The 72,089-nt window shown below is 37.4% G+C and overlaps 1 protein-coding gene across 1 annotated transcript; it reads left to right on the forward strand.

The window, feature by feature from the left end:
* The first annotated feature begins 9,125 nt into the window (after positions 1-9,125).
* Positions 9,126-46,951, forward strand: NXPH1 (neurexophilin 1). The gene is made up of 2 exons (XM_058570568.1): positions 9,126-9,191; positions 45,337-46,951. The coding sequence occupies exons 1-2, from the start codon at positions 9,126-9,128 to the stop codon at positions 46,096-46,098; spliced, it is 828 nt and encodes a 275-aa protein (XP_058426551.1). The 3' UTR covers positions 46,099-46,951.
* Positions 46,952-72,089: the final 25,138 nt, after the last annotated feature.

The following is a 72,089-nucleotide window of genomic DNA, read 5'->3' on the forward strand; positions in this document are numbered from 1 at the left end:
CGATGAGGTGGGGCTGGGTGGGAGAGCGTTGAGATCTTAAGTCTAGGTCTGGATTTTAGAGGATTGGACACTGCCAAGTGAGTTAAGAAAACTGAGTGAGGCATTTGTGTAGCTAGGGGAAAACCAAGAAGAAAGGGGACTCCAAGGAAGAGGAATGTTAAAATGGGGAGACAGGAAATCCAAATTTCATCAAATCTTTTACTATCAAGGAAGACTAGTTTTACATCTAGTTATTCATTTTTTACCATTTGATATTTAACTTATGAAAAGTCAACGTGAAGACATTTGGTTGGGAAAAATGTTATATTGAAACATCATTTTAGCCTCATTTTTCAAATTATAGAAACATGGTTCTTCCTTCTGTCAAATTTATGTCTCTGGGTGTTTCTCTCCCTCATGCATGGACATAGAATCAGAGAGAAATGGGTTTAAATACCAGCATTGCTACTTAGGAGCATAGTGATCTTGGGCAAATGAAATAGCTGCACTGACCATCCATTTTCTCATTTGTGAAATAGGGATAATAGCCTTGATGAGATTTTTGAGGAGAATGTGATGATATCTGTATCTCTCTCTGGTGGAGTGCTGGTCCATAGTAAGTGTTCAATATGAGCTAGTATCGTTATTGTCGATACAGCTACCTCTCTGCTGATACCTTCTGAAAATTATTTCTTTCTGGAAATAAGCCTGTGGGTCAGATTTAAAATAAATGAAATTTCGCTTCTCTACAACTTTTAAATCAGAACCATTGGACTGTGTCACTTTTTTTCCTCAAATGGTACAAATATATGCATAGTTAACTTGGTGTCAAATAAGTGAGTTAAGAGAATCTTAGTTTAACTCTTTTGTCAAGACATTTAAAGACTCCATTTTTGGAAACTGATGTGGCTCTTTGTACAAATGGACTCATTATGACCTGGTTCTCCCTGGCATCTTGGATAGGGACCCCTGCTTACTTTGACAGAGCACCATGTGTAAAAGGATGTCTCAGAAATGTAGAGCAAATGAGCTGATGGATGCTCTGGGATCTGATGTTTTCAATGTAGGCAAAACTCATTATTTAGAAACTTGATAAAAAGAAATGCAAACTTTTTAATAACACTAATGCAATTAATAACACTAATGGTTCATTATATGCTGTAAGTTCCTTTGCACATCTTATGGTTAACTCAACCTTTTCAATAAGTTTGTTCTATCCTATTATTCAATGTACTGTAGTATGTGTCTTGGTAATGTGGTTCTCATTTTTTCCAATTACCACAATATCTTAGATTTCTGCTTCTGCTCTGATTTAGCATGTCCTCCTCTCCTTAGTTCAAACTAATCTGTAGATTTCTCAAACCCGAAGTTTCCCAACAGAAGTGGGAAGTGTATTTAAGGAAGCAAAGAGTCATAGGTCATTGATTCGGGCCCAGCAGGCAAAAGACATGATAGAAAGTAAGTGATATTTGAGCTTAGTGTGTGGTGTTCAAATTAAATAAATGGATTTGTCTTCTTTTAACTTTAAGACTTTGGCACTCATCAAGAGACAGTCATCCTTGTATGGAGGGAGCCCACACTAGAAAGAGCATGCTAGGTCCTGTTCTTATCCAGCTTATCATCTGACAGTCTTATTGAGAAACTGGCTTTGAGATTGCAGACAGATTTCCTTGTTAAGACACAGCTAACAATCAGGATTTCAATTATCAGAATGTAGTCAATAAGTATTGCAGAACTGGATTATTGCTTTCAAGCACATCCTTCTAAAGATGCTCTTGGCTGCTGTATTGTCACTTTTTAAAACTGATATCAGTTAACATTTCAAGGTCGTTTTGTTTTTTATGGTCTGTGTTTTGTCGTCTTCTAGTGCTTTCCCAAATAAGCACAGTATTTAATTCATACTGGTCACTTGCTCAGAAAGTGTTTGTTGAATGAATATATGTTCATGTATCATTGGAATTTTAGAGAGCTTATTGCCTCCTTCATCATCTAACATGGGAAGGGAGTCTATAGGTTGACTAACTTGCTATAGGGGGATAGCCCATAGGTTTCAGAGTCAAAGGCACCCAGATTTGAATCTCTTCCATTACGTACTAGCTGGAAAAATAAAGTAGCTTCTCTGAGCCTTAACTTTTTCACAAGAAAAAGCATATGCTTTCTACTGCATAGGGCTTCTGTGTAGATGAGGAGAAAAAAAATTCTCAGTCAGCTTCCTAGCAGGAAACATAGGGCACACTCAAATGGGAAATTGAGGGGAGAGACTATTTTATGAGGGTATGGGCAAGTTAAAGAACATCTACAAGGAATTATGAAGCATCCTGGGGCTAGCAACAGTGGAGAACCATTGCTGTGCCTAGGTCTGAAGGAGCAAGGGTAGTGAAGATTTTACAAGAGCCATATATAGTGCTTGCTTATAGGAGAGAGCCATCTGGAGCTGTAGCCTTTGGCTGAGGGATGCAGCTAGACCATGGCCAGGTGGAGAGGGAGATCAGGGAATAAATATCCCGACTTCTTTTTATTCCCACCTTCCGATTTCCTCCTAGTGCCTCTGATTGGCCAAATTCACTCAGAAGGAACACATTAATACAGTTGATACAGGTCAGCCTCTGGGGAACAGAGCAGGATGGAGTAGAGAGAATCTCTCTCTCTGTCGATGTATGGATCCATCATGAGCATAGTGCTTGTTACCTAACACACAGGGTAACCATTTAATTCATTGTCTAAATTGCAACATTTTGGAGACTGAAAGGGGACCCTGCTATTAATAATTACTCTGGGACAACAGGCATAGAACAAAACTGTGCCAGGCAAATCAGGGCTTATTGTTATCTTACTAACGGAGCCTAATAAGCCTAGGTAAATGTAAATTTCCTTCCCTTCCTTTACCACTTTTCTCAGATTCTTTCCTCTTGTAATAGAGTGATGTGAGTACTTTGAGAAAGAAGATTGGATTATTTTAATAAAGCAATCTAGACTCATCCCCCTGTGGCATGCTTTCCAAAGTTGGTAATTATTACTGAGTCCCTTGCTAAAATCTGCCAGAAGAATAACAAGGATTTAGGTTATTCTTTCAACATAAGGCCTGATTATCATGTTTGGTAGTCTCTCTCTGCTTAGAAAGCTCGTTTGAGCACTGAAGAAAGAAGAAGAAACAGAAAGTCTATTACTCAATAAATGGAAGGTACATACCATGCATAGCGGGATTTGGTGAGCTATTTATTCTCCTCTGGCCATGGCCTTTCTGTCTTATTTACATCTTAAAACCAATTACCACACACATTGGTTGCTTTGATTTGGAAGACACCTGTGAATAATATTTTCAGTTTGGGTAAATATTGGTGATTGACCAGGAGTGGTTTTCAATGTCATTATGTAAAACACAGAACAAGAAAATGGAGAATACTAATGAATGAAGGGAATTAAGGAGGGCAACAAACATTTCAGCATATGCTGATAGGTATGTATAAGTTCAAAGACAAAAATAATTTTAGTTAAACCAAGAAATGTCAATATGATCAAATGTGATGAAGTGGATTTGGAACAAAGGACACAGTAATTGTGAAGGTTGTACATGGTTTACCTCCTAACACGTGTATTGGTTGGAATTTTTGATGACATGTTTGGGAAATAAATACTCTCGGTATTTCTGTTTATCAATATTTCAGCTTTTATATTTATGTTTTTACTGCCCTGTTTATGACGGTCTTGTCAACATCGGTGACCTGATGCTTCCCTTTGAGGTTCCTGTGATCATGGGCAGCCAGGGCTTGAGCTCACCTCCAGTACTCTTGCTCCTGGTCTACTGACTTTCTTGAAAGCATGAGCTTTGTCCAGCTTGCATGAGTCTCTGTGCTCGTAGGCTCTTGCACAGCTCTTGCCATTCATCCACATTTGAATAAGGTCTCCTCAAGGAGTGACTTACTCCTTTCCTCCAGAGACTTCTTTTTAGTTAACAGTCAGGAAAGTCACTTGACTGTGACTCTAATTGGTTGGGGTGACATATGGCTCACTCAGCCCCAGTGTTTTCCAACCCTATTGAAAGATAGGGTATATTCTTTAAGGAAAATGCCTACTAACTTTCCAGTGAGTTTTTTTTAATTAAATATTTTATTGGTGAGGAAACATTCAACCCGGTCATTCAACTTGTTCTTTATCTTCAAAGAAGTCTTGACTCTCTGGAGTTAATATGCCCTGACCTTACACTATATGAAATTATTCAACAGGGGCAGATACTACAACATTATAGAGGCAGAATTTTGTGTCCGTTAATTGATATCATGCTATCAGAAATTCTCCTAAACGAAGGTTGGTCACAGCTCCCATTAAGGGTCAAGGCTTCCTAAAAGTACAGATTACAGGCCTCACTAGTTTTTTAATGATATGTTTATGCAAGAGTTTGTAGTTTCAGTGAGTTCTTTCTAGAACTTTTTGAGGTCACCTCCACAAAAAAGAATCAAGGAATTTACCCACCTTGACATTGGTAAACATACTTTTTAAAGTCATATGTAATTATAAGAAAAGATTTTTGCTTCCAAATGTAAGTTTTTAAATTGAAAAGTAGAAATTGAAAAATTTTATCCATTATAATTATCATAAAGGTAAAGCAAAAGTTCATTAATAAATTGGTTGACTAATTTATTTGTTCATCAAATGCTTCTGAGTCCTACTGTGCACCAGATGTTCTTCTAGATATAGGGGGTACACTGGTGAGTAAGATGGGCACGTTCTCTAATCTGATGGAGCTTACATTTTCAGTAGGGAAGACAGGCAATAAAAAACTATAAAACAAGTAAATAAAAAATAAACCACTGCAGTATCAACACTATGTGGAGATTGCTATGTTAGGAAGCAATGGAGTAGCTGCCCTTTAGGTTAAGGAAGGTCTTTTGGAGGAGGGGACTTTCAAACCTAGATCTGAATGACAAGGGGCACCGACGAAGCAAAGATGTGGGGAGAAACAAGTATAGTCAGCAGGAATAGTGAGCACAAAAACCCTGGGGCCGGAACCAGCCTGGCACATTCCGGGCACTGGAAGAAGGTCAGGGAGACTGGAGCAGGCAAGGAGGAGAGTGCAATAAGAGGTAGGCAGAGTCTGCAAGATGCCGTTGGGGTTTGCAAGTCAGGATAAGGAGTGCAGATTTTATTCCAATTGCTATGGGTTATAATTGGAGGGTTTTACATAAGAGAGTGACATGATCTGATAAACAGATTTAAAAGATACTCTGGCTGCTGAGAGGAGAATTAACCATAAAGAAGCAAGAGTGGAAGCCTGGAGACCATTGAAAAGCTATTGCACCACCAGCGAGAGATGGTGGTAGCTTGTACTAGGGTGCTGGTGATAGGGATGGAGAGAAGTAGGCAGAATGGGGACAAGTCTTGCTTTGTGGGTATTTGACTTTAGAATACAGTCTACATGAATACAATAGTCAATGACTAGCATCAGAGGATTGTTTGTTTCTTAGTAACAGAACAAGATTTCCTAGGTAAGAACTCAAGAGGGATCTATATGTGCCCTTGCAATACTACTTCTTCCTCTGTTAGTTTTCTTGCCTCTCATCTAGAATAGTGCTACTTAATCTTTCTCATATAAAACTGTGGGAAAATTCCCCATAGTTGCCTCTCCATCTGCCCATATTGATGGAGTGCTTTGTGTTAGCCTACCTCCCTGCATCATTTGTGTACACAATGTAGTGTAGAGATTTTCATGCTGTTTAGAAAGGGATGATGATAACTTCTCAAGCCAAGGTGAAAAAGGACAAATATGACAGAAAGGGATGCTGTGGATAAGTTGTTTTGGAGGATGAAATAACCCATGCTGAATAAATTTGATAAGAAAGAAGGGGATTTGAAGAAACCACCCTCAGACAAAACACAGCCTGTAAGTCATGTGAGGGATAACTTACTAGTACGGAAGCTCCTGACTAGTAAGCTAACGTTTCCGACAAGCCCAGGTCTGACATCTTGATTAAATATTTAGAAGGAGCTCTGAGAAAAAGAGAACAAAAACGTACAAGTGAGAGGGCAAGGAGGGAAAAGTTTAGAGTGGAAATGGAGCTAAAGCAGAGTCAAAGCAGGAAGAGGGGAGGAGTTCCATTCTCCATTTCCTTCCAAAAAAACCAAAGCCAAATCCACCCAACAAAACCTCAGTATTTTAGTAGAAAGAACATTGCCTTGAGAGTCAGGTAGGTCTGAGTTTGATCCACATTCCGTGTCATATGTTAATCCTTGAACAGGGCACAGTCTCTGAGTCTCAGTTTCCTCATTTAGAAAATGAAGATGTGACACCTAAATCATAGTGCCCTTGGAAAAAATGTAATGAACTGGCACAGTGTTTGAATCCAAGTTCCATCTTTTTATCCAAGTGTCTTTGGCAGGAGACTTAACCTTTTTTAACTTTAATTTTCTTATCTGTAAAATGGGACTAATATCTATGCCGCAGATTTTTGTCCAATATGTTATTGCTACTACACATATTATTATTGTTGCAGTTTTTGTTATTTAAAAGCTTGGCCCAAAGCAGGCAATCAATCAAGCTTATTTTCTGTCTGCTATTTTCTTTCCTTCAACTCCTGTGTCTCATTACCACTCATCCTCCATTACAGAAAATCTTTTTATTCCCCTCCACAATGTTCAAGTTTCAGTCTTCGAGTTCGTATAAATGAGTATATGCTTGCTTTGAACTATTTTTCTCCTAAGACAACTGCATGATTTTTTCTCTATTTGGCCTAATTATTAATAGTTTCCCTTTTTGCTCTCAAATGTCCTGGTTTGAACAACAAATTGTATGGTCATTCCACTTATGGTTCCTGTTACTCATGTAATCATTCAATATGTAATTGAAAATATATATCTTTAGAAAACTTAGTGCTCTGTGAAGAAAGGTTCAAGTCAAGATTACATTTGTAGAAGTGGTATTCTGAAAAAAGCAGTGTCTTGTTTACTAGATACACAATGAATCCACCAGCAAGCCTTGATTGATGGGGACGCTCATTATGACCTGTCACTCATAGAACATTCTGGGGCAAATCAGATGCACTCTGGTGGGTAGTATCCTCAAACTGCACATCACAAAAGTGCTTACGAGGTTGGAATACATTCATGGCTCCACTTTCTCCCAAGAACGGGTGCAGAGTTGTCTCTCTGATTCAGGTGCCATTACGTGCACGTGGGGGAAGGTTGAATTGTCCTTCGCCACCCCTGTTATGTGTGCATGTCAAAGAACCACAGCTTCCTTTGGGAAAATGAGCTTTCTATGTCCCAACAGAAAATACAGCTGGGTGTGCTGTGCTGAAGGAATCACAGGGTTGACATTTTTCTGGCATGGTGATTTCATTTCTCAACCTGTTCATATGGTGGAGAAAAAAGGTCTTTTAAAGATTTAGTCTGGACCTAGCCCTAGCACCATGCCAGATTGGAGAAACCGTGAAACTGAATCCTGAATATTTCATTTCTATTTAAATAGGTTATAATAACACATCTATTGTCTTCATAGGGTGATATTTGATTCATAATTCAATTGATGATTGTCCATTCTAGCAGGAAAGGAGCAGAGGAATTCATAATGTTATAATTAACAAATAGCAGGCGCTTTTAACCTTCATCTCACTCCCTTCCCTTTACTAACCCAATCCCCACCACAATGTAACTAGGAATTCATATTAAGCAATCACACAAAATAGCCTCTGCCTTCAGGTTGCTTGCTAACTTCTTAGAGTATACACTTGAAAAAAATGAGAATATGTTATAAAATAAGTGCTAAATTAAGTTAAAAATGAATGCTTCAGGACACAATTTGGAATCATGTTGATTATTCAGTCCATCTAGCGAAGAAAATCTCTGCATATGTTATTACTTTACAACCAAATATTAGATGGTTTAGACTTTTAAAAGCATTAGATATAATTTTAGATGTCTCGCAGAACTAGGGTATCCAACTTTTATTAAAACATTTCTTTGAGGAAATAGATGAAATATTCATTGTTAATATTAAACTGAATTTCCTTTTATATTAAATCTGGAATTACAATAGGGTACTTTTAATTTTTGTAACAGTAGGTGCACTATCCTGTAACAGTAATAGCTGCAGTTTAAGGGCTTGGTGGGTGCTGGGTCTGTGATGTATACTGTCTCATGTAGTCCTCCCAATCTTCTTACGAGTTAGATACTATTATCTCCGTATCACAGATGATGAAACTGAGGTTAGTAACTTGGTCAAAGTCACACAGTTATTGACAGAGATATTTTTCAATGCCAGGCCTTGCTGTTACTCACTACATCACAGAATGCAGTTGTTTACCGGGATTGTTATTATATTTTCTTCCTAGATGTCATCATTGAAGTACACATCAGTGTACTTCCTTAAAACTGAGGAGAGTAATATCATCCACTGGGAGATTTGGAAGCATAGTCTGTAGCAACTGCTAAAATCATGAAGCTATACAGAGATCTCGTTTTATATTAAAAACTCATATAAGTAGTATATTCTAATTCATTACATATTCTTATCTATTTTGATATAAATATATTATTTAAAATGTTTTCACTGTTTGTTTCTGATGTTTCAGGAAGATATACCACATTTTCCAGTAGTTTGAACTATTTGGCAAATGAAATCATGTTTTCTCATGATGCACATACTCTAGTTTGAAAATCATGAAGTTAAAGAATTTTCTCCAGGAAGATCCTGTTAGAATATTGAGCCAGTCATTCATATATTTTTCAGGGTCCACTCTCAGTAATGACTATTCAGGCATTGGGTAGAGATTATGGCTAATTTCATCAAGGTTCTTGCTTTCATGGATCTTACATTTGGACATTCGGGGGAGGGGCATTAATAAATAGCTAAGTAAACCAAAAAATGTCACATACATCATTCTATGATGACAATGAAGGAAGATATTGTGAGAAGGAGTAAGTGGGGATTTCTTCAGACCTGGTAGGTCGGGAAAGACCTCTCTAGGGTTTGACATTTTAAACTGACGCTTGAATGATAGGAAGAAGCCAGCCATACAAATATATGTTGCAGTAATTTCCAGGTGTATAGTTCCATGATAGAGCACAAGTCCTAGGGTGGGGATAAGTGTGACTTGTTCTTTTATCAGAAATAAGGTCAGTTGCATATGGAGTGAGTGGAAGAAAGGTGGATGATGAGGCAAGGGGACCAGACTGTCAAAGCCCTTGTAGACTACGGTGCCCAGAGGTTGGACCCTATCGTAAGTGTGAAAGATGTCCAGGGAGGGCTTGAAATGAGGGAGTGACATGATCTGATTGATCTTTTTTAAAGATCATTCTGGATGCTGTAAGGAGAAAGGATTCTAGCGGGTAAGAATGGAAACAGCATAACCAGTTAGGCGGCCTGTGAACTGGTACAGATGAGAGATGATAGTGGCTCAGTCAGAAACAGTAGCCAGGCTGTGATCAATTTGGGATATATTTTAGAGGTAAAGAAAAAAGGACTGGGTGGGCTCTGGTGGCCTAATGGCTAAGTTTGGCGTGCTCCACTTCAGCAACCCAGGTTCGGCTCTGGGCGCAGACCTACACCACTCAATGGCCATGCTGTGGTGCTGGCCCACATACAAAATAGAGGAAGATTGGCAACAGATGTTAGGGTGAATCTTCCTCAGGAAAAAAAAAAGAGAAGAAGAGAAAAAAGGACTTACTCATTGATTAGGTGGGCAGAAGCACTGGGGTAAGCAGAAGAGAATTGCCAGAGATTTTAGTCTGAGCAACAGAGTGTGCCATTTGGTCAGACAGGGAGAATGATGATTTGAGGAGAGAGTGAAGAAAACCTCCATTTTGGGAAATTCAACATCCAGGTGAAGAAGTCAAGTAGGATACAGGAGGGTCAGATGAGTGTGTTCCAGACAGAGAGAACTCAAATACAGAGCCCCAAGTCTGGAGTAAGTTTGATTTTTAGGACCAGCAAGAGAGCCAGTGTGTCTGGAGCAGGAAGCAAGGACACTGGTAGAAGTGAGGTCATAGAGGTTGGCTACAAGCAGGATCATTCAGGGCCTGGAGGTTGTGAAAAAAATTTAGACTGTACTCTAAGTGTGACAGGAAATCATTGGTGGGTTTAGCCGAAGTAACACTGTCTGATTAACATTTTTGAAAGATCAGTCTGGCTGTTATGTGAAGAATTCATAGGGAGAGGGTGGTGCAGGAACAAGAGTAGAAGAGGAGAGAGAAGAAACTCATTAGAAGGCTTTTGGAGCCAGAGATACAAGACATGTTGCAATGCGTAAGTGAGTTCTGCACCATCACACATTTTTTCACCTGTATTCCTCATGATATTTGAACACCCAACTGGAGAGTCATAGAGGTGGAAAACCTATTTACAGTTATACATTATATATAAACACAAATCATTTGTGCATAGTTCTAGTCTACACTAAATTTTCTAGGAATGCAAGTATTATGTATATTGGAGGAAATACTGTACTTGTTTTGTTCAGAACTGTGCCCATACATGTTCACCAGTTTGGAAAATCAAGTCATTGAGGATAATGCCACCCATAGTATTTAAGTGGCCAGTACTTCACATCCATATCTATCTGCATTTGTAATTGTCATCTTATTGATGGCTCTACACAGCTACAAGTGTCCGATACCAACATGTCTTGCAGAGTAGTAGTATCCATACATTTACATATTGAAATACATCTTATGGGACACTATACTGATATTTTGAAAAATGTGTAGGTTACAGTATTGATGAATTTTATTTTAGAGAGATAAACTAATGTTATATAAAGGCAGCCATGAATCTGATAAATTGAGAACCACAGATCTGGTAATGATGGATTACATGGAAAGCTGAGGTTTCTAGTGATGACTGATGTTAAGCTAGATGGAATTAGACCTGATAGTCTCTTGGATTAATGTAATTTTCCCAAGAACACAAAGCTAATTAGCCATAGATGTTGGTTTAGAACCTAGCTCAGAATGTCTCCAAAGCCCATATTCATGACATCATACCTATCAGTGTAAATATTTATTTTCAGAAGTTCATTCATTGCAGTAGAGTGTCTTGCTTAAATTCTTGGCGCAAGGAAAGTATATTAAAACTGTGTCTCTACTGGTAAAAAAATAAAGTTGTTAATTCAGCCAATTTTGTGATTAAATAAATTTGGAGGGTAAGGACAGGTATAATAATTGTTTGGTCCATATTATGAAGAAAAAATCCTGATTGTGGCTTTTTTTTCACTTCCAGTTGTTGGGATGTCTTGTAGAAAAGACTAGGTTTTATCATGGTTTCTAATTTAAACTTGAAAATATGTGTCTGTTTGTTTTTAATTATCTTCCTCTTATCACAAGCTTCTGTCAGATTGGTTAGGTAAATGCTTCATGACTATTACAAATAGAAAACACATATAGATTTTTTCTTTAAGATTTTAAAACTAATATTTGTTTACTAGAAAAGCTGTTCAGTTTTTATCTCTGATTTTTCCTTTGTAGAAATTCATCTAGTAAAATGTTCTTTTTAGTGTCAATGTTTTATCTTTTGAAGTATCAACAAAGTTCTTATTCTGTAGAAGAATGAGAAGAAATTAACTTGGCAGTAATTCTCATGTAAAAATGTAATTTTGAACAGATATGACAGCTTTGTGAGCCATGGTTCTAGGGACTATCACCAAAGCATTTTAATTTTAATGTTGTAAGAATTTGCAACATTTAAGAAAAATAGTTGTGAGGGAATATATCAACAATATTTTGTTACTATATCAAAGGATTTTTTGATACAGTTTTGACAATAGGAAAAATATAAGTTAAAATACTGAATCTATCTTCTTCCGTTTGGGCCATTTTGCATTGGAAAATGACATAATATTAAAAGATTGATTTTTAACATTTCACTTTTATTGTGAGGCAATGAATAGCTTGGACCCACAACGTCGTAGGAGATTTCTTAATCTTCACATTGCACCTTACTCTTCATGGTGATTCGTGTCTGGCTTTGTCTTATGGATAGAAAGGGAAGATCCACTTACTTACTGTGTTGAAGATATAAAAGAAATTAATTACACTGCCTGTGGTTACTATCTGCACAGAATCAAATTACTTGGTTTAGGAAATATTTCATCTGTTAAAAATCCAGTGTGGGTCAGAGATACTGCGCCTCAACCAAATAATGATGAACCTCAAGATAAATTAACTGTTCATCACTCTGCCTGTGAAAGGCAGGGCAGCACATGTCCAGAAAGCTCCCCAGTGAGGCACCTGAGACACTGTCATTCTTTCTTTACCAAATTGAATTGTAAACTATTCCTATTTAGGATTGTTTGTGAGTGGTTTGAATGTTACTTAACAAGCACAGTGTTGTGGAGTAGTGTTACATATTGCCTAAGAAGGAGGTTTTATGACTTCTTTTTATCTTTTGTATCAGCATTTGACAGATGACAAATGAAATTCCTTTTCAAAAATTAAATCCTGCTTCATTTTTGTCTTTCACCCATAAAGGATGAAACATTATTTGCTTCTTGGACAGTTCCTGTACTCTATCATCTTCCATTACTTTTATAAGTTCTGCCATAAATGCGTTAGCTCTTTGGCCTTGGCTTCTTACTGCCTATTACAGAGATAAGTGTCTGGGTTTGATAATATAAAATCCTCAAATGTTGCTTTACCTTCAATTAAAAAGTACTTTACAAGCAGCGTTAGAGTACGATATCGTCTTTCATTTCTCTATTGTATTTGCCTCCTCATATAGTTTTGGTTCTTTATGACCACGAAGAATAGTGTTTTTAGAACATTTGGGACAGCTCCCTTTCCTGAGGTCCAGACCTGAACCGTCTGGACAGCCGGGTGTCCCACAGCACCTTAAACAACCTGAATGCTGTTCCTCCCCATGTTTTCTCTGTTGTAGAGGTCGGCAAACTATGGCCATTGGGCCAGATCTAGCCCACTGCCTGTTTTTGCACGGCCTTTCAGAAAGATGAGAATAGTTTTTATGTCTTTAAAAGAAAATGAAAAGAATACTATTTTATAATACGTGAAAGTTTGATGAAATTCAAATGTATGTATTGTCTGTGCTGCTATTGTGCTTCCGTAGCAGTCGTGATGAAGACCATCTGGCTCTCAAAGGCTTAAAACAGCCCGGGCTATCTGGCCCTTTACAGAAAAAAATTGCCAACTTCTGATCTGATCTGAATGGAAGATTTCACCACTCTCTCAACTCTTAATATCCCGATATCAAAACCTCTGAATTATCTCTCAACTTTTCCCCTTAGTCATATGCGTATCCTCTTGATGTGTGTAAGGAATATCTCCAGACCAGACTCCTTTTCTCTACTCTCACTTCCACAGCTTTGGCACACAGGTCCTTGCTGTCTGTTGCCTGGACAACTGCAGTAGTTTGCCTTAACCCCAGTTACTCTCCAATAAAATTCAAAGTCTATACTAATATTGAAGCTATCATGTGAAAATTAATAACGTAGATCATTTCAGTCCCCTGTTAAAGATGTCATTGGGACTGTGCTTTCCCACAGAAGTAGGTCCAAACTCCTTAGACTGTAACAAATCCCTTCATTCATTGGCCCTGACTCCTTCTCCAGTTTCTTCTCCTTTGGCTGCCTGTACCCTCCACTCCTACCCTTGCATCCTAAATTCCCGCAACACAGTACTTCTTATTGTCCCCCTAGTATGTTGCTGCCTTTCATGACCTTCTGTCTTTACACTGCAGCTGTTTTTTTCTTTAGTGTCCTTTTACTACTTTCTAAATAGCAAACTTAAGTTTTTGAGATTCAGCTTAAATGTCATATTTGAGCATTCTTTCCTAGAACCTTCAGGTAAAGTTAATTGTTCTCCCACTGCATCTCAGCACTGACTTGTGTTGGAATCGTCTGTGTAGATAATAGAGCTCTTTCTCATTTTTGTATCCTCAGAACTTAGCATTTACGAAGAAGATAGTAAATGTTTGTTGGCTGAATGAACAAGTGCTCATATACTTTTAGCGATTCTTCAGTTTATTCAGCAGAGTTAAAATTCTAAAATAATAATAATCAAGTCTGTTAATTCTACCTGGTTTGGAATGAAACTGAATCTTTGTGGGTGATTACTCAAAAGTCTCTGATAAATTATTTAATTTTACGGTTCCCTTACTTGCAAAGTTATTGCAAATGCACCAATTTATCTATTAATTATTTCCTTCCTAAATAGTTATTCGTGATCTCAATTTAAAGGAAAAAAAAGCCCTTTCTATTGCAAATTTTGTTAGTTGCTTTATGTTGGCCTACTTTTTATTTATTTATTTTTAATTTTTACCATTTCTGTAGGCAATATGAATTTGAAAAGTTAAATTTTCAAATTCAGCTTTAAAGAGGAGCAGGTTATATGTAAATAGTATGTGTCTATGTTTCAGTGATTCCAATTGGCCGTTCATTTGGAGAATCAGCTAAGCTCCTGACGTCTTATCATTCTCCCCTGGTACTACCCTTAGATTCGCATACTGCCCGTTAGTATCTCCATAGAAGGCTAGACACAGGGTTTACTGAGCTATTTTGTGTGTGCCCTGCAAAGACTGGTTAGATGGGAAAGAATATAAAACTGTCTAAAAGAAGGTTTTAAGATTATCTATGAGTTTCTGTCATCTGCTATTTTGCTGGCTCCATTTAGTATAGATAATAATAGTGAGACAAGCTTATGATTATATAGTGCTGTACACTTATCCAAAGCGCTTTTACCTACATTATGCCTCCTGTGAGGAAGGCAGGGGTGGTATTGTTATAGCGATTTTTTTCAAATGAAACTGTGGCTCAGAAAGGAGAAATTACCTGCTAAAATGCTTACAGCTTGTTAGAGATGTGGCTGAGACTAAAGCCTAATTCTTGACCCCATGTTATTTTTCTGTGATTTTATTTTCTTCATATAAAATACATGCTGGTTATCAAGTTATTGTCTCTTGTCTCTAAAGCTACCCTTGCATATTCTGATTTGCGGTTCTGGGGCTCAGACTCTGCAGAGTCCTATTCTCCTTTATCAGTTGCTTCCTGTTAGGTTCTGCCAGTAGCGGGCACATGGGGGAAAATGTACATTAGGAGGGCAAGAGAAGGGACTTGACCATTTCCTTTTTGCTTGCTGTTCCTGTCAGCTTATACTTAGCAATAGAAGTTGAATAGAAGCATCTTTTGGACTTCCCAGAACAAGCCTCATCATACCTCCTCAGAATTACCAGCATGAACAGGGCTATACCTGTACTCGAGGATCTGGGTTCTGGTCCTTTCTATCAGCTTCTAGATTCTGATAAGCACAATCCCTCCTCTTCATTTCTCTAGCCTTAGACATGATAGCTGTTTCTATAATTATTATCTCTGTGTTACCTTAGTGTTCCTTTTGTGCTTTTTCAGTACTTTAATACTTGCACAATCAATTCCTCATGCTATCTGCTCTCCGTTGAAATACTTGGTTTGGTTTTGGTTTCCTGACAAAATGCTGAATGACAGCATACTTATACCAGAAATGGTCCCAGGAAAAACGCTCTCAAAGATGATATTCTAGCATTGTTTTGGTTATATATTTGTCTTAAAAGTAGCATTGACTTCCTTGCTTGTGGTCTGTAGTGGCACACAATTAAATTATTATCTGTGGTTGATTAAAGTAAAGTGTTTACTGAAGCGAAGTGTTGGGGGGATCAAATGTGTGCTGAACTTGACTTGTATGGTAATGATAAGGACTACAAAGACTATGATGTGGGATGGCTTTTTATGACTATCCTGCGGAGCTCAAAGAAAGAAAAGAACAAACTAATGGCTTTAAACCCTTGTTTTAAGTCACTGTTAGAGAAGCAGAGAGCTTTCATAGCAGCCCTAAAAGATTCCCTTATTTCTTGTGCTTCAGAGTCCACCTCACTAAAAACAGACACAAAATTACACTAGGCTCCCCTCGCTTGATGTTCCTGCAATTATTTAACCCGAGATATTTGCCGTGCAACAGGATGCCCATTATTCTCAAGACCCATTCCAAATACTAATGCCACCTAATGCTTCTAGACCCATAACTAGAATCAGACCTCAGAATACTCCAGGGGAACCACTATAAAGTCTGACCAAAGATGAGATAGCTTACGTTCCAGAATAGTTGCAAGATTTTGCTAATTTATACTGAATAATTCCTAAAAGTTGTAGACTAAGAGGGAAAACATAACTGAATAAGGCTGAACACATTGGTGTGGTAAAGTCAGTAGAAATTTGTGATTTAGTGTTCTAGTTTGTGCAGTTGGATGTAGTTCTAAAAATTTACTTGGTTAGTTGACTGAAACTTTGATTCAGCAGTGGCGTGCATTGAATGAGGTTGAAATTTCTGAATTCCTGTGCCATAAGATTGAGGAAAGAAGCAAAAGGTATATGGAAGTAGGTATTTTGGAGTAGATTTATTTTATGTGAACTTCACAATTAATCCCCCCCCCATCACCATCACCACCACCACCACCACCACCACCACCACCACCACACATGCACACTACATTCCCAGAGAGAGCCCAAAGGACATTCCTTTAATTTAGGCACTGGGAATACATTAATGAGCAGAAGACCCCTGAGATAATTGTCTTTTATAGGCCAGATCGTGGAAGATACTGACATTGAGATAGGCTTCCTGAATTCACGGGGGATGTTGGAATCCTGGAGGGGCAAGGTCGAAGTGGCAGTGCCTTTAGAATTAAGGTGAGAAGCCAGTGGCGGTAAATGTGTATTGAGTATTTTCACTTGCATGGGTTTTTTGGTTGTAGATAATTACCACAGTATTTATAGAAGCAAAAGATATGGACACCTTACTAAAATATCACTTAAACTATAAGAAGACAAAACTCTAGGACTGATGGCCAGAAACCTGACTTGAGTCACCACAATGGAAAGTCCTGGTTTGCCACTAAGTTTCCAGACTAAGCCAGTTCACAGACCTAGAGGCCAAGTCTTTCTAAATATGAACCTTGAAACTCTGCCACAGTATGTGCTTAACCTTTCTCCAAGCCTTCCCCAGTGCGACCTGCAACCACTAACTAGGGTAACTATATACTTGGGAGAGGGAAATACCCAGAATTTTTACGGATTTGAACATTGTTTCTAAATTTATGCTAATTCGTGGGGACCCAAAATGCTAGTGCAATTCACCAGTTGAAGTGGGGATATGGTCATGGTCAAGTGACACAGGGCTGGGACTAGGGTGAAGCCAGCAAGAAACTTAAGGCACTAGATTAGATTTTAGAACATGCTCACAGGTTTATGAAAGTGCCAACCTGCCTGAGGTCTCAATCCTGAAGAAACAAGTGGTGTTTTGGACAAACCTTATTCCGTCAGTGGGTTCACAGAATCACCCTGTATCTGTACGTATAATTGGAACACACTTATATGGTAATTGTGAAGTTCCACACATTGGCCCCTGACTCATTAAGTAAGGACTATTCTGGCAGGAAGGGCATGCGTAAGCTTCTGGAACTTTCCATCCCCTCCCAGATGGTGAACCTAAAGTAGTACTGTAGCCCTAGGAAAATTGCAGATTAGTGCCAGTATCAAAAACTTGAAATATGCAGGGGTGGTGATTTCCTTTATGTCCTTATTTAATTCACTTGGTTGGACTTTGAAAAAGATGGATGTATTTTAGAGAATTACTGTGGATTTTCTTAAATGTAATCAAGCAGCGATTCTAATTGCAGCTGTGGTTCCAGATGTGGTTTCTTTACTGAAGCAAATCAACACAGCCCTTTGGACCTGGTGCACAGCTATTGATCTGGAAAATGCTTTTATCTCTGTAACAATTTGCAAAGATCACCAGCAGCAGTATGTTTTTACCTAACAGGATCAACGGTGCATTTTTACAGTCTTGCCTTAGGCCAGTGTCAACACTCCTTCTCTCTGACTTAATTTAATCCTCAAAGATTACGGTGGCACAAAGGTTGGTTGGTTTATTTGTATTTGGAAGACAATATAAACCACATTTGAGTTTGCCACTCTACCACATTTACTGAGTCACTCAAAGCTTAGCAAGAAAAGGCTCTGCAGCTGGTAACGCAGCAGTGCAAACTGCTCTTCTTTTTGAGCCTAATGACCCATCAGACCCAATAATATTTGATGTATCTGGAAACAGAGATGTTTGTGAAACTTCTGACAAATTCTTATAGGAGAATCACAGTTATGTTCTCTGAAGTTTGGAGCAAAGCTGTGTCTACTTCTGCAGATATCTTTTTGAAAAACAGTTCCTAGAAGGCTAGCAGACTTTGATAGAGTTGGAATGCCTGACCATGGGCCATCAAGTGACCATGCAAATTTGGCTGCCATCATGAACTGGGTATTCAGTTAGGCATGGGCAACATTGGTTTATCATTGATGGAAAAATATGTTAGAGATCAGTCTTAAGCAGATCCAAAAGGTATAAGCAGGTGGCTCAGACTTTTACTACACATATTCCCACTGTATTACCTCTCCTCCCTCAATGCATAGCTAAGGCCTCATAAGGAAATTTCTTTTGACTAGTTGAGTGCTGAAGAGTACTCAACTTGGTTAAGGCAAGTTCATGGTCCTCTTAGAATGGTCAGAGTGTGAAGATGTTTGTGTTCCATGTGAATGTCCAACAAAGGGCAACTACCAGAGAACCAGCTCTGAATAATCACATGGGCAAGATGACCCCTGCTCTGATTGTCAGTTTTTCTCTTTCCTCAGCCACTCTCATTCTTGCTCAATGGGCCCATGGCCACAGTAGCCATGGCCACAGAAATAGAGGCTATTCCTGGACTCAAAAACATGGACATCCCCTTACCAAGACTGGTCCAATTACTGCCAGTCCTGAGTGACTAATCTGACAACCGTAAAGGCCAACACTATGTCCTCAATATGGCACCGTACCCAGTTGGGGAGGGAGGAGCCTCACCCAGGGGCAGGTTGACTACATTAGACAGACCTCTTTTAATTATCTAAAAAACCAGTATTAAGATGTTTTAGGGACTTATTAACTCTATTAAGTTGACTATTACTATTTAAGCTACAAACCTGTATGTGTCTTTGATTTCTATTTCTCTCTCTGTAGCTCTTGACTCTATCCCCATCCCACATTTCCTAGAGTTAAAAGAAACTTATTTGGCATTACTCGTACATTATGCTTTTTCACACTTGTGATTCTGGCATATCCAACTTCTCTATTCTACCTGCCAAAAGATATCCAACATTCAAAACCCAGCTCAAGTATCACCTCTTTTAATGCCTGACAACACTTTATACACATTTGTAGCACAGTATTCCTCAGGCTGTATTATAACGACATATGGTAAGTGTGTGTTTAACCCTACCAAACTATGTGTCCCATGAGGAGTTGGCAATGCTATCTGCTATTGCATACTGCCCTTCTGCTCCCAAGTCAATGACTATCACGTTAATGGTTTTCTATACATATTCAGTGAGTGAATGGAATATGCTCCTCTTTCCATTTTTTGCATTTTTCCACTATATTGAATTACAATAATGTCAGTGTTTGCAGGTCAATTTGAATAATGATAGTAAAGCAGTGTGACATATGGAGGAGCATTGGTCTTGTAGTCAAAGGCCTAACTCTGGGCTTTGTTAGCTGTGTGACTTTGAGAAAGTCATTTAACCTACCTGAGCCTCATTCCTTCTTTTCTAAAAGGAGACTTCTTCTAACTTTGTAATTCTACCGTTTCATGATTTACTTCAAAAAAGAAATAGGGGCCGGCCCCGTGGCTTAGCGGTTAAGTTCGTGTGCTCTGCTACTGGCGGCCGGGTTTCGGATCCCCGGCGCGCACCCACGCACAGCTTGTCCGGCCATGCTGAGGCCGCGTCCCACGTACAGCAACTAGAAGGATGTGCAGCTATGACATACAACTATCTACTGGGGCTTTGGGGAGAAAGAGGGAGGAAAAAAAAGGAGGAGGATTGGCAACAGATGTTAGCTCAGGGCTGGTCTTCCTCAGCAAAAAGAGGAGGATTGGCATGGATGTTAGCTCAGGGCTGATCTTCCTCACAAAACAAAAAAAAAGAAAGAAATTATATTCTAGAAACAATTGATTTTTAAAATTTTCCTTTCTTTTTCTTTATTTTTACAAAGTTTAGAATAATTGCTTAAATATTGCAGATAAAAACGTTTTTTTTTTCCTTTGAAGATGATCAATGCTTGAAATTTTGCTTGGAAAGAAAACGTAAATCTTTAAATAATTTAATATGCATTCATATATATGAATATGCAAATTGTACATTGGATTAATTTGAAACTGAAAATATTTATAGCATGTTATTACAAAGGATTTGGCCTACATTTTGAATCACTATACTGACAAAGAGCCAAATCATAGTCTATAAAGAATTCTTAATTCTTTTCTTCGCTCAGAAAAATCATCAGATATGAGGAACTTAATGCCTATTATTCATTCATTCGGTTGACATAAAGGAAGACGTGTTGTTCACCCTTTGCTTGTCTAGGTGTTTTAAATTTTGCCTTTGAGCCAAAGTAGACATTCAGAGATATGTGTGCCTAGAATGTATGTTTTCATACTCCATCTCGTAAAATTACTTTTTACAGAATTGCACTTACTGAATTGATGTTATGCCATCATAACATCATACGAGGAACGCTATAGGAAATTAAGTTTATTATTGATGGATTGCTAGCAAGAATATCCTTGATATTGTCTATATCCTGCTACTCAACATGCTGTCCACGGACCAGCAGCATTGGCATCACCCAAGAGCTTATTAGAAATTCAAAATCATAGTCCCCAACTGTAGAGGCACGGAGTCAGAATCTGCCTTTTAATCAGACGCCCAAATGACCCGTGTGCACATTCAAGTGTGAGAAGCACGGACAACATCACCCAGTAGTGTCCTTCTTCTGAGATTCCTCATAAAGTTATTTTATTGTAAAATTTATTTACCATAAAACAATAATAAAATTATTATTATGAGTACACATAATAAAAGAAACCCCCGTGCTTCTCCAAAACGAGGATTTTTGTTATAGTTGTTTTTTAATCTTTTGAACAGTGAATTTTGTGGTTGATCCTGTTTGCCTCTTTGCCTTGTCCACATCTTGTAGCCTATGTACCTTTTTCATCCTCTTGCTTGTTCATTCGTACATCATCCATATTTTCCTTTTGCCCTGACACCTTCAATTAAAAAAATTGTTATGTGGTGTATTAGATGCCTCAAATCCTTTGTGGAATGAGATAAAGTATAAACAAATAAAACAAACATAAATAGCCTAAATATTTCCAGGATTTGTTATATGATTTGAGCATTGCAAACTGAGACCCTTCCCTCTTTGCTACCTACCCTTCTGAGCAACATAATTAATGTTCAGGATGAAGATCTTGAGGCACTCTGGGGATTACAGTTATCAGAGAAGTATTAATTATACTCAGCACACTATACTGTACTTACTGAGCCAGAAACATGGACTAATGTGTTTTATAAAGATTTTAAACAAGAGTGGAAAACCCAAAAGATTTCTGACTAAATCAGAACATTCACTTCAATTAAAACATCCCATTTCATGAGCACACTGGTGAATATCAGTCTTTAAGTCTTTTATAGACAAATTATTTTTCTTCTCTTATTTTTTTACCAGATACAATAATTTTCTAGGAATTTAGATTACTTCAAACATGTACTGATAAAACAAGTAGCAGGTAAATTCTGAGCTAATGTCAGGCTATCTATTTTTACCAGCAGGCAGCCAAATAGCTGAACTTCCTGCCTCAGGAGGCCATTGAACCAACTATGGTGGATGAATAATTTTATGACCAGTAATAAGACTCACGCGTTATACATGCTAAGAGACGGGTAATCAAATCTCATGCTTCAGGGTATAAATTAATCACTGCAGGGGTCAGAAAAGAATCTCCTTTGCTCTATGAATGGAATTGAATAATTAGGCAGTGGCTGTATTGATATTTTTAAAGTCTTCTTCTTAAGGATCAGCACTGGTTTAAAGAACAATTCTGAGACTTCATGGGGGTGTTTGAGCTCTTGATTAGAAGAGGAGGGCACTGCAAGTTGAGCAGTTTATTCTAGCAGGCAGACAGGTTGGGCGGCTTCCTGATACCACACTGTTCAACCTGATTTTCATTAAAAGCTCAAAGTGCCTGCTGTTAAAATGTCTCCAGGCAGCTGGGCAAATGGGCCTTCTTGTCTATTTGGAAATCTTGAGGCAGATTTTCATCTTTTAATCAAGCCTCCTTGTAAGGTGGGGAGGGTGGTTTACTAATGTGTGAGGTTCATTCTCTTTCTTCTGCAATTCACATTTTAAAAAGACACATTTCTCTGGGTTTGGGGAATTAAACCTTGAGTTCTTTTTCAGTAAAACAGGCTCAAGGGGAAACCTGTTAATCAAATGGCATTGAAGGCCAAGTGTGATCAACTGCCAAACACATAAATCTTTTCAGGTTTGCCTACATGGCTATTGAACACACATGTCAAATGTAGTTTTGTGATAATGCAAGGATACTGTATTCCATGGAAAATAAATTTTATTTCCTATATCCTTCTGCCACACCTCCATATTCAGCAGTTTTAAATTTAGATAAAGGAAAATAACTTTGAAGTCATATCCTAGAGTGTTCCTAGTAAAAGGAAAACCGAAGAATGAATCATTTCCAAATGATGATAGCGTACGAGTGACCTAGATACTTAATACCCCTAGAGATGAAAACAAAAACTCTATTGACATACCTGTTTATTGACCCCAGAAGCCTTCCAGATATTTGTATGTTTGGTTTTCTTTGTCTTTTCTCTGTTTTAACTTTGAAATCAGTCAAATATTATTATGTGGTTAGTCCAGCAGTGGGTTAGCCATATTTACCTGTAGTGTAAAACAGGATGATTTTTGATCAAAGGATTGACTGTATCCTTCCTATGAGTCTAGCACTGAGGCAGACATGGAAGTTGAAATGAAGGCAGTAACTTTTCCCTTTAGAAGGTTATAATCTGGTTGGGAACATAGGACATAATAGCTAAAAACAGTTAAGTCATGTTACAAGCTGTGTCAGAATAAATGGTGTCAGAGAGGCCTATGTATGTTCAGAAAAACGGAGATCAGCATGGTCTGGCATGATTCTTGGTAGGAGGCAAGACTGCTCCTGGGCCTGAAGAATACACATGTTTTGCAGGCTATGGGAAAAGGAGTATCGTGTATGGGCCTGAGAGTGTGCGTGGATGTGGGTCTGTAAGTACGTATGTGTGCATGTGTGCGTATGGGGGCACGCACATGGTGGAAGACACATATTGTTGGAGAATGAACAAAGCCTTGAATTCAAGAAGGAGCTGAGAGCGAACTGGGAAGGACTGAGGGTATGTTTTATTATTTCATTTATAATAGGAAACAGGGTTAGGTAAATAGAGAGGATCCTGATCCTTGAGGAACTTGAATGCCAAGCTAAGTAAGATCCTACAGACATTAGGAAACTGTTGACAGTTTTTTGAACAGACAATTGGCATGTTGAAAGCATATTTTGGAAAGAATAATATGGTTACAGTATGGAAGATGGACTAGTACAGAGAGGGGCTGGGGTTGGGGATACTGGTTTGAATGCCATCCAGTTGTGAGATAATTATGTTTATATTATCTGCCCTTAACTTTCTGGCTTCACAACCAGAAATTCTACTTGATCGTATTGTTTTGTTTGTTTGTTTATTTGTTTCTGAAAGCTCAAAGTTGTCCTTTGCTAAAAGAGAGATGAAAAGTGGAGTTTGATTTACCAGATGTGTGCTAATGTGACCATAGCACTGGTATTGCCTGTTAAGTACTGGATTCAAGTATCTTTTTTTTAGATTGACAGTGAACACAATTAAGTATGTGTCCCTAATTCGATGTTGAATTCAGTGTGCTTAATTTCAGGATCAATTCTCTCTCTCTTTTTTTCAGTACAATATCCAACATTTTTACAAAGCTGTTTCTTGAGTTAAGTATACATTAAATATCTCATCTAGATAATAAATCTTTTTTGTCTGCAGCTATAGTAATCTCACCAGATTTCATACTGCTAGATAGCAAAGTAAATCAACTGCTCAGACAAATGAGTAGTTCAAACTCTTCCGAAAAGTCAGTCAATATCGTAGAGTGCCCAGTGAATGAAGCATTCTTCCCCCATGTCTTGGGAAGATATGAAGGTTTAGATGAGTAGTCTGCCCTTGGTAAGACTGCAACAGAATGAGGGAAAGAGGAAAAGCATAAATTAAAAATTAAACTAAAACCTAAGAAGACCCCTAATATAATAACAGCTCTGAATCAAATAATTGCTCTGTACCTGATACTTCACAAATATGATCTCATTTACTTCTGGTATCAGCCCTATGGATTATATGATTAGCATCCCTAATTTCGCAGATGAGGAATCTGAAGCTCAGAGAGGTTAGCCATCTTGCTTATGGCATGCAACGGCAGAACCAGAATTTGAACTTGTGGCTCTATAATGTTTGAGCCAGGTCTCCTTTCAGGCTGCTGTAGTAGGTTATGAAAAGGCAAATTCCAAAGTTATTGTTTTTTAATTCCAAATAAAGTGACTTGGGGAGATTTATAGAGTCGTGATTTGAAGGCAGCTGGGGTTGTGAAAAAGAAAGTAACAGATTAGATAAGAGTCTTCAGGAGAACATTCCAGATCAGGAAAATGCCAGACTCGTAATCAGAATACAATAGGCTACATGTGTGGGATAGTAAACAGGAATAGTCAATTGAAGTGAGCAATGAAGGGAGATATGTCCACAAATTAGAAGCATTACTAGGACTTGAAATCCTGATCAGAAAGTTTAGTGCTGGCCACGTATAATGTGATTGACATATGCATATTGAGGTGATGGTGCCTTGTGGTGCTGAGCACGGATGGGGGTGTTCATGTGGTGAAGACAACAAAGGGAGAGAGCGGACAGGGGGAAGGAGCTAGCATCTCTAGGTGTTAAAAAGAAAACTCGGGGCCGCCTGGTGGTGCAAGCGGTTAAGTGCGCGCGCTCCGCTGCGAGGGCCCGGGGTTCGCGGGTTTGGATCCTGGGGGCGCACCGACTCACCACTTGGCAAGCCATGCTGTGGTGGCGTCCCACATAAAGTAGAGGAAGATAGGCAGGGATGTTAGCCCAGGGCCAGTCTTCTTCAGCGAAAAAAAAGAGGAGGATTGGCGTGGATGTTAGCTCAGGGCTGATCAGCGTCCTCAAAAAAAAAAAAAAAAAAAAAAACTTTCTTCACAGTAGTAAAGCAATGTGAGCACCGGCTGAACTTCAGCTTCTTCTTTTTCATATCACACACCCCGAAACATCAGGAAGCCCTCTCATGTCATTTCCCCTTCCAGGTGGCTCTGAGTATACCTTTAATCTATAATTCTTTGCATAAAAAGTACTAGGGAAGGGAATTTAGCTAATATAATTTTTCCAAATCCTAGACTCTGGGATTAAGATTGATGGATCAAAAAAAGCCCCCCAAAACAAAAAGCACCAATATTGTTTCACAGTCTCATGCAAAGATCAGTTTAACGAAAATATTTACTTAGAAAATTTATAATTAAGGACAGTAGATTTTGATCCAATTTATTGTATCAGTAATAACTCTAAAGAATTCTACCTATGCATTACAGAAGGGTAAATATTAAAGATTAAAGAATTTTTAAAAGTGCGCAAAGTATGTTTCTGTGCTTTCCATTGCCTTTTAACCATTCTGAATTCCTTGGCTTTTGGGGTTAAGTGGGTATTATTGAGATATATTTGTGTTTCTAGGCAGATGAACGGTGAAGGGTAACAGATGAAAAAAATAGAGTGGATATTCAGCTAGTATGTACCAGTTTTAAAATATTTAAATACTTATGTACTACTTGGTAAATAGCCACTGCCCTGAACCGTTGGAGTAGCCCCCCAACCCATTCCCACCCCCACTACTATGCTGGGCACTCTGGCCACTCTGGTCTCTGGCCCTTTCCCCAGGATAATTTCCTCACCTCCCTAAGGTCCAGAATCTAAAGAGTTGCCCAGCACAGCAGGAAGACTCCAGGACACTGACCCGGTGCCCAGCGCTCATCCTCATGCTACACAGTTATTAACCATTTAACATCCCAAAGCAATTGGTTGAATATGACTGGAAATGTATCCATTTCTTCTCTTACTCAAGTTGTCCTATTCCTGTATCTTTCTCCCTCTATTTTTTTTCCCTCATATGCTCCCAAAGGAGCATGAAAGCATGACTTTAGGGATGATGCATCCTTTCTCTTGAATTAAAGACGCCTCCAGGCATACTAATTTCCTATCTTCTTGCCCTATTTTATGCTACCACCTGTGAATATGATTGAATAATAACAAACATTTTGCTTTTTACAACATTTACGTCTAGTTTTAAATGGCTTTGAGAGTAATGGATTCTAGATTTCCCTAATAAATGTTAAACCATAAAATTTAAAAATCGCCTCATGTATATATGTATACATATATGTGCATGTATATTCACAGAAGAAATCATGTTGATACGTGTGTGTATACCCATACATATACACACATACATATATATACACATTCATTTTGACTTGATAGTTCAGGCTTTAAAAAGTCATAGCTATTAATACTTAATAATATGTGAACGTAGTCCTGGCACAATATTTCTTTAGGTGCTTATTACATTCCTTGTGATGTGGCGCTGTTCTTCCTTTTCATTTCTCCTTGAAATGCATTTGCCCCTCTCAAAATAGAGTATTTATACGGTCGTACTTAATGTGAAAAAGGGATCTCTCTTTGCACGTATTATATGTAAAGCAGGCTCAGATTCAGCTTTGGTTAAAACGTAGTGTGGCCTTCTAGCTCAGCTTTAATTGCATTTAAAATTTCTTTCTGCGCCTGTACTGATGATTGCAACCAATATTAATAAAGTCGGCTTAGAGCAGTACAGCACCTGAGCAATAGGTTCTTGACAAAAGTTATTTACCTAACCAGAGTTTCATTTCAAAGTTAACATGTCTCTGTGCTACTTGAATAAAGCGTTCATCTGAAAACTCTGTTAGACGTTTTAACCCAATTTAATTTATTCCCTGAAAGTTTAATCCCCTACTCCAAAGAGTAGTTGCAAATTTTCCAGTGTCACAATCCACTGAAGTGAAAAATGTTTAATGACATCATAGGTACTGAGCTTCAAGAGTTTAGTTAAAAATCTTCTTCAAAATGTAAAACAGGGGGCAAGAGTTAATAGGATATTTTATATAGTTATCTTTCAATCCTATTCCAAATCTAGAAGTCACTTGCATCTCTGCCATTAAAGCTGTACGAAATGAGTTACTTAGACATCTCTGGGGAGTAGGGAAAAAAAACACATTTTAAACCATAAAAGCAAATGTCTTCTGAGCTTTGACATTTAAGTGGCCCATTCAGTCATTTTACATTTTATAAAACTCTCTTTGTAATCACATCAACCAAACAAAGCAACTATGAGGTGCCGGCCACCCACAGCATTTTGCCCGACCGTGTGAGAAAGCAGCCACAGTGCGCAGCGCAGAATGCTTTGGCACCCACGTAACATCAACCCGGACTTGGTTTTATACACTAAATTGTGCAACAGAAGTTTATTTATCTGTTATTGAAATATTTTTGGTCTGACTGCCAGAGAGTGAGGATAAAAACAGGGGAGGAGGGAAAATAAAATCTGAATTGACTTTGTTTTTGGCACAGTAGAAAGCATTTTGGTCCTCTTTATCGTCTCCTAAATGAGTGATTCATTTGGCAAATATACCTCCATAGTGCAACTGGATAGTCGTTTTAAAATATGCAAAGCACAAATTTCAGATTTAATAGGAGATAATGACCGCTTTATAGGCTGTCAGGTCATGGCCTATTTGGCCTAGTTACAGAGATATCGCTTCACAGTGCAGTGCTCCGAGAGCTGCTGATGGCTCCAGGCCAGAGAAGGTGTCATTGAGATAATAGAAAGTCAGGGTTTCTTTGGAACTCTAATAGGATGCTGTGTAAAGAATAGATAAAAAATGTCGTGGCTTGGATAGGCAACTGTGATGGGGACATTGTGTGGTATTTCTCTCGTATCATCAGAAAGGAAGGAAGGAAGGAAGGAAGGAAGGAAGGAAACAAATACAATAATCTATGGCTTGAATCAGGTTTCTCTGTAAAGTCATAATTTCACATTCTAAAACTAAGATTATTATTTAAAATCATATTATGTTTGGAGTATTACCACTTCAAAAAGATAACAGTGCTCTGGTTGCCAGAATGACTTGGAAAGTCACCATTTAAGCAATTCCCATGGACAAGGGCATCAGCCTTAAGAGCTGGGATGTGAGCCTGTGGCCTGGCTCCAGAGTCCACGCTCTTGCCACTATGCCAAGATACCTAAAACGTGCAATTTTTTCTCTATGAATTTATATTATGGAAATTAAATTCTTTCACACAAAGTTAACTACACGGATCAACATAGCCATTGTAATGAGTAAAAAAAAAAAAAACGAATTAAAGCAAGTATTATTAACATCTACCATTTATGGAGAAGAAACAGTCACATACATTGTCTCTAGTTCTCAAAATGATGCTCGGGCAAGGATATTAATCTCTCTAATTTTGAATGAGAAAATTGAAGTTTCAGAGATTACGGCTGTGAAATTAATTGTTGTTTGGCCATGAGGCACTTGCTGGATATACAATTGAGGGTCTGTATACCTGAGCATCTGGTATATAATTAACAGTGTGATCTGCTCTTCTGTTCTTTTTGGGAAATGATGATTCAAGTTACACTTGGACTTGCAGTTCTACATCCAGGTTTGAAGCATGAGGATACCTCTCCTTGGTCAAGGTCAATTGGCTCATGCCCATTCAAGGAACTGAATCACTATGTATACTCTTGTTAAATAGCAATAGATGTTTTGGTAACAGCAAAACAATCCTGAGATTTTGGGTCAGAACCTGAATGTTGCTTCCTGGATGTGTGATTCTAAGGAAGTCTCTTTGCCAGTAGGCCTTAGTTTCCTCCAATCTATCATTGGGTTATTGGTATCTATATTCCCAGGAAGGTTGTTGGAGATCAATCCACTCATGTAACATGTTAATATAGGATGGAAATAATAAACACTCTGCAAATATGACTTTAAAAAACCTTCTGATTAAAGCAAAAGATTGTCAGCCTCAGACTGATAAATTTAGTGAATCAAGGAAATAGATGTTTTTTGAAACATTAGCTTCATTTAAACAAAATGTGAGATGAAAGAGGCCATAAAATGACAAAATTTAATGAGTTTACTGTCAAAAATAGTAGAACAATTATATATAATGCAAATTAATTACCTGTAAAATTATATTAAAAAGTCTAAATGACTTACAAGGCTATGATTTAGCATAGTGCAATAATATTATTCTCTCTTCAGCTACTCACAACGTTGCTTCCTACACTCTCAAATCAAGGAACACTCTTTCCCCACTACCATCTTTGTCAATCAAAAGCTCTAGGACTTTATTATAAAATGATTTGCAGTATACATCAAACAAACCCAAATTGAGGAACATTTTAAAAGTTAACTAGCCTACAATCTTTACATTTTTAAAAAATGTAAATGTAAAGAAACAGAAAGAAAGGCTGTGGAAGGGTCATGACAACTAAATGCAGCGCATGACACTGGATTGGATCCTGGACCAGACAAATTAGTAACTATAAAGGATATTATTGGGACAGTAGATGGTATTTGATGTTGACTATAGAGTGAGTTAACAATGTATCAAGGTTAAATTTCCTGATTTTGATAGCTATATTTTGGCTATATAAGAAAATATAATTTTTCTTAGGAACTACTCCAGAACTGCTTTAAGGGTAAATGGGCATGATGCCTCCAACTTACTCTGAAAATGGCTCAGAAAAAAATCTATATACATAAATACATACGTACATACATGCATACATGAGAGAAAGAGAAAGAACAATAAAGCAACGTGTGATCAATGGGATTAATTGGTGAATCTGAGTAAAGAGTATGTGTAAGTTTCTTACAATTTTCTGTAACTTGGAAATTATATCAAAATTTAAAAATTACAAAAATATAAACATAAATACTATTTTCTGTGCAGATTTGAATTAAGATGGATTATCCTTGAAGTCTATCTGAAGAACCAAGTCTACTTAGCAGACATGATTTCACTTGTAAATGCATTTCTTGACTGCTTAAAACTAACCTCCCCTTTGAGAAAAACACGTAAATCTCACACCTTCCTTTAACATCATGTCAACTATGAAATAAAAATTTTGACTGAAAGCAAATCAATGGTACACTTGGAATATGCTATTTAATACTGTATGCATTCCAACACCTCCACTGCCAATTACAACACGACCCTCAGCATACACTACCGCTCACAGTACCCTGGCTTTACTTTAGCACTCTCTGTTGAGAATCACTGACTTTCAAGGCTCATAGCAGGAGGGGGGCTCCAACATACTAGGACCTTCATCCATTAGAGAGTAAAAAGTACTGATGTAGGTTATCTAGAGTTAGCAGACATATGGATGGATTTGAAGAGAGTAAAATGACTTCCTTGAGGAAATTTCTGAAAATTTTTAAAATCATAGTTCTTAACAAATGCTTACTGATGGACTTATAGAAGAGAGAATCTGACAAACTTTTGCTTTAACTTTGCTTTTTTATAAAATAAATTTTTTGAAAATAGGAGCTAACAAAATTTTTGGAAACAAATATACAGCATTTTCTCTTTTAGAGACTGAAGAATTAGTCCCTCTGTGTTATAATTTGCTTAACTGAAAACCTGTGACAATGGTTCCCTCATTTGGATCCTCTCTACCCTCAGAGCAGTCACTGCTCAGCCTTAAGTCTTGGAAGGTCTGAGCCTAAGTTTGAGCGCACAGTCAACCCAGAGGACCCCAAGCTGTAATTTCCAATGCACTAGGTTAGTGCCCTTGTTTTAAAGTTGGCAAATGATGGCAAATTTCCATAATATCTTTTCCTTCCACAAAATTAAGAGACTCTTTAGCAAAGATAAGCCAGTTCCTTATTTTGAAGTTGATACCCTGATATCCAGAGCTTTGGTCAACTCTGAAGGACACATAAAGTACCAGCTCTCAATAAAAGAAAATTTTAGAACACAAGAAGAGTGGACTGGGTTCCAGGAAACCTTCACTACAATTTTAACTCTGCCCCTAATCACCTTGGGAATTTTAGGCGTGTTACTTCAGCTTTATTGGACTCAGCTTCCTTAGCTGTAGAATAATTTCCAAGGCCCCTTCCAACTTCAGATGTTTTGTGATTCTAACTCTCAATGGTCATGGATTTTTGCGACACAGCCGCAAAACAGAAATGTCAGTCATACTGTGTTTATTTACGCTCTATCAACACTAGAGTACAGCCAAAAATGCCTTTAAGACTCACATTTTTAAGAATAATTTAATTTGTACTGTTAATGGACACTTTTGCAGCTTAATTTTGAGCCTTTGCAAACACATTCATAATACTGGTTGTATTGCTTCACATTTATAAAACCCCATTGCATTTTCCAAGCAGTATTTATGCTATGCAAAGAAATAACCTAACACACGCCTAGCTGCCTGTTTCAAAGCAATTATCGTTTGTCAATACAAATGTCCACTAGAATAGTGCAAAGAAAATGCCCCCAGAAAGTTTGGCAGGCTCTTGTTGAGGGAACCTCTGCTTTTAGAATCCCATTAGCATTTTCTTTCGTTACTGTCTTAGGATCAAATTTCTGGAAATTCAAGAAAGAAAATCCAGAGGATGGCACTAACTTTCTTGCTACCCAAGAGAGCACACTCATGGTTTTGTCAACCTTTTCTGAAGTTTGTCAAACCCCCCAAATACTGTAATGTTCACCTAGGCATTTTTGCTTTTATTCACTTTTCATTTTTATTCAAAATAAAATACTCAGATTTATTTGGACATTTTTGATGTAACATTCCTGACTGGTTATAATGGCCTGCAGCAGTCACTTACTTATATTTTCCTAGAAAAATATCAACTTTTCTCTTGCATCACTGCACATGTTTACAGAATTACCTCCATGAAGGCTTACAATATAAACACATTGGTCTATGCCAGAAAATGAGCTATTTATCTGCTTGTGGGGCAAGCTCATCTGCAAAGGGATATCATTATGTGTGGGTAGGCACCCCATTCAAACATGCATTTATTCATTCAACTGATATTTGTAGGGCACCTACTTGGAATCTGGTATTTTATAAAGTGCGGTAAAAAAATAGTGAACAAGGCATTGGATGGATGGCTCCCCCATGGAAATGACAGTTCAGGAAAAAAGGGTAGATAAATAGATATATAGACAGACAGACAGATAGATAGATAGATAGATAGATAGATAGATAGATAGAGATAATAGTATTACTTTTATGAACGAACAGGACAGGGTGCTCTGAGAGGATCAATGATTCCTGTGGAAATGAAGTTTAAGCGAGGCTAGAGAATGAGTTAGCCGAGCAAATGGGAACGGGTAGAAAGGATTCCAAGGATGGAGAAGCAGCCTGTGCAAAGGTTCTGAAGTTGAAAGAAAAGGAACACATAAAAAGTCTGATGTGATCTGAACTCTGAGGCCAAAGGCAAGAGTAGCCAAGATGATGCTAGAGATGTAGAAATATGTTGCACTGACCCAGGCTATTTTCCAAACAAAGAAATATAAATACTTTATCCCTGAACACACCCATTATCAGGGATGCAAGGCTCACAACATCTTCTTTAGTTGGTGGTGACTTCTGTAGTAGTTCCTTGAGCAACGGCAGCTCCTTTGGGGTCTCTGCAGCTCACAGAAGTGTTGGCTCCCAGGGGTTACGTCAGTTAGCAGTTACCACAAACGTTCCTGGTCCATTTTCTTTCTCCAAAGAGCTCTGGGACCCTTGGTGACACAATTCTGTCTGACTTCATCACCACAAATAGAGACAGCTGTCAGATGTCCTAGCTGTGCCCTCTAGTGGCAGCTGAAATGTTACCCAGCTCTTTTGAAAAGGGTAATTAAGCTACCTCTGAGAGTTTGGAAATAAGCGACTGTATGGACATACTAGGGGAGGAAATTCTACCCTAACAGTCTGTCCTTCTTTCAGTCCTCCTATGATACTTGCTATCCACAGTGTTCATGGCAGTACAAACTACTAATGCTGTGATAAGTCATTTTAAAGTACCTTAAAGGTCAAGGGGATCTCAGAGCTCTGACTGCGCACACACTTTCATCCAACCTCTCTATTGTGACTTCTCGTACAGCATCCTCGGTCATTGCTGAGCTCTGTTTGCTCCATTCCTCCCACAGCCCATCTCCTCCTATAGTGTAACATTTGTGTGAACATTCTTCTTTGATGTAGTGGAACTGTTTACTTAATTCCCTTGGTAACCAAAAGAGCCAAGTCTTCTTCTTTTTGGACTTCAAGTACACTACTCAGTTTTATATCTGATTAACTTAAAGCCACAGCACCTAAATCCAGAGGCCATCCTTTTGCTTGTTTATGAGATCACTCTGCCTCAATATCCTTTTTCCTCAGCACCTGGCTCTTTGATATGAGATTCCACATGCCATGCTTTAAGAAACTGGGAATAGGGGAGTAGGGGGATGCAAGACCCAAGTGAAATCTAGCCTAGACTCTGACCAACAGGGGCATCTTGTTCCAAAGCTGGCCGTAACTGGGTAAGAGATCTGTGGAGGACAGAGTGTGGTTACCAGTGCTAGGAATCCTTAAAGGAAGAAACAAAAGGTCAAAGAATGGATGATAATCTTCTTTAGAAAATAATGGGTTGATTTAAGAGCTTCCAGGGGAATTGTTTCCTCCTGGTCACGGTAGCCTTTGAAATTCCCTCAGGGCATGACTTGTGTCCTCTTTGAGCTATGCTTAAGAGCCATTGTGGGGCCTGGTGCTCTAGGCTGGATGTGCTTTTATCAAATTGCGCTCTTGCCAAGGCGTGATCCTAAAATATTTATCTACTCAATGTCAAAAGTTTTTGCATAACCCAAACTCTAGCTTCACCAACCTTCAATGCAAAGGTGAGGAGGTCCATTCTCTCTACTAGATAGTCCCTCTTCTTCTCAGAACATGGATTTGCTTCACTTCAGGCAGTTGGAGATTCCCAGTCCACAAGATTTTTACAGGAGTGTAGAAGGACCACATTTCCAGGGTCTTCACCCGCTTCTGTAATTCTGGGTTGACTGTCTGGCTTGTTGTCCACTCCTCTTCTTCCCACTCTTGTCTTGGAAGCTCTGAGCAGTGTCCATGCACTATAAGGCTATAAGAAAGTGGTCCGAGAAGAATTTTTGAACTAATCTAGAATCTAAATTGCACGGGGCTAATATTCTATTAGTTTCCTGTAGTTTCTATCACTTGATTTATGTAATGATTTCTTCCTTGTCTATTGGAAAGTTTCCAGATCAATCTCTTAATCAGAGGGTGTTATGAAGGCATATCATTCAAAAACTATCAAAGTCATTATTTCCTCAGGAATTTGGGATTATCTTAGATAAGATATACTATTATTACTACTCAGTATTGTCTCATATACCATAGCTGTATATGAGAACATATATACATATAGGTTGCTGAAAATAGAGTTGGAAGTTGAGCCAATTCTTCCTCATTTGGTCCATTCTAGACAGGTATGCACTTTGTTTCACTTTAAGAAGCTAAAAACTTCCATTAGCATCCATATAACAAGGCTTGTTATGGACAATCACTCATATTGACCTTCGATTCAGATAGAAAGACCCTGGATCTAACCTGGCTATTCCTACATGTGCAACATTGCTCTTTTCCTTAAAGACATCTAGATTTACTAACAAATTCAACTATCTTTGTGAGTAATGAAAAATGATGATGAGGTGGCTTTGTTTTAGCCAAGAAATAGTCTTTCAACATGTTATTTTAAACTTTTGCTCATTATTATAAATATGTACCCAGGGGCCCTCCCATTATATAAGGGGCCTTCTTTATACATTTTAAATGGAAGTAACATGAAATACTAATAAAAGAAGCAACTAATGCAATGCAAACCTGGGTAATCTGTAATGATGTTTTGAGAGAATGGGTTAAGTGGCGCCATAAGGAATAATATTTTTTGTCGATATTGTGTCTGTATGTCAAAACTTATGTGTATGTGTGTCTGTTTACAAAGTGAGCATGAGGGAGAGGACAATATTTTCAAAGACAAAAAAATTCTATTTCTCAGTAGCAGAAGCAATAGTTCATGGCTCTTCACAAAGTATGTTTTCCCCTTCATGTTAAGGAACCAAGAACATTTTCAAGATAACTTTTGTAAGAGCACCTACAGGAAAAGGAATCAAAAGGAAGGATAATTATTATGGTAATACAAACTTGAGAGGAGCTCAACTACTATGACTCAGAACCAGTAGCCAATACAATAACGTAGGGAAAAGTTGGTAACCTATGTTAGAAGTGAGCCTTCCTCTATGGGATCATGAGAGCTCATGGGGTAACATACCTAAAATTCTTAGCCATTTGAGGATTCTTCAAACTGATAGGAACATACCATGTCCAGGCTGGTCAGAATGTCTTCTCTTAAAGTTGTTATGTTAAAGATACATTATTGCCCACATATGCCAACATTAAACTGTAAGATAATCAGCGTGGTCTCCTACCACCACCTACTGCTAAAGATGATCACAGAGTTGCTATAATTATGCTAATTTCCATCTCAGTTTGTTTGGACCATTTGAGCAGATGTGATGTCTCCAGTCAGAAGACAGGAATAGAATAGCAGTGTGCACTCTGAAAGCCTTGTTTTCCTTGTCTTTGGGGTTTCATGACCTAACTAAGCACATTAGCTCTCATGTGTTGAACTCATACCATATTCCTGACTCTGTGATTTGAGCTACATATAAAATTGTTTATCTTATCTTCACAAAAACCCAATGAGTTAGGCATCATCTCTATTTTCTATTTGGAGAAAATATGGCTCTAAAGGGTCATTAGTGATAAAGTAGCAGATTTTGGATTTAGCCCTGTGATCTCTGACTGCAAAGCCCATTTTCTTAGTTTCTATGCAATAAAGCCTCTCAGCACCTTCCGGGTTAAGAGAGAGGCATCGAGTTCCTTTTCTGCTTTTCTGTTGTTAACACAGCACTGCTGCTCCTGGAGCACTGCTTTGTGGCAGAAGGATATGATGCATTTTTGATGTATTAAAACATTAACCCATTTCCTTTGGCTTATCGTATAAAATACAGGCACTCCGGATATTGTTAATGAAGTGCAGGCTCTAAATTTGTAAGAGAGAAATCTCTGAGGACCACATATGCCCCCAAACTTTTGATTGTGACTAAAGAATCAATGAACCTTCACTATTGAAATAGATGTAAGTAAGAACAAAAACCACATGGGTAATTTATTGAGTGCTTACTCTATGCTGGGCACTCCATCTCTCAAGGTACAAAATGGCATAATATAGAAAGAGTATAGAATACAGACATATAGAAACATCCCTCAAAGATTTTATAGTTCCCTGGGGGGAACCTTATGAAAAAGAGCCTAACATATGTAGAAATATCTGCATGCTTTTCTCTAAACTAGTTAAGAAAGGGGCTGGAGAAAGCACAGCTGATGTAGCCCACCTTGTGAGATTTCACAATGACTGAAATATAGAAAATCCTAAAAGTTTTGGTGAGAGAAAAATATAACAGAACAAGATGAGTTAAAGGATGAATGAATGTTATACCCAGTGTAAGCTTATAGCCAATAAAGACATTTTTAGGCATAGCAACTCAGATTGTTTATCCCCTACGAACTCTTTCTAAAAGAATCACATTAAGCCTATATGAGAATGAAAATCTCATATGAATGAAATCCAACCCAAGAGAGAAGGGAGTGAGGTATATGAAATAACAGTGAGCAGAGAAACCAATGGAATCAAGGCTAAAAAATAACTGTAGGTAACCTAGATATGAAACAATGCAATGATTAAAGATCTATCACAAAAGTTACACAAAAGTGGAAGTAGGGTACATTCATATTATAGAATTCTATATTCCCATTTAATAAAGATGATATACCTGGATATACTAAGAGGTATGCGTCTAAGATATGTTGTGGATTGGAAAAATGTATAATTAAATTAACAAAATATGGCACTATGTATGAAAAATATTTATAAATGAAAAAAGTGAAAATAGGAACGATGTGCATGAACACTTTTGACAGGTTTTACCTCTGGAGAGAGACGTGGGATTGCAAGAGAGCAGGTGTTGATGATGAAGACAGCCTTTTACTTTTTACTAGATAAATCCTGTAATGTTTGAGTGTTTTGATAACCATATATTAATATAGAATTGCATGATTAAGATGATTTTAAAAAATAAAGGACATACCTTATAGTGTAACTAAGAAATAGCTCTTTCGCTTACCAGCAGTGATCTTGGACAAGCTCTTTTTGAGCCCGTATCTCCATCTGTAAGCAGAAGATAGCAAGATGGACCTCCAAGTTTGCGTGTATATATGTGTGTGTGCACGTGCAAGTGTATGTGTGGTTGAAACGAAATACAATGCCATATGTAAAATGCTAATTACAATGTCTGGAATACAGTGTGCCATTAACCAGTAGCAGTTAATAGTATGCAATATATATTCAACATAGCAAATCATAAAACTGCCAGAATGAAATGGTAATCATAGAGCAAGGCCATTTTGTTGATTGGTTATTCACTGATGAGAGATATTGCTTAAGCATCAGGTTGTTTAAAATTTTTGTTTGGCTTCAAGTATTCATACAGTTGATGAAATAAATACATGATTTTCAAAGTAATCTTGAGATTATTTACATTGAACAGTAATAGATCAGCAGTAATATGTGCAGGTTGGTAGAAATTAAAAGGTATCTTATTGCTCTTTTATAAAAAGAGCTACACAAACATCTGGAGACACCTTGAGCTGGAGATAGTGTATGTAAAGGAGTGAAATTTTTATCTAAAATCTCGTAAGGCCAGGAGCATAATTGAGGTGGCAGTGAAGTTGAGGAGGGGTTTATTTTCCAAGAGTGATGTCTTTCAACGATATCGTAAAAGGTAACATATTGACATGGTGATTATAAGTTTATATGAAAAGTTATTAGAGAAAGCAATGTGAAAGTATGACCGTAAGACATATAAAGAAGGAGCTAGATGGAAGTGTGGCAACTCTTTATGTGCTTACACTTGCACCATGCAATGGTGGTCTTTTCTGCCTGGCCCTTTACACAGGCCCTGCCCCAGACACGCTCCCTTCACGTTAGACGCGAGCTCTATCTCTGTTCACAGTTGAAGGAAATGACCTTTCTTTTTGCACCTATTTTTGAATATTCTCAAAAGAAACACACATTAAAATGAATATACCTAATCATGTTAAGAATCTATATGATCCTCAGTGTTTCTAAAACAATGAGACAAACAGCACATACAATTTGTGGAAATGGTATCATTGAACCAGTGAGCCAGCTCCTTTCAAATGGGCACTGGCCACTTTTGACACAGAAAATTACCTTGTTAGGAGGAATATTTGGTGTTTTCATTGTTATATTGTAGAAAAAATACTATTATTTGTAGAAGAAGACTCGCAATGCTTTGCCTTTTTGGAATTGGGTTAATTAGAAGTTGTCAAGTTTTTCTTTTGTACTCATCTTTATGCCATAGTACTCGTCATTTCTGTTGTTACTCAAAATACTGACATCAAAGGATCTTTAGGTGACTTTTAAAAAGAAATTCCTTTAATATGTTTGTAAAATCAATGGTAGAGGGTGTTCTGGGTATGAAGTTTTCTTTTTCAATGATGGTTTTTGTTCAGTGAGGCTCAAAATCTATTTCAATTTTATACATATATTTATTTGTTTCAAAAATGAAAGCTCTAGGAGCCAACCAGTGGTGTAGTAGCTAAGTTTGCGAGCTCCACTTTGGCAGCCCGGGGTTCACAGGTTCAGATCCCGGGTGTGGACCTATGCACTGCTCATCAAGCCATGTGTAGTGGCATCCCACATACAAAATAGAGGATGGTGGGCATGCATGTTAGCTCAGGGCCAATTTTCCTCAGCAAAAAGAAAGAAAGAAAGAAAGAATGCTCTTAAGATATAAAAGAATATGACACAGTGAATAAGCCAATGATACCTGATTGCATCTGGGAGTAGATGTATTAAGCTAGTTGCTCTTCTATCTCATCGTGCATTATCTCTTCACCACTATCAAAAGTGGCTTTAAAAAGGTGGATTTCAAAAGTCAAGAGGCTTCTTTTTAAGTGTTTATACTATTACACTTTTACTTGGAATTTGAAACTTACCCATGCCTGCTTTTCTTCCTCCCTCTTCTCTTGGTTTCTACAATACTATTTGCCTTCCAGTATACTCTTTTGTCTCTCCCTAGCCTGGCTCCCCTTCTGCCTGTCCTCAAAGCATTGGCATTTCTTAGATATTGTCCCCAGCCTTCTTCTCTATCACCATGCTCTGTCTGCACAGTGCCATCCACTCATACCACAAAATCAACATCACCATCCCCCTCCTTTCTCCAGCCCTTCAGACCCAACTTTCTTTTTGAATAGCATCATCAGAATGACTTGCAGGAACTTCAACCTCCAATGTCCCTATAAGATTTAATTTTATTTTCTAGCTAACTTGTTACTCCTGTATTCCTTACAGATGCAAGCAAACTCACTAATTCTCAACTTTTTCATGTTCCTGCTTAGCCAATAAATCATCAAGTTGAAATATATCTTATATCCATTTTTTTCTTTCTCTTTTTCTCTACCATTGCCTTGGTTCAGGCTCATTTACTTTCTCAAATGAAGTATTGTAATTAGTTATTTAACTAGTCATTCTTCCTTCAAGATCTCTCCCTACCAATCCACCCTTCAATGTCCAATCAGTGATTCTTCTAGAGCCAGGATGACCTACTTACAAACAAAACAGAAAAAATTTAGTGATTCCCCATTACCTATAAGATTAAGTTTAAATGGCTCAGCAGGACCTTCACAATTTGACCTTCACCTGCCTTCTGCAAGTTCTACAGACCTCTTGCAAGTTCTTCTTCTGTATCTCCCCCCTATCAATGATCCCCAAGGTTCAGCAGTAAGGAGCTATTTTCTCTTCTTAGATTTGACATATTCCTGCTCAGCTCCGTGCTTTTGCATAGTATGTTCCTTATGCTTAGAACTCTTCTGGCCTATTCTCCGTTGAACTCCTAAACCTCTTTTATCTCCCAGATCTGAAGATCACCTCTTCTGTTCTGTCTTCTCTACCTTTTAACTTTGACTATGTCTCTAAGAAAGTTGTACATAGTTTTGGTCATATCACGTTGTTACTTGCTTAGTTGATTCCCCCATTAGACTGTGAAATTCTTGAGGGCAAGAACCATGTCTCATTTATCTTTGTATTCCTATTATTTAACTCAATATTAGCAGAGTCTCACTACATAGTTGTTGAATTAATAAAACTAAATAAATTGAGCAGGTCTGGGGACTTTCCTAAAGACCCTTCCTGGTTTTCCATGATCGATAGTCTCTTTTAGACATTGCCCTGTTCCTCTTCTAACCTAAATGAAAGGAAAGGGAAGGGAAGAGAGAATGAGAATATTCAAGACAGTGGTGACGATTAAATCTGAAACCTGGTTTGATTCTGTACCCAAACTGAGATGTTCTAGAGGGGTTTCTTGACTGTCGGCACCACTTGAAGCCTTTCACATCACACCACTGAAGGCAAATCAATTCATTGCATTTGGTAGTTGGACAGTTTACTAGCTGAGCTTATGCTCATTGTTTTTTTTTTTTTTTTTGAGGAAGATGAGCCCTGAGCTAACATCCATGCTAATCCTCCTCTTTTTGCTGAGGAAGACCAGCTCTGAGCTAACATCTATTGCCAATCCTCCTCCTTTTTTTTTTCCCCCCAAAGCCCCAGTAGATAGTTGTACATCATAGTTGCACATCCTTCTAGTTGCTGTATGTGGGATGCGGCCTTGCTGAGGCCGGAGAAGCGGTGCGTCTGTGCGCGCCGGGGATCCGAACCCGGGCCGCCGGTAGCTGAGCGCGCGCACTTAACCGCTAAGCCAAGGGGCCGGCCCCTGCTCATTCTTTGTTGACCTGATATCTACCCAACCTGCCGTATTTTTTAGGCTATCACAGCAGCACTTTCACAAATATATGCTTTTTAAAAAAATCATTTGCTTTAGGTTTCTGGTTATGTAAAAGGGAGATTTTCTTATAAAAATACTTTTTGCTCTCAAATCCCATTATAAGTTATTCATTTACATGAAACATTACCCAGGGAAATTCAGAGGTAAAAATATTTGAGGATGATGATAGTTAGTCATATGATGTTGAGCATGCCATGGTCCAGGCACTGTCCTTAGTGCTTTAAGTGGAATGTCCTATTTAATTCTCACAACAGCCCTGTGAGGGAGATGGGTATTAGTTTCCTTTTCTCTAGAAGAGAAAAACAGAAGCGTAAACAAGTTAAGCAACTTGCCCACATCCTCCAGCTGTTAAAGATCACAGGCTGGATTGGAATCCGGGCAGTCTGACTCCAGAGCTCACACTCAGAATCACTACAGCTGTGCAGAGTATGGTTTAAACTAAATTTCTATTCTACCTGAAAATTAGAGGTTTGTCTGCCTGTCAGAGTCTTAGCATCCTTTTGAATAGATTGGTTCTTCCTCTTTGAAATCATATCTCGCACTTCCACATTTTTTTTCTTTCTTCCCCCATATGCCACCAGTAAATTGCACTCTAATTCCCTTTTACCTCCTTCTTTGGGACAATTTCATTACTGCTTCATGAGCCAGTGCACCATAGATGTGTCTCATTACAGCCCCTCTCCTTGATCAACTGTGTTGATGCTGAGATGAAAATACCAAGCCCATACCAAATGCATGCCTGTATTTATTCTTCTTGCCACCCAAAGAGTGGGAAACTATCTATTTAATTCCAGGTAAACATCAGAGAATAAGATATGCATTTATTTCTTTTATACCAAGAATAAATATAAAGGCTGCAATAAGGGTAATGCTTATATAATTAGACAATTACAGATTTGGATGTTTGACCAATCAGATTTCATTGAAACAAAACAAAACAGACAAATACATACAAAAATGAACACCAGAACCAAAGATCTGTACTACTCTTATCAATTAATGTTTTAAATTTTATATTATAGCTACTCTGTTACAGAAAAATAGTGTAATTTGAAATGCACTTCCTTCAGTGAATTAGTAGAATTTTAGTTGTTTCTATTAGTTTTATAATTATTATGATATAATATTAACTATGGAAGTACTACAAAAGTATTACAAACTATGAAAGGATTACACTTTTGATATTAGAGTAAAAATTGTCCCATGGAGGATTGGCTTTATTATCAGGCAGTGGGGATAATGAGAAATTTCATGCTTTTCCCTTAAGAAAACTCATACATTTATATGTATCATCCCTTTCCCCAAAGAATATTTCCCTCTCAATTTCATCCCTTTAAGACTTAATATTTAGCCCTTGTTAAAAAACAAAATGAATTTTGCCGTTATTGATCACATACTGCTTGAGTGTGATCCATTTCTGGAATGATGTTTTGGCATGAAGAGAATCTATAAACAGCAAACAGTTTGGGTGCAGCGGAAAGAGGAGAGAGACCAATTCAAGAGTTGAGCAGAAGTGAAGGGGAAGTACCTTGAACTAAAGAAAGTTGGCAGTAGACAACCTTCTCTCAATTCCCAATGTTTGCCCCCAAATCAATAATGGCCCATCTGATAGCCATATTCAATTCCACACAATGGGGTTGTTCATTTTTGTTAGGTGATATGTTTGAGAGTTCAAGTACATGAGACTGGTCTGTGCTTCCCTTTGATATGACCACACTCCCACCATGATCTGTCCATTATTTCCGGGCCTCATCCCGTCCTTGGGATCTGTTTTTCGATTGGTCAGTGTTTGTTTCATTGACTATGTGCACTATGGCCTTCAGGATCTTTCTACTAAGTCATCACTATTGCCTTGGGGATCACAGCAGATGCAACTGGACCCAGGCTAGCAGCCTGAAATAGTTGACAAGCTTTTGTGTTTAGCCTATCCAATGTTTCAGTCTTGGTTTGTCAGAGTGCAGTCCTGGGACATAAACCCATGAGAAAACCTCATTTTTTCTTAGATGCAATGAATTTATGTGGGGCTAAACTTGCAGGGTTTTCTAAGCTCAGCATTATTGGGAAGAGACCAGTTTTGGCTGGTATTTTTTTCCAAGTAGGCATAGACCCACACCATTCATGTTGTCTCAATTTGAACTGGGCAGAGAAGAGACTATTTGCTAGCTGGTAGGCATTTGTGAAAAGGCAAGATTACAAGATCTAAGTGACTTTGTTCTAGCTTAGATTACCAGGATCCCCTGCATCTATGTCCCTTGGGAACTCATACTATGCAGGTTCCACGTACTTGACTGTATAATTAAGAGCAAATCTACTCTCAGGACAGACTTCCATATGTACCATTTAGTGGCCTTCTTTTTCTAATTGTCTTTACACATTGGCTTGGGATTCATAATAACAGATAAATTTAATTGAGCCCTTCCCATATGCCAGCCACTGTTCTAAAGATTTTACATGTCTTAGGTCACTCAGTCCTTACAGCAATGCTATGAAGTAGGTACCATTATTACCTTCACTTTACTGATTCAGGAAACTGAGGCTTAGGGAGGTTAAATAACTTGACCAAGGGCATGTAGCCTGGAAGAGGCAAGCTGAGAGTAGATCCCAGGAAGAGTGGCCCTAAAGTTCATGCTCTTACTCCCTAGGGATTGGGATAGAGTCTTCCTAACATAAGTGGCCGAAAAAAGGCCATTTTCAGGCAAGTTTGTATCTTAGCAAGAGGCCTGCACAGCTAAATATATAGAGAGGTCCCCAGAATGCATCTCTAATTCCTAGTGTGCCTGAATAAAAAAAGCTTTCCAAGATCTACCTCTCATTTTTTTTGGTGAGGAAGATTGGCCTTGAGCTAACATCTGCTGCCAATCTTTCCCTTTCTGTTTGAGGACAATTGTTCCTGAGCTAACATCCATGCCAATCTTCCTCTATTTTGTATGTGGGATGCCTCCACAGTGTGGCTTGATGAGCAGTATGTAGGTCTGTGCCCGGGATCTGAACCTGCGAACCCTGGGCTGCTGAAGCAGAGCATGCGAACTTAATCACTATGCCATCTGGCAGGCCCCTTGACCTCTTATTTTGAAAACAGTTTGGAAGGAGACTAGAGGGTCCAAAGAGGCTGCTGAGTGGTAGTTAGGCTCACGTCTAAGACAGGTCTCAGAACTAGTTCTGGAGGGGCCTCTCGATAGAGGTCTATTGTGAAACTTGGCTTTTTAATGGGCAGCTGGGAACTCCCTTCAGCAGCCTTACCCTAGAATAGTCAGTCCACATCTTAAAAGGTTTGTCTGTATTGGCTGGTTTGGTTTCTGTGGGTCCTTGGCTGTGTTCCCTTCTGTCCTTGAGCCCTCCATGTCAGGATCAGAACTTTAGACCAATCAAGATATTCATTTATTTCTTTTATACTAAGGCATAAATATAGAGGCTGTGATAAGGAAAACGCTTATATAATTAGGCAAGTACAGCTCTGTATGTTTGACCAGTCAATTAGATTTATAGTATATCTGAATCCCTGGTCTAGTTGGGGATCTAATTCCTTCTAAAGAGGCAAGACTAGTGTCCCAGGAGAACAATTTCTGAATGTGACTCTCACAATCCGACCTTAAATGACCTCTTTGTCATTGACCATGTGTTTTGCTTCTCTAGAATGACAATTATTTATAAGACATTGTATATTAGATGTTTTCATTTATGTCCCTTTTTCTAGGCCACATTTTAAGTCCCTTAAAATGAAAAAATTACATCTTGTGCGATATGTTCCTTACTTATAATAAGTGATAATCAGCATGTTATTTTGTTTGACCAGTTAACATCTACTAGAGTCTCTTTGCAAAACTAAGTTTTCTAACATGATCGTGGCATGGACTGCTAAATAGGATGTTGGTCGGCATATTTTAGAGAATCATACAGTTTTAAAGCTTATGGTAATTTTGAAGTCGAAAAATAGCATAATGATTTGCAAAATTTTGCTTCAAAAGTGTTTGGATTTTGGTGCTAAAAATGATTACTTTAGTTTCATTTGTGTTTGAATTCAATTTGCTTTATTCACGTTAGGTGGCCATTTCCTCGTCAAAGTCAATGTTTTTACATAGTCTTTCGGTCATGTTTAGTGGTTTTTATCTACCTACACTCTGTCTCTCCCATAATTATATAAAAATTGAAGTGGTATTTTATCACATCTTAATAAATATTAGCCAGATGCTGAAGGTACTTTAAGAAGAATTGCCATCATTTAATTCTGATCCTCTGAGAAAGGGCTTGGATCTGTGTGTTGGGTGTTCTCAGATACAGAGGTGTAAACGTCATTTTTCTGTTCCATTTTCAGGTCACGTGTGCCAATTTAACGAACGGTGGAAAGTCAGAACTTCTAAAATCAGGAAGCAGCAAATCCACACTAAAGCACATATGGACAGAAAGCAGCAAAGACTTGTCTATCAGTCGACTCCTGTCACAGACTTTTCGTGGAAAAGAAAATGATACAGATTTAGACCTGCGATATGACACCCCAGAACCTTATTCTGAACAAGACCTCTGGGACTGGCTGAGGAACTCCACAGACCTTCAAGAGCCTCGGCCCAGGGCCAAGCGAAGGCCCATTGTTAAGACGGGCAAGTTTAAGAAAATGTTCGGATGGGGTGATTTTCATTCCAACATCAAAACAGTGAAGCTAAACCTGTTGATAACTGGGAAAATTGTAGATCATGGCAATGGGACATTTAGTGTTTATTTCAGGCATAATTCCACTGGTCAAGGGAATGTATCTGTCAGCTTGGTGCCCCCCACGAAAATAGTGGAATTCGACTTGGCACAACAGACCGTGATTGATGCCAAAGATTCCAAGTCCTTTAACTGTCGCATTGAATATGAAAAGGTTGACAAGGCCACCAAGAACACACTCTGCAACTATGACCCTTCAAAAACCTGTTACCAGGAGCAGACCCAAAGTCATGTATCCTGGCTCTGCTCCAAGCCCTTTAAGGTGATCTGTATTTACATTTCCTTTTATAGTACAGATTATAAACTAGTACAGAAAGTGTGCCCCGACTACAACTACCACAGTGACACACCTTACTTCCCCTCGGGATGAGGATGAACATGGGGCTGAGACTGAAGCCTGAGGAATTAAAGGTCATATGACAGGGCTGTTACCTCAAAGAAGAAGGTCACATCTGTTGCCTGGAATGTGTCTACACTGCTGTTCTTGTCAACTGGCTGCAAATACGCTAGTGGAAAACAATCTGATGTAATTTCTACCCAGTCAGCTTCATCTCTCAGTATAGTTGTAAATCACCACAGATTTTAAAGCCACACTTGAAGACATGCTCTCACACATAGATGTACACAAACACACACTCCTATACATTTCAGCTTGCGTCTGTCATGATTCCTGTCCAGAGGGCTTTCATTGTCTGACTCATAATGGTTCAGCATAACCTATCATCAAGCAAAAGGATTAACTTGACAGTGAATGGAAATCTCTTTTAAAGTCTCGAGTACATGCTAATCAATAATCCCCACTCATGCATTCCTACTGCTTGGAGTAGCTGTACTGGTAAATACTACTGTAGGAGTATCTGCTTGTTAAAATGGAAAAAATGTGTCTTTAGAGCTCAGTATTCTTTATTTTATGAACACAACAAAGTGTAATAACTTTTTTCCAGCATACAGTAGGCACATTCAAGGTGATACAAGATGGCTCTTTTTTCTATGGAGGGAGCCTGTTCTCAGTAAAGATGAGCAAACATTTGGAATTTACATGTGGGCAGACATTGGATTACAGCTTTCATCACCAATCACTGGACTTGTGCAAAGTCAAGACCAGCTAAGGCTGCTTAAAACAAGTTCTGATCATTATGTAAGAAGGGAAATGCCTGACAGACACCATGTAAGTTATAAGTGTCTGTCTTATCTTTACTACACATATTGTAACAAACTCAATATCCTAGTCTTCATTTGTATGAATGGTTTGTATTGTACATAGTTTAACCAAGTGTTGTTTGAGCTGCTTATTAATATTAACTTGTACTTGTCTCTCTGCTTGTTATTGGTTAAAAAAGAAAAAAAAGATATGAGGAATCCATTTTATCAATGTAGCTGTGAACTCCATAAAAAAAGACAAACAGTGTACAAAGCATTTATTCAGCTCAAGTATTGTTGAAAGCTATACATATACAACATTACAGTCTGTCTGTATTTAGATATTTTATTTCTGGACAAAATGAAGTGTACATAAAAATAAAATGCTTAAAGTTGAGTTTCAATATGTACTTGTGTAAGATGGTGATTTAAATGGTTCTGACAAGAAGAATGTGCTGGAATACAGTCATGGTTTTGCATCTCTTGTCTCTAAATGTGTATAGAGCTATCTAAATTGCTATTAGTTGCCCAGTCAAAACAACTTAGGAGTTTCAACTTTAAGCCTGGGAAACAGTTGTGGCATACAGCATTGCACACATTTTTGGTTTACTGTCATGCTAGTTATTCAAGAATACCAAAAATAACGAACATAAGGAGATAATTGAGGTCTCCTGGATTAATTATAACTAGTTGGCTTGTTTCCTGTATAGAGTCTTTATTTAGCAGGGGGATTGAGAAGAAGGTAATTTTTTTTCTTTAAAAGAAATTCAAGATGTCTGAAGATTGTTGCTGACTTCCTGATTCTACCGCAATGACTCAACTCAACTGATAAAATTATAACAGTAGTGGAGGGCTTTAATACTCAATTTACCTATGCCAAATGGGATCAATTTATCTACATAGCATTGTTTATGGACATTAAGCATTCTTTTAAAAAATAATTACTGTACATAATCCCAGCAAAATAAACAGAAGAAGAAATATGCAAGGTAACCCATTTTTAAAGTCACCAATTGGGGATTGGGACATGAAGAGTCTCAAAGGTTAACCAAAGAAGGCAAATTAAGAACACTAACCCATTCTTCCCTTCACGCTGCATAGGGATAAGTATGTTTTCGTATAGAAAATAATAGAAGCCCTACAGAGAACACAAAACCACAGAGTTCTAACGTGAGAACACAATGACTGATTTGACTAACGAGAACCTTCAACTGCAAATCAAAGACACATCATTCTGTTAAATGTCCGTCTCTCAAAATCCTCCAGTATGTCTAGACAACCATTTATATCAATGTATTCATTAATTTGCCATGGAATTTAGAAGCTAATGTTAGAACAGACTCTCTCCAGCACAACAGGCAATAAGAGCTTCATGAGTTCCAGCTGTGGGACATATTTGCCACAGATGAATATTGTTATTCTGGGGTTTATTTATCAAAGTGATTGATCACTTAGGAGTTAGTTTGCTCTTAGGAAGAAGGGGAATAAGTGAGAAGGGGAAAATCCTTTTTTTTTTAAGGATCATTTGATTGGTAGACCGCCACTTTCTTTATGTGGTCTAATCTGTTCTTCTGTAATCCAAAATTCAAGATGAGATGAAAATATGCTTCAGTCTCTACCTGCTCTCCAATCTCCTCGTGAACTGTTGCATTTACATTTTTATAAACACACGGAACATAGCTAACTAATTAATGTTCAATGAATTGAATTATTTTTCAGTTGTTTTTCTTTAGAGAAGAAACAAAAGAAAAAGAAAATGTAGCAAACTTCCAACAAGGATTTCAATTTTTAAAAATCCAAACTTTCAGGACTCTTTTTCTGGACCTGTATGCACTTATCCCAAACTCCTGCATCATCAACACCTCCCTCTGTAGGTTAGAAAAGTCATGATGATACAGAACTTTGATTCAAAAGAAAATTTATTTGTATCCAATATACTCTTCCCCTTTTAGACAACGAAGTGGGTGAAGGAAGATGATGCATATGAAGATTCAAAGGTTCAGATTAAAATCTTTATTAGACCAACTTGTAGCTTCAACTAACTGGTTAGTTAAGTTTTAATTATGCTAGAAAATCATTTGGTATTTGGAAAAAATAAACTTTAAGCTGCACTAAGGAAATTAACTTCTCTAGAATCTTAAATAGTATTTCACACATTTGCTAAGATACAGAAAAAACTTCAAGGTGGAAATAGATAGTATCTGATGCAAACCTGGGTTTGTCATCACCTATTGTTCTTTTCAGAAACATTTCAGTAAAATTGAAATTATTATGAAGAACTGATTATTGCAGAATCTTGCCTCATGGAAGAAAAATGATACAAGTTACTGGTTTATCCATTTACGATAAAAACAGCGAATTGTCATGGTTTGGTTTCAGTGGGCATTCTTGGGTCCATGGCTCTTGTGAGAATTTCTCTGCATGAGAAGAAGTGTAACTGTTAACAGCACAGTGCGAAAGTTCTGGAAGTGATTATTCTGCAAGTAATTGAGATACTTGTTAAATTTAAAACTGTGGACTGGGAATCTTCAGGTTCCTACATTTCAGCAATAAACTGTAAGCCATATTTTTGCACAGAATAGATTAAAAAAATCATGAGAAGCCTGAGAAAGTGTTTGTCTTTTCCCTTTTCCCCACTGCTTTACATGTAAGAAGCAGCTTAACCAATATAAACTGCTCTTTGGAAAAGCAATTTGCGTTTCCACCATCAACTTTGAATGCCAGGTTTTAGCCCGAAGCAAATTCAAATGGTTGTGTTTATAAACCTTTGAAACATTTGGTTGATATACTAGTTTCAGACATTTATTGATATTTATTTAATTATCAATCTATTTTATATCTATTATTTTTCTCTACATCTTTATTTAAATGAAATGCAAACCAGTAGATGCATTAAAAATTAATGCATTTAAAAACATTAATTTGCATAAAAATTATTACTATTTACCTTGTTTGTAGGTGATAAAAACTGAGCACTTAATAGCCAGAATTGAATCCTGAAAAACTGATTCCTAGGTCAGACTTTTCTCAGGAGTCCCAAGCATATTGAAGAAAGATTTCAGGGGTTGGGAGCATAAGAAAACAATCTTTCTTAATTTAAAATTGTGGTGTATCATTGAGTTTTATATCCAATACTATCAGAAATATTTTTAGGTAACGATTTTATGGTTACTTTTCTTTTTACTAGGACAGCAAAGAACAGAAATCCCATGAGCGAGTTTTAGTTTCAATTTGGTTGTGTGAGCAAACAAATATCTAGAGAAACAGTCTAAAATTAGGAGACTACTGGCGCCATGCAGTTGACCAAGTGTCCCAAGTTTGATTAAAAACACTAATATTCAGAATTCTGCACTTGCAGGACTATGCGTTTTATCGCTGATGGATTGGAGGATGACTCTAGAGGTCAGAAGTGATGACTGCAGAAGGCTTTGAGACATTCTGTCATCGGCTGTGATGCTTGTTGCCACTGGAAGTGCCAGGTGTTGATTCTCCCAAATTCTAACCAGTGAACTAGACATACAGCTAGCTCTGCTCACATCATCCTCACCTGGCAGGCGCTGGTTTCTATTTCCTAATCCTGTGTCAGGGCTCTAAAGAGACAACTAGAATGTTAACTGCTCTCTGATGGTCAAATTCCTTGACTCAACCACAGGAGTAAACTTGGCCATTGAGATTGTGACTATTTAAAGAAATAATGCAAGAAAGTTGTTAGAATGCCTCTAAGGCTGAATAATTATTTTTTTTAAATACTACATATACTATTGTTTGTTACCGTCAAAATTCACTTTGTGAATTTTCTGGAATCCAGTTTTATTATTAAAATTAATTTCGCTTTTGCATAGTATAAAAGTTTTCAGTAGAAAGCATGGTCAAGTGACATCTCCTAAGCAGGTTAAAAATATTTAATGAACTTTTTTTTTAAACTGAGGTATAATTGATATATAACGTTGTATTAGTTTCAGGTGTACAACATAATTACTTGATATTTGTATATATTGTGAAGTGATCACTACAATAAGTCTAGTTAACATCCGTAACCATATATAACTACAAATTTTTTTCTTGTGGTAACTTTCAAGATATACTCTCTTAGCAACTTTCAAATATGCAATACAGTATTATTAATTATAGTCACCATGCTGTACGTTATATCCCCATGACTGGTTTATTTTATAACTGGAAGTTTGTTCATTTGACCCCCTTCACCCAATGTGCCTACCTCACCACCCTGCCTGTGGCAACCACCAATCTATTCTCTGCATCTCTGAGAATTTTTTTTTTCTTTTTTACTTTTTACTTTTTCTTTTTACTTTCCACATATAAGTGAGATCATATAGTATTTGTCTTTCTCTGACTTATTTCACTTAGCATATTGCCCTCAAGTTCCATCCATATTGTCACAAATGGCAAGATTTCCTTCTTTTTTGTGGCTGAATAACATTCCATTGTGTATGTTTATATATACACACATATATATATATACCTATAAACATACAATACATATATATGTGTATTATATATATATATATAACAACCACATTTTCTTTATCTATTCATCCATTAATGGACACGTAGGTTGTTTCCATATCTTGGCTACTGTAAATAATATTGCAATGAACATGGGGGTGGATATATCAGGTTGTGTGATGCCTCCAGCTTTGTTCTTCTTTCCCAAGATTGCTTTGGCTTTTTGGAGTCTTTTGTGGTTCCATACAAATTTTAGGATTGTTCGTTCTATTTCTGTGAAAAATGCCATTGGAATTTTGATAGGGATTGCACTGAATCTGTAGATTGCTTTGGGTAGTATGGACATTTTAACAATATTAATTCTAATCCATGAGTAAGGATATCTTTCCATTATTTGTATCTTGTTCAATTTCTTTCATCAATGTCTTATAGTTTTCAAGGTACAGGTCTTTCACTTCCTAGGTTAAATTTATTCCTAGGTATTTTATTCTTTTCGAAGCAGTTGTAAAAGGGATTGTTTTCTTAATTTTTCTTTCTGATAGTTTGTTATTAGTGTATAGAAACACAACAGATTTCTGTATATTGATTTTGTATCCTGCAACTTTATTGAATTCACTTATTAGTTATAATAGTTTTTTGGTGGAGTCTGCAGGGTTTTCCATATAAATATCATGTCATCTGCAAATTGTGACAGTTTTACTTCTTCCTTTCCAATTGGAATGCCTTTTATTTCTTGTTTTGGCCTAGTTGCTCTGGCTAGAACTTCCAATACCATGTTGAATAAAAGTGGCGAGAGTGGGCATCCGTGTCTTGCCCTGATCCTAGAGGAAATGCTTTCGGCTTTTCACCATTGAGTATGATGTTAGCTGTGGGCTTGTCGTATATGGCCTTTATTATATTGCGATATGTTCCCTCTGTACCCACTTTGTTGAGAGTTTTTATCCTAAATGGATGTTGAATTTTGTCAAATGCTTTCTCTGAATCTATTGTGATGATCACATGATTTTTATCCTTCATTTTGTTAATGTGGTGTACTGCATTGATTTTATTTGTGGATGTTGAATCATCCTTGCATAGTTGGAATAAATTCCACTTGATCATGGTGCATGATCCTTTTAATGTATTGTTGAATTTGATTTGCTAATATTTTGTTGAGGATTTTTGCATCAATATTCATCAGGGATATTGGCCTGTAATTTTCTATTCTTGTGAAGTTCTTGTCTGGTTTTGGAATCAGGGTAATGCTGGCCTCATAAAATGAGTTTGAAAGTGTTCCTTCCTCTTCTATTTTCTGGAAGAATTTGAGAAGGACTAGTATTAATTCTTCTTTGAATGTTCTGTAGAATTCACCAGTGAAGCTGTCTGGTGCTGGACTTTTGTTTTTTGGGAGGTGTTTGATTCCTGATTCAATCTCCTTAATAGTAATCAGTCTGTTAGATTTTCTATTTCTTCATGATTCAGTCTTTAAATCTGGAAAACAAAACATTAAAGAACCAGCAATGTTTTAAATGAAGTCATACCAATTATAATCATCTTCATCAGTTTATTCGGTCTCCTGTAATTAATTCTTGTTTTGCTTCATCTTGGGTTAGCAGCTTTATGAATCAATCAGTTTTCCATTAGAGCTTTAGAAATTCTTATCCAGTTCAGTGTTATGATCTTAAAGTTAGCAGAAACCTGAATTTTTCTGAGTCTTTTCCGTGAATCTCCTTGAACATGAAGCACTTTGCATAAACACTTTTACAAAAGCATTGGAGTAAAACAGTAACTGTCTGTAAATGACAAAAGATTTAAATATGGCCATGGTTAGAGACCTGGGCAGAGTTCATTATAAGCCAATTGACAGAGAAATTTGATTATTTCTGTGACATATATTTTAAAACAATAACTAGAATTATCATTAATAACATTATACTAGGACATCAAATTTTTAGGAATTTCATATGATTTCTGAATTACTGATTTTAAGGATATATATCCTATATAAATATGATCTAAGAAGGTGAATTATTATTTTTTACTTTACAGTGTTTCTCCTGCAATTTAACATATTAAGTAAGCCTAAATAAATGAACATTTCTCTCTTTATAAGGAGAAAGTAACTCTTTTGAAAACATGCCTGTTTTTATTAAACAAATAAACTTTAGCTTTTATTTATTAAAGATTATTCCAGGTCATGCAAACTTGAAAAGCATTTAGGTTAGTTTCCATATTTCTGAGAATTTTAGGAATACTTAATTTATATAAACTCTTATTTTCTTTAAACCAACCCAATTAAATAGAACTCTTACAAATTAATTTTGGCAATATCGCCTGGACGTAGAAGAATATCCCACATCTATAATACACATACATAGACATACATAAATATATAGTCAGATGCAAGTGGAAACCTTATAGTTTTCATTCTAAAATTTTAACCATGAGTCAGTACAATACAAAACTCACTAACAGTTGGATCCAAATTGTGTTTCTGGCAGATAGACTAAGTTAAGGTTAGCTGCTCAGATGGCCAGTTTTTTTCACTAAACATTTTTTATTTGCATGCTGTAAGGATCCTTTTAGAGCTATTTTTGGAAGCATTTTGTCTTTCAGAAGATTCTGGATACCAATCAAAGAATGCATTCCATTGTCTCTGAGAGGTTTGAGATCCTCTCTCGTCAAGGTGCATCTTAACGTAGACTTATCCAATTTAAACCTTCCCCAAAGTGGCCACTACAATTCCAAATTATCCAAAAGTTTACCCATTTTCCAAAAAGGCACAAGATCCTGGTCCCTAGTGGGTATACATATGGGGAGCAGGAGTTTTTTGAGGGAGGTGGAGAAAGAGTTTTAGACTAGGTGGAATCCATCTTTGCCTTTAGATTCCCTAAGATATCTTAAGTATGAGGAGACCTATTTCTTAACAGCTGTTCCAAAACACAGGGAATGGCATGTTTTCTCCCCTTTGAATAGAATAGTGTGACTTACCAAGAAGCTTCAATAAACAAAATACAGGTATTCCCAATAAAGTTGGAGAGCTCAAGACACAAAGAGAATCGAGCTTGGATCCAAGAGAGACTTACCCTCAAACTCCAGGGTGGGTGAGAAAGCAATGAGCTCAATGGGCTCTGTGGGGACCAGCATCTGTTTTCTCACTGGCCTCACGTTGTTGGGGGTCTTCTTTGGATCCCACTTCTGATACCATGAATTGTCAAAAGTTCAGAAATAACAGAAGAAAAACCAGTGAATCACCAAAGTAGTAATGAGAACAGTTTATGGTGCACATAACAAAAAGACAGTTTGCAAAAAAAAGACAGGGAACATTCAAACCAAAACATGGAATGAGGCTCAGGGGTATATTGTTATAAAGCAGCTTACATAGTGAGAGGGCAGGGACTGTTTATTCTTCACAATGACTGGTTATAATATTCAGATTTTCTTTGAGGGAAAGGAATGCAAGTCCCTAAATGATGGGGAAGTGGTAAGTGGTTAGCTCATATCAATTTTGGGAAACAGTTCAAGTTATACTTACGATTTCTAGAGGCATAAACAAGAAATGACCCAGGTCTAATTAGTCTTACAAAAGAAGCTAAATTAAGCTTTGTTTGTATGACTAAACTAGTTTTGTCTGCTCAGGATATTTTCAAGGCTGGTCTCTGATTGTTTTTAATTTTAACAGGCGGAATAAAAAAGAAAAAGATGGTACCTGGCAGTTTCAGCAAGGCAGAGGGAGAGTGTGAAGATGGTGTGCACCAGACTCCGTCCCCAAAGAGAATCTCAGCAGGCCTCTGCCCCTCGTTCCAGTGCTTTAAAATTAGCAAATGAGCCTCTTTCATGTAAAGTCTGGGTGTTTTTCAAAGGGCTGCTTCTGCCCTGGGCCCTGGGGCAAGTGAGTCTGCACGCAGGCCCTTTAAGGGCCATTCCTCAGTTCACCACAGTCCCGTGGATCTCATGGGCATGAGCCCTGTTGGTTTTGAAAGCTAGATGTTTTGGGGTCTTGTCTCTCAGGTGCAGGTCTTAAAAGTTGGGGTGCCTAATGAAGGGTATGAACTCTTCACTCCTCAGAGAGAAGCTCCAGGTTTTGAGTTCCCTCCCGATTGTGGGTCTCTGCACCCGGGGGGGAGTTTATGATGAGATTGTGTCTTAGACTTTCCTACCTGCTTCAATGTGGTTTCCCTCTCTTTTGCCCAACGTGAAGGAGTGTCTTGGCTAGCTTTTAGTTTTTTTTCAGAGACTATTCCATATGTTCCATATGTAGCTATAGATTTGGTGTGTCTGTGGGAGGAGGTAAGTTCAGGATCTTCCTGCATAGCCATTTGAATTAGAACTTCCTCACAAACTTTTTAAGAGAGGTAAGCAATGGCGATTCTCTCTTACTACTTCCTTCACCCCAAAGAGAAAGGGATATAAGTCCCTGATAATGGCTAATACTTATTGAACAGTTAAGGATGAGCCATTTACAGGGCTAAGCAGTTTCCATGTGTTCCCTCATTTAAGCATCACAGCTTTACGAGGTACATTCTCCTATCAGGCCCCTGTTGCAATGAGAAATTCGGTGCTTGGAGACATGAAGTGACTTGAGTGAAGTAGCACAGCTCTGAAGCGATACATCCCGGAATCAAATCCCATCTCAATGACTCCAGAATCTGACTTTTTAAACTACCACTCCTCTCTATTACTCTAATTTTTCATTTTTCAAATTGCATTGAAAAACTTATACACAAGATTAGCACATTTAATATGAACATAGGCATAGCATCATTATGTGGAAAAAAGATGAATAATCCATTTGTTTTTCTACAGCTGTTTGCTGTTTCTCTTATTTGTTCAGGACTCCTCAGAGTCCTGTGGCAAGTTCAGTCCTGGCCCCTACTTGGGCAGAAACCAGCTTGGCAGCGGAGTGCCCATTCCAATCTACTGCTGTGGCAGCCGGGGCTGTTCCCTAAACCACCTTTTACAAAATCATTTTGATTTGGGGCCAGAAGTGTTGTTGAACTTGATGGGTATGAAAGTTGTAGTTCGGGGATGAATAGAGCTACAATGTGATTTTGAATTACCCACTCCCTGCATCGGAATATCGTTTCAGGGAAATCCTACCGTATGTTCAGGAAACTTTCAGCAACATGGCTTCAATTTTTCCTCAAAAATGAGTCAAATAAATTTCATATGGTTTTTAGTCAACTCTTTTTATGTCATTTCATAATGTGTCTTTCTGCCCTTCTTCATAGGCTTTGAATTGGTTTTTTTCACAGAAGGAAAACAAAAACACACGATGGTATTTTCTGCATAAAGCTTAAGCGGATGGGCAGGTTTGGAAAGATTGCTCAGTCCTCTTTTCTGACATGCTTCATTATTCTTTTGCCATGTCTTATTCTTAAAACAAACACATCAAAAAATTATAAGCATTTTTGCTCTTTACTTCCTCACGTTTTTGAGACCCAACTCTACACATGAAAACAGGGATTAGAATACTCTTAATAGTTTCTCCTGTTGTGCCTTGGCCCTCTATCATAGTGATACTTATACCTGTGCCACTTTTTCCCCTACTCATGCTTTGCTCATGTTCAAAATTAACATTCTTTAAGAGAACCTATAAGTTTGAAGGCAAGTTAAACTCCATTGGTTTAAGTAGAATTATGCTCAAATTCTCTCATACTATAAAGAATTTATGAGCTCTCCCTTCATTGTTAACTAAGCCTGATCTCCACCTTTTCATTTTTCCCCAAATTTTAGGGAAAATTCTATTTATCATTAAAATAACACTGTTTCAAGTCTGAAACATTTATAATATTTTACTTTACATAAGTTATAAAAACTACAAGATTAGTTGAGTTTACAAACGTGGTTCTTCATTTTCTTTAATTCACAGATTTTTCTTTTCTGTTTTTTTGTCAGGTATTACTCAGGCAGGACCTTTTGAAGAATGTGCTCCCAAACCCTCCCTGCACACATTGCCTTCTTTGGACCATGTGGGTTTTCCTTGACTTAGGCAAATAGAGCCCTTCATATTCAGGCCTCTGCTGTTCCTGCAAATTTATTTTTGAAAATTTGGCAGAGCTAATGAGTTTGACCAAAAAAGTTTGTTTATTGCTTTGTTTCTTTCAGCTTGAGTTATGTATATCAAAAGGGTGGCCTTGGAGCATTAGGGCACAAATTCTATAGCACATCTAATAGAGTTGGGAAAAGTTAAGATCATACAGAGCCAGTCCCCCCTCACTCATCACCCCACTTGGAACAGGTGCTCCTTATTCACACTATCGAGAAAAGGAATTTCTTGCTAGTGGACGCAAGACTATGAATGCCAGTGTGTCTCTAGGAAAGAGCCTTGCACTCTTGGGGCTTGGGGTTCTGAGAGCAGAAGGTACTTGCTTTGGGATGGAATCTGGTGAAGCAGCAAGCCTTGCAGCAGAGTTGAGATGGCTGTATGGGGTATCTAGGCTATTGGGAAAGGGGTATAAAAAGAGTCATGAGAATAGCAGAAAGTTTTCTTTTGTATCCAAAAGTGGCATAAACTTGACAGAGCCCAGTGTACCCAGGAGGCCTTGAGGTTGGGGCAGGAGTATGCAGGAGCAATTTACCAGACCTGACTACTGGATCTGGATGGGATGTGTGTCTCTGGGGAGGCCGGTGTGGGCTGATGATGAATGAGAGTCATTTGCGGTCTCCTGCCAACACCATGGCTTTATGAATACTACATGAATGATTTTTGCAACCTTTGGAACAGGTTGGGAGAACTCCCAGACAGACTGAAACTGGCCTCAATTGGCTGAGATTTTAGTGTTCTCCATACGGTAGAATTTTGGCTTAAGATAAGTTATAGAAAGGTAAAATTACATTTATTCTGCAGTTGATTGTGCGACTTGAAATTAACATCTGCTAGGTATTATTTCATTCATTTGATAGAATTTGTTGATATCTGTCTTGTGGAAAGTGCAGTGCTAGCACACTGATTCTGAAACAGAGAAATTTTAATATAGAGAAACTTATATTGAAGGACAGAGTAATTTATTAAAATGCAGAGAGGAGTTTGTGACCTTATGATGCTTTCCGTCCAATATAAATCCTTAATTTTATATTGGCTTAAATAACCTTTAATAAATACTGGTTTTGGATTAAAGGGATAGTTATAGAGATATGAAGGAGATAGATAGAGGGTAAATAATGTTTCCAAGTCACACTTTCTGTCATTCTTTTTTCCTCCCATTTTCAGTCACATTTTTACAGATGATGGGTAAATGTAGAACTTTATTCCAAACACTGACACACTGAAAGGAACTGATTTTTTAGGAACTCTCAAAGGGCCCTGCCAAGGGAAATGCCCTGCAGTGGGACTAGAACTCAACCTAACTCATCAGGTTTCAAGTCTAACACTCCTTCCGTTATGCTCCAATTACACTTTCCCCACTCTCCTTAGGCGCTCCTACTTGTATATTTGTAAAATAGTGTTTCTAGACTAGAGTCATGGTTTGTAAGTGTGTTCCAAGAATCCCTGAATTTCCAAAAAGGTGCCTCCTAGGCCTCTGGAGTGGGGCAGGAAGGAGGCCAAGAGGGGGTGGTACTGAGCTATCTGCATAACTTTTCACCTGGGTATTCACTTTTTCGTTGGACACATATTTGTGGAATGCCTACGATGTGTCATGCATTGGTATCAGTTCTAAGGTACAGTAGTGAACAATACAGACAAAGTCCCTGCCATCGTGTAGCTTAGAATCTGGTGGGAGAAGACAGCACTCACCAAACAAATAGACTGTTGTCTGGTGGTAATAAGCATTGTGAAGACAAACTGAGAGAGAGTGTAGAGGTTTATTCATTGTTTTTGTTTGTTTTGTTTGTTTGTTTAATATTGCTGATTTAGAAAAGTGGCTCTTCTATGGTGACCTGTGAAGGAAGTGAGGGAGCTAGTCATGTGGATATCCAGGGCAAGACCATTCCGTGGATGGGGGAAAAACAGTTGTAAATGCCGGGGTCAAGGGCTTGCTTGGTGTGCTTTTAAGGAAAGGCAAAGTGGCTAGAGTGGCTGGAGCAGAGTGAACACTGCAGAGAACCTTAGAAGATGAGCTAAGAAAGGAAGCAGGAGTTGGACTTTACTTATGGATGCAAAAGGAACCTTTAGAGGGTGTAGAGCAGATGAGTGATGTGATGTGACATGTTTTGAAAGGACCACTCTGACTGCATTGGGGAGAATGGACTATGAGGGGAAGGGTGCAAGCAGGGAGGCCAGGTATGAGGCCCACTGCGAGGGAAGCAGGGAGGCTCACTGTAGCAATGCAGCTGAGAGGTGATGATGGTTCAGATTTAGATGATAGTGGTAGCAGTATTGGCAGCGAGAAATCATTAGCTCCTGGGTATATTCCAAAGACAGAGCCTAGGATTGACTGGTGGACTGTTGTGATATATGAGAGAAAGAGAGGAGTCAACGGTGCCTTATTTATTTTTTAAAATTCAGATTATATATAAACATAGATGCTTTATAAAAACAAAAATATTTTAAACCTCTTTGAAATTAACTGGAAGTTACAGATACACGTGCACCTTCTGATCTCTATTAACTAATAAGTTTGCTCTATCTCTTTCCATAGAAGGAAAGAGAATTAATTTTACATTTCAAAAAGTCTGTATATCTCCTTTGGGTCCATTCTGACAGTCTCTTTATTGCTCTTAAAAGCATTATGAGATTTGCATAGTTTCTTTCTTTAGGTGTTGCTTTTTAAAAATACATAAAGAACTTTTTCATATAGGGTAAGACTTTGTATTGATCTATTGTGGAAATTTGAGAGAAAAATTGCCTTTATGTAAATTGGAAGAAACAAATAAATTGAAAAATGCTACATGTAAATCTCTTCATGTTCAATTTTAAGCCTATGATATCCAGTTCTTGTCTAAGCAGACCTACATATAATCTGCACATAGATCGGGGGTTCCAGAGCTAACTTTAATGGGAGGCCAAGAAACTCCTCAAATTGTATGTATATTCCTTTTTCTTGGAAGAGAGATTCTATTTTCCATTATATTTACAAAAGAGTTTTTAAAAGTAGAAAAATTCAAGACCAACAAAATTGGATGATAAGGAATTATGACCTAACGGTCAGGACCAAAGCTGTCAACAAAGGGAAACTTTGAAAGATATTAGAGAGGATTTCTTTAAAAGTATATCTACAGTAGTCCCGCCTTGCCTGCGGTTTCACTTTCTATGGTTTCAGTTACCTGCCTTCAACGGAGATCCGGAGGATGACCCTCCATCAGAAGGTCAATAGTAGCTTAACACTACATCACAATGCCTATGTCATTCATCTCACCTCATCTCATCACGTAGGCACTGTATCATCTCACATGATCACAAGAAGAAGAAGGGGGAGTATAGTACAGTAAGATATTTTGAGAGAGAGACCACATACACATAACTTTTATTACAGTATATTATTATAATTGTTCTATTTTATTATTAGTTATTGTTGTTAATCTCTTACTATACCTAATTTATAAGTTAAACTTTATCATAGGTAGGTATGTATAGGAAAAAATAGTATTTATAGAGTTTGGTACTATCTGCAGTTTCAGGCATCCAGTGGGGATCTTGGAATGTATGCCCCGCAGATAAGTGGGGCTACTGTATTTTGTACTTAACTATCTGCAATTTTAATAATTATTTTTGATGTGGCTAAAAAAAAAAGTTATTTTTTGTATATTTTTAGCCTCTGAATGAAAATTGAACAAATAATAATTTAAACTTTTAAAATATTACCTCATCCTAAAATATCTAGAAACGTATTTGAGGCATACTTTAAAATCAAGTGTTGGCACCAGAATTACCTGTCAATCTACAAAGCTTTACAAAATCTATGAGTACTAGCATTATCCCTGAACTCAGGTTTTCCCGAAATGTATAATCAAAACTTTGAAGACTGGGGATCTACAAATCACAAAATGGAAAGACTTCATAATTCATACGGCTGGAAAAAATGAATTGATTGCGTAATTGGGCATGTCATTGTGTCCTGGATAATGTATTTAATCTATATGATGTACTGTGGTGGGAAATTGATTCAAAAGTAATGTGTCTGGAGATTAATACGTAGAATTTATGTTCATTTATAAATTTAAATATATGGAGCGGTTGAATAGCCAGTTGACAACCATCTGTTGATGCTGACTCTTCTCATGTCATTAAAAACCAAAACAAAACAATAACAAGTCTAATTGTTTCACTTCATGTGTGGGAATTTATATTCTCTTAGGTCTCTGGGATAATGTTTAGTGTTCTCATGTTGCAGAATAATAGTTTGATAGTTATAACAGTGAAGTGTCTTAAATATCATATTTATCCCTAAATATATTGTTGCTAATGATTGATCCTGGGGAGGGTGTAGTTCTATGCCAAATGAAGACCACTGCAGAACAAAATAATTAGAATATTTCTAAATTGTGTTCCTATTTAGTCTTCTCTTTACAATGATATGTTTTTAATTTCATGATGACTAAATTTGATGATATTTACATTTTCTAGCATATTTGAATAGTATAAACTTTCAATTTCGTGATCAGTTCCTGTGGCTTACATCTTTAAAGTTGTAAAAGATGTGTCAGTCTTGAAAACAAAGTGAAAACGAAAGTATGAAGCATTCAAAGTTGTCTTTAACTCTAATTTCTGTATTGCTAAAATTTCTGAATTAGCAACGTACTTGGAATTGTTGGGTGTTCTTTTCCGGTAATATTGTAGCAAGCAGCGACTGTGTCCCACCCAAATCCCCACTCCTCTTACCACTTCAGTCCATATTAGCTCAACTTTCAACTGCCAGCACCTGCATTTCGTTTCCCAGGGGCTTTCTCTGTCCACCAGAGCCTGCTTTTCTCCTTGTGCAGCAGGCCAGATGTGCCCAGGAAATAGTGCTCTGCAGCCACGCAGGGACAAGCTTCCAACAATGACCGACGTAGCCCTCAACCAATGATCCTCAGGTGGGATAACTGTGATGTGTGTGTTATATACACTGGTTATGCCAAACCCCACAGTAGTAACTTAGTGGAGCACACTTTATTGAATTTCTTCCCTTCTTTGCCTTACTTCTTTGCTCCATTACTGATGCCTCCTATAGTCACCTCCAGTATAAACTACTTTCATTCAAATTTTTGTCTCAGGAAATGCTTCTGAGGAATCCACATTAAGACAAACATAGCTTGCAAAACTTTTGTTTGATCGTGATGTTTGCTGTCAGTCATAAATGCAAAATAATATCCTTTATGAATATAGATTTTTAAACACATTTATTGAGGTATAATTTACATACAATAAAGTGCAATCATTTTAGATGTGTAGTTCAGTACGTTTATATACAACTGTTTAACTGCCACCATCACAATCAAGACATAGAACATCTCTGTCACCCTGAAATTTTCTCTCATTTCCCTTTGTAATCAATCCCCCAACACATTCAATCTGCCCTCTCTCACTATAGGTTAGTTTTTCTTATTCTAGAATTTCACCTAGAAGGAATCATACAGTGTGTGCTCTTTTTGTCTGGCTTCCTTTGCTCTGCATTATGTTTTTGATATTCATTCTTTGTGTGTTCTATGAATCAATAGGTTTTTAAAAAATTGCCAAGTAGTATTCCATTGCATAGAGATACTACAATTTGTTTATCCATACACCTGTTGATGGACATTTGGATTGCTTCTAGTTTTTAGCTGTTAGGAAAAAAGCTCTTTGAACTCTTGGAACAAGCATTTGCGTGGACCTATTTTTTTCATTTCTTTCATTTCTTTTAGGTAAATACTTAAGTGTGGAACTGTAGGTTGTATAATAAAGGTATGTTTACCTTTAAGAAAAAAATCAAACTGGTTTACAGAGTGGCTTTATACATTTTACTTTCCCACCAACAGTCTATAAGAGTTGTGGTTGCTTGGGGCCGGCCTGTGGCTTAGTGGTTAAGTGTGCGTGCTCGGCTACTGGTGGCCTGGGTTCAGATCCTGGACGTGCACTGACGCACCACTTGTCCCGCCATGCTGAGGCGGCACCCCACATATAGCAACGAGAAGGATGTGCAACTATGACATACAACTATCTACTGGGGCTTTGGGGAGAAAAAGGGGAAAAAAAAGAAAAAGGAGGAGGATTGGCAATAGATGTTAGCTCAGGGCTGATCTTCCTCACAAAAAAAAAAAAATTGTAGTTGCCCTATCTCTTCCTCACCACTCAACATTAAGTATTGTCAGTCTTTTTTATTTTTATTTTTTAATGTTTTTGCTGAGGAAGATTCGCCCTGAGCTAACATCTGTGCCAATCTTCCTCTATTTTGTATGTGGGTTGCTGCCACAACATGGCTGACAAGTGGTGTAGGTCCATGCCTGTGAACCAAAACCCGGGCTGCTGAAGCGGAGAGCACAGAACTTAACCACTAGGCCACAGGGCTGGCCCTTGTCAGTCTTTTTAATTTTAGCAATTCTAGTGGATATGTAATAGTATCTTATTATGATTATGGTTTTAATTGTAATTTGCATGTCCCTCCTGATGTTGGGTATCTTTTCAGACTCTTATTGGCTATTTAGATATCTTCTTTTTGTGAAGGGTCTTTTAAAGTATTTGACCATTTTAAAACGATTGAATTATAGAAGTTCTTTATATATGATGGATACCAGCCCTTTGTTAGTTATATGTACTGCAAATAATTTCCCTCAGTCTTAGCTTGCTTTTTCATTTTCTTAACAGTGTCTTTAGAAGAGCAAAGTTCAATTGGTCAATTATTTTATGGTTAGTGCATATTGATGCCCTGCCTAAGAAATCTTTGTCCACTGTTAATTTTCTTCCAGATGTTCTAGAGTTTTGGCTTTTTTTTTTGATCTATGATGCATTTGAAGTCAGTTTTTGTTTGTGGTGTGAAGTTAGGGTTGAAGTATTTTTTTAAGTGGACATACAGTTTTTCCAGCAACATTTGTTGAAAAGACTATCTTTTCCCCATTGGATTATCATGACAACTTTACAAAAATTAATTGAACATATGTATGGCGTCTACTTCGAGACACTATTCTGTTCCTTTGATCTATATGTCTATACATTTTGATGCGTTTTTATTTCATTTTTCTTCATTTTGATATATTTTCTAAGTTTCCTTGTCATTTTTGGACCCATGGTATGTTTAGAAATACATTGTTCAATTTCCAAATATTTGTGTTTTTTTCAGACACTTTTATTATTGATATTTACTTTAATCCAATTGTGGTCAGAGAAAACACTGTACATGATTTTGTCTCTGATTTACTGAGATTTATTTTATGGATCAGCACATGGTTTATTTTAGCGAATGGTTCATATGCACTTGACAAGAATATGTGTTCTGTTGCTTGTTTTAGTGTTGTATAATGTCGATTATGTCAAATTGATTGATAATACTTAAATAATCTATATCCTTAGCAATTTTGTGCATACTATTTTTCCCATTACTGATAGAAGAGTATTGAAGTCTGAAACTATTAATTTTAGTTTTATCCATTTCTTTCTCATTTCTACCACTTTTTGCTGCATGTATTTTGAATTTCTATTGTTAGGTACACACACGTTTAAGATGTTATGGCTTCCTGAAAATTAAGGGTTTTTTCATTATGAAATATCCTTCTTTATTCCTGGTAATATTCCAGAATCTTAAGTACACTTAAAAAATTAATAAAGCCCCTGCATCTTTCTTTTGATTAGTGTTTTTACACTGTACTTTTTAAAATTCCTTTTTTTGTGTGTGTGTGAGGAATATCAGCCCTGAGCTGACATCCATGCCAATCCTCCTCTTTTTGCTGAGGAAGACCGGCCCTGAGCTAATATCTATTGCCAATCCTCCTCCTTTTTTTTCCCTTTTTTCTCCCCAAGGCCCCAGAAGATAGTTGTATGTCATAGTTGCACATCCTTCTAGCTGCTGTATGTGGGACGCCACCTCAACATGGCCGGACAACCAGTGCGTCAGTGCACGCCCGGGATGCGAACCTGGGCCGCCAGTAGCAGAGCATGCATACTTAACTGCTAAGCCACGGGGCTGGCCCCCTAAAAATCCTTTTATCATTAACCTACCGATGGCTTTATTTTTACACTGTGTTCCTTGTAGACAGCCATATATTGGGTGTAGTGGCTACTCTAATGTGTCACTCCAATTCCTTTTCAATAAAAGACTTAGAGCCCCAGCTTTTGAGAGTGCTATCAGTGGTCAGGCTTTAGTGTTCAGATTTTCATGAATTGCCTCTGCTCTGGAAGTTTACCTCATCATATCTTTTGAGAAATTACATCTCTGGCTCCAGCCGACATGTCAGAAGAAGATAAGGCTAATTTGAGTATTTTGGTTCCATGCAGAATATGCTTTCTTCTGAATTACCTTTACACTCTACCTTTGTTCTGATGCTTTCATTAAATTCTACAGTAATCAAACAATTATCTGCAAATGTTTAAGAATTTAAAGAGGCTTTTGTGCTGTTAAGCTTACTCTTCTATATTAATCAATGAAATGTCGCCTTTATGTGAGTTTCATGTTGTTTGGAGCTGGGAACAGATCATACGTGTTAATCTAGGAAGGGTCATATTTTCTGTAAAATATGCCAGTTCTTTAAGGAATTGATTTAGATGAGATGGAATCAAAATAAAATATCAGAACTGTACGGCAAAATCTTTTGGTAGATTCTCAGCAGTGGCCTCAAGATAGTCAATTTCCAATTTGATGGCTGAATTGAAGAGGCAAGAAACATTGAATGTATGTTAGGTCCCAATCACTATCCCAGGTATTTTACACAAGTTAGCTCTTTTAATCCTGCAAGCAATGCTGTGAGATCTATAGATACAGTCATTCATGTTTTACTGATGGTGAAGCCGAGGTTCAGAGAAGTTAAGTCTGATTCAAAACAGTGTTCCTCTTACACTATCATTTTGTTCTTAATTTGTGGACATAATTAAATCCGTGTTGGATATAAACAGGTTTTAGGCACTGATTTCCTAGACACCTAGCAAAAATATTGATATATATCTGAGTTTGTATTTTATTTTATTTTCTTGTTGGTAAAGATAGAGAACCACTGAGTTTATATAGTTTATGTTTGAATAAGGTGATGTAAGTAGTTTATTCCAAATAATGTGCACAAAGTATTTCACTCTGATGCCCTAGATACATTAACGTTGCACAGTACTATCTGAATTACTAGCATTTAAAAATGCATTCACTTTTAATTTAAACCCTTATTCTGAATCAAGGGGTCATGATGTAACATTTGTACTAACTACCCACTAGCAATGGCAGAGGTTTGACATAACTAGGGTTGTGACTTGAGGATCTTTTTCTCCCTCAAGGTAACTATTTCCTCTAGCACTTGCCTACATTTAAGAATAAGAATGTGTACGTAGCATAGTTTGGCACGTGTAGGGCATAATGTGTAAAATAACGCAGCAGTCTTTAATGCTCTGAAAACCAGACAAACTATTATTTTTAATATTTTTAATATTTTTAATATTTTTTTCCTCAAGTGAATAAATTGCATGGAAAGACATGTTTTAAAAAGCATATAGATTTTCACATAAAAACAATTAGTTTATGACATACCACAGATTTAACTAGCAAGCTAATACATGGTTATAATTTTGGCTTACTATTCTGTTTCTCAACCACTTCTTACCTTTCTCTATCCAGAATATATTTGTCTTTTTTTCTTGCAATCTTAAATTACTCTAAAAAAGTAAAGCCAATTAAAAAATTAAAAATAAAAAAAATACAACTGCAACAACAAGCCCCTTGATTCTAAGACAAAGAACAAAAGATCTGGAGGGGCTCAGACTGAAGAAACTTCTTTAGGAAAAAAAGTGATCTTAGTGAGTTCTTTCTCAATATGAGTATATTTCAGAATTTTCTTAATCAATCGGAAGCACTTTGAAGACTCAATTTGAAAATATCAGACCGTTGTGAAGCTGATGTTCTCTCCTAAGAGTATCTCCTCTGTGGGCATGTTCTGTGAAGCAAATGGATAGCTTTTGTTATTCTTTTTTGCTCAGGATTTGATGAGAATTTGCGAGGCAGATTGTTGGAGTTGAGAAGGAAACCTTTGAAAAATAGCAACATTCTTTCCTATCCAAATTCTACACAATTGGAGAAATAAATAAAGTGTAAATTCAGAGCTCAAAAGATCGACTTTCATTGATAGTGGCTCTTATTAGGATGTAATTTATTGTGAGAGCCAAATCCCTCTGATATTCACACCCCAGAATTAGGTTGACTTATCTAATGGTCAGGGCAGTGCACTTCTCCACATGGATAGCCTGCCCAGGAAAGACAGAACAAGGAGAAGGATCCCTACTCTTGCAGGCAAGCTGCTTCTTAAATAGAAGGTTGGGACTGAGTTGGACACAGCCAGTTATTCTTCCTATATTTACTTGTCAGATATGTCACTCTCCCCCAGGGACTGAGGTAGTGAAGGAGTAGAGAGAGGCTAGGAGGATCTTTAGAATGGATCTTTCCTTATGGAAATCAGAGTTTGTGTTGAAGTGGTGGCAAGGGAGAGATGTTCCCTCTTTTACCATTATTTTCCCTCTTATAATATTATTTTAAAATAATCCCTCTTTGAGGGATTATTTTAAAAAGGTAGAGATTAGAAAGATTAGAGAAGAATTTGATCTAATATTTTTCCCATTAGAAGAAACATTTGGGGGTTGTTAGTGTTTAGCATGTAATGAAGAAAATCCTTTATTTTATAACCACTCGTAATGATGACAATATGGGGGAAATCACAATATCAAAACAGTCCTTAAACTGAGAATTTTCTATTTGTTTAAAATTTGGTCATTACATTGTAGGCATCACCTTTGTTCTAATTAGTAAGTTTAAAACACAATTTTAATAATACACAACTGAAATTTCTTTGTTCCAAATTAAGCCTAATTTATTAGTATTACAGTACTTTTTAATTTAATGTACTTTACATCATCTCCCAAATTATATGCTGTAACACATCTGAACAGCAAGACGCTAACAGTCAAAAAATAACATGGTCAAATTTGTTGGGGAAATATTGAGTTAAAAATTAAGTTTTACAGATTTCCTCACTATGACTATGAGACTTCTTAAAATATTTAATATTTGAATATAGATTGTGAATCTCCTAGCATTTTCGAAACTTACTTGACTGCTGTCCTTTCTTTCGCAGACTATTTCATGGGACCAATTTTCTTTGCATCATGCTTTGGGAAATAGTGTTTTTCAACTTTTAAAATTCTTTAATACATGTTATTTTGTTTTCAAAGTTATCTTCTCAGGTTGGCCTAATATCAGAATATGAAAGATGAGGAAATCGAGGTGTTAGGTTACATCATTGGATCAAAGCACAGGTCTAGAGAAATGTGGGAGTTGAACTTGAGTCTTCTGACTTCCACTCCATTAGCCTTTCCACACCTTTCCACACTTAGTAAGAAATTATGTTATTTCTTACTAAGTAAAATACTAAGTCCATGTACACAGGTCAATAGAAAAGTGAAAAGAAAAAAATTAACTAAAGCATTTTAATAATAATATGAGGAAATTTACCTTATTCAGAATAAATGTTTTAGACATATTTTCTCTTACTGGATTGATGAGTTAGCTTGGAGTAATGCAAAAAAGATTGAATTACAGTGTTTTGTGCCAAATGGTTTCCTTGAACCTGAATCCAGTTCGTTTCTTTGACTTTGAGATAAGGTGCTGAGGTGGTATCAATGTTCTAGAAAACTCTGGCATTATATGAATAGAAGAATATCTCTCTCTCATAAATATGAGAAAATTTTCTCTTTCACTTGATATTTGAAGATGAAGTGTTTGTTGATATATTTTTTCCATTAACCAGTAGATTACAAACTACTATATAAGAGGTTCTTTATTAAAGATTGCAAAGAAAATAAACATGAACCTGATTCTGATTTCTGAAGAGCTATTTCTTGTGAAACAGGAATGGGATCTCTTGATAATGCAACCTCTCTAAAAGTGATTTTGTAACTTCGCTGCTAAGGGCTTTACTCATAGGAGCTTCATCTTCTACTCATTTGCATGACATTTGACAAGTCAAACATCCCCTTTAGCTGAAGCTAGGTTGGTAAAACATTTAACCTGGAGGGAAGACTTTTATTTTTGAACAAATTTTGTGTATCAGCTGATAGCAAAGGATTCTACAGTTTGGGGTCCTTTCATTTTCCTTTTTTTAACAATGTTTTTACTCAGGGTTGCTGTTTACTAGTAGCTGAAAACTGGATGGAAATGCATGGGACTTAAGTATGTTTCTGAGATGATTTATTTGCAAGTCGATCCTGTAAACCATCACTCCAAAGCATATTTATGGCTTCAAATATCTGTTTTCACTGCTCCTCGGCAGGCAGGAAGCATCTCATTTTGGATTCAAGTCCTTCAAGAGGGAGAGAAAGTAGTTAATACGAGTTTTTGAGGATAATTTCTTAAAGTTTGCTCCCATCATTGGAATCTTTTTGAACCCAAAATATAGACAACTGTGTCAGCATGCAATTCTTTATATTAATTAGTTGAGGAAGACAGTTCCCATGCTCTGTAAAGTGTCAACTCCATGGTGAGTAGATATACAGCCAGATTAGTTTTTGTTTGAGAAATTGGAGGTAGAATTGGAAAGCAGAGGGAGGTTGGAAAAGATGCTCTATATGGATTTGCTTTTTAAGCTGTTTTTGCGTCACTTAGTGCAAATCATTTTACCTCTCTCGAGTCTCAGATTCCTAATCTGTGAAATGGATGTAATAATACTTACTTCCGAGGGTTATAAGGATTAAACAAGATAAAGTTTATAAAGTAAACTAGCATGGTACTTTACGTATAGTAGACACTCCATGAATGCTGGCTGCTATTACTGATTTTGTTCCTGAATATCTTTTTACCTGAGAATCCAAATGTAATGTCAATGACAGACAATACAATGTTGTTTATTTTAAGCGTACCGCAGAAGCAAGCAAGTAGGCTTCTGAACATCTTGAGCCAAAGGTATTTACAAATGACTATTCTTTTCACTACCTAAGTTTCTATGTTCATAAACGCACCTTTAGTCTAAACTAATAGTTCTCAACCACCTGCCTATTAAATTTGGCAAGGGAGCTAGGGAACTTTAAAAAAAATACGGATACTCAGACCCCCACTTTATACCACTTAAATCTGTATCTTGAGAGTGGAGACCGTGTAGCAATAGTTTTTAAAAGCTGCCCAAGTAAGGAGCAGACATAGATGAGAGTCTTTGGCCTGCTGTCCATCTGGCTCAAAGACTGATGCATTATTTGCATAAACTGTCTGCAGTAAGACAATCAATTTAGGTTAAGGATACGAGTGGCATCTTAGGCTGTGATGCCTACCCACACTCCTGAAAGCCTTACTGCCTGTGTTATGAGCAAGATTAGAAACTTGCAATAAAGTCAAGTTTAGAAGTATCTGCTTAATAGGCTGTTGGGAAGTGCAAAAACTGTAAACAGACAAGGGAATTTCATTTGGAGAAACATTAAAAATGGTAGGTTATTGATTACTGATAATCCCTCTAATTTACCATTATTGGAAAAAAAAGGAAAAAAAACCATGATCAACTTTTAACTAAGGCTGACCTCAGACAATTTTAATAGGTGAGAATGAGCAAGCCCTGGGGCTTTTATATAGCCAGATACTTTCTTTTGTAGCCGGAGGCTGATTTGGGATTTAGTCTACTTAGCCAGAGTGAAAAAAGGAATAGGCATATTCCATTATCAGATGAATTTGGAATTGACTAGCTGCCCCACTTGGATGACGCAGCCAAAGTTTGCTTTGACTCTGAAGCCCTGGATTTCATCAGTGTGTGTGATCCTAGTTCATATTAACATCCCCCAGGCAGTCAGCAGTAGTGGCGTTCATTTAGGGCATCAATCTTTCTGCCCATGTTGGAGTTGTAAATCTGGATGTTCATAGGACTCTTGCAACAATAATTTCAATGTGGGTAATAAGTGATTTTTTATTCCATGATTTAGATAGCTGTCATTTTATATAAAACTGGTATATCCTTGATGACTAGAAGAACATATTTCTCTTTGAAGGTACATGTGTATTGTAGTGAATGTAATACACAGACACGTCTAGATAGCATGTGTAGGGAGTATGCATCTCTGTTTCTAAAATGCATAAAGCTATGGTTAATATATATCACTCCACCTTCTTATTCCTTCTGCAAAGACTACACATTGATTGGTCACAATATTAGTAGAGATATACTATGCTATAAATTGCACGTGAACTGAGTAAGAAAATTGCATCTATTTGCTTTGCTGGAATGGATCCCACAATTAATTATTTTAATCCATAATGTTTTGTCCAGTGAGAAATGAAGGTGTTAGTCCTAAAGGAAGGACATGCCATCCTCTGGGATACCAGATAGATTGATATGTGGACTATTCTGAAAGAATGATAAACATAAATATGAAAATACTTTCCCAGAGTATGAAATAGATTATTAAAAAAAAAACTCTTCATTCTGGGACAACTTAGATTGACTATCTACCTTGAACTAAAAAATATGCAAATTACCTGGTTTCTTCTTTCCTTGTTCTTTATATCTGAGTGAACTATTTTTCTTGACATGTGGTTTTACATTGTTGGACCCCTGTTGTTTGTGCAGCCTTGTCTCAGCAGACTGCATCGCCTCTGATGCCTTACTGTAACCCAGTAGAATCTACTACAATATTGAAAATATGTCTCATGTGCTTAATGAATTTGGATTGAATCAAATTATGCCATTCACTGTTGCTCTGGATAAATAGTAGTTTCCTTG

This window comes from Diceros bicornis, chromosome 3, assembly GCF_020826845.1.
Source record: "Diceros bicornis minor isolate mBicDic1 chromosome 3, mDicBic1.mat.cur, whole genome shotgun sequence".
Lineage (NCBI taxonomy): Eukaryota > Metazoa > Chordata > Mammalia > Perissodactyla > Rhinocerotidae > Diceros > Diceros bicornis.

Excerpts from the sequence above, each read along its gene's own strand:
- NXPH1 (XM_058570568.1), top strand. The coding sequence starts at position 9,126 with ATGAGGCAAGGGGACCAGACTGTCAAAGCCCTTGTAGACTACGGTGCC. Across the intron at positions 9,192-45,336 it reads CCCAGAGGTTGGACCCTATC|GTCACGTGTGCCAATTTAAC; the intron begins GTAAGTGTGAAA and ends TTCCATTTTCAG.